Below are 71,556 nucleotides of genomic sequence, written 5' to 3' on the forward strand. Positions count from 1 at the left end.
GAAACCAAATAGGGTTAATAGCCCTCCCTGTGTCCTAGTGAGATGAAACTACCATTGGGAGACCCAGGACAATTTTTATATAGGATTAGAAAACAAAAATCAATATTTAATTATCTGTAAGCTTTTTGTGTCACTGCATCCTTAGCTTGCTAACTGTGAGTGCTGGCTGCCATGGAGAAAGTAAGTCATTAAAGGTGCAGTATCTTTTACTGGCCTTTTATGGGCCTGCAGTAAATAGAGTACATTATCACTTCTCACACACCAGTATTGTTATTTATCTTTACAATCTCTATTTACCTATATTTATGGTGGATTTCTCCTGTATATTATATGGCTAGGTTAACTTTAATGGGGTTCATTAAAACAGGCACTTAACAAAACTTTGGAACATCCTCATTTGGACATATGGCAAGAAACCGAAACAGGGAAAGGAAGAGGAGAAGTGCTTTATGTCAACAAGTCCCCCTGTGCTCAGGAGGTGAAGGTGGGTGATGGAAATGCCGGCTGCTTCAGGGCTGGTGTCTCCAGCCTGGGGCTTTCTGGGACACGCAGCAGAAAGGGCTGTTGGGTCCGCCGGCACGAGTCTTGGGGAGGGTCAGCCTCACAGACACAGGAGGAGGAGGAGGAGGAGGAGGAGGAAGGACCCTTCACTGGGCGCTGGGTGCTCAGTCCCAGGATGTCCCCAGTGTCTGGGGAGCTGCGAGCGTGTGGCTCTGAGGGGCTGCTCAGCGTCTCCCCCCTTGTCCCTGTTATACATTCCCCCCACAAGCCTGAGCCCCCGGCTCCTCCCTGACACCCCATTGCAGTCCCCGTGGGCAGCCTCCCACCCCAACACAGCCCCACAGGACAGACAGACAAAACACCCAGCACCGATCCCAACCGAGAGCCCGTCCTGTGCAGCTCTGCACGCCCGAGGAGCCTCCAGCGTCAGTCACCGTTACATGGCCCATCCACCTGGACACGCAAGTCCATGACTTGCTCATAGCGACATTGAAAAGACAATAAATAAATACTCTGGAAAACGAAACCTTCCCCCACGGGGAGGGGAACTGGCAATTAGCAGATCTTTTTGCTGCAGTAGTTAATTTTTTACAAGCCTCCCTTATTTTCACTGTTTCCCCTGGTTAATAATGACTAGCAGCCGCTTGCACCATAAATAAGTTCCACAAATTTCGCAGATGCACCGGGCTGTTTAAGCAGGGAAATTGAGCAGCATATGTCTGAATGGTTAATTGACTTAATTGCTGTTAGTTGGGCTATTAGCACACTTGATCCACCCCAATGACCGCAATACTTTCTTAATGGTGTTCATTTTATTTGGATGCCAAGCTCCAGTTACCATTACAGGGAAATTTCCAATTGCTGATTACCTCATAAATATATAATTGTAGTCATAGGCTAAATAAAGCCAACAGGCATTAATAATGAACAGCGTTTGACTAAGAGCCTTTAAAGGATGATGGAAGTTTCTTTAAAGACCTTAGCTATTCTTGAAAAGTAAATAATCTTTCATGCCTCTATTTTTAATGATGCTGCATCCTTTTCCAGTCAGCGTCAAGCACTAGGAGAGGTAGAGTTGCATCCCGCGGCCAGGTAATGTCCAGAGAAAATAATGTAGAAAGGAGCCTCCCGAGCTCTCACTATTCCACCCCAAGCATCAGTTCCCAAGGGACATTGAGATTATTTCTTTCAGGCAGGTGCTGGCGCGTGAGTGAGTGGCCAGTGACTCAAACCTTTCATGCAGGCGTTTTGAAAACAATTTTTCCCACTGCCTATCTGCAAGCAAAGGAAAAAAGCAAAGTGCCACTGGGCCAAATCCTGCCTTTCTGTGCCTGCGGGGGTCTCACAGAGTGGGCGAAGGGAGCAGGGGAAGGGTGCTGCATCTCTCCCATGCGCAGGCTGCCGAAACCAGGCAAGCACGTCACCGACTTCAGCACTTGTCACGCCAAGAGGGACTTCTGTCACCTCCCTGCCCAGCCCTCCACGCAAGGCAAGCCCCAGGTTGTTGCCCGGTGGCCAGGACCCGGCGAGGACGGCCACGAGAGTAGTGCCCGCGGCAGGGGCTGGTGACTGGGAGCCCCGCTTGGGGACCAGCCTGGCTGCAGCACCGGCTCCAACCACCCCAAAATAGAGTTTAGGCCAAACAAAAAAATAAATAAACAAACGCACCTACAAGCACATATCTGCCCCAGAGGACAATGCTAAGGGCAAATATGATTTACCCAGAAGATGAACAGCAAGGGGAAAATGGCCTTTTCTAACTCCAGCATTGTTACTGACTCTAGAGACAATTTAATTATCCTAGGCTATTCTTAACTGACCTAGTAAAATGAACCTGCCTAGCTCTGTCCACAATAATTACCTACGATTTGCTAATTCATGTGGAGAAGAAATTACTCCTAGATAGTCTGTTAATCTTTGATTCCTAACCATGAGCTCATTTACTCTGGACTTGTTCCCTACTGGTGCCAAACACAGAGAATTACATTAGTTATTTTCAGCTATTAGGGAACTAGTTATAATCAATGTTGTCTTTGACGATAACCTGATTTCACGCAGATGCCTCAGTGCTGCTGCTGTGGGTGGGTGGTATGGCACAGCCATGCCACCGGCTGGGACAGAGGGGGCTTCGGCCACTTGTTTCGCCCAAGAGCCTTCTGTACTAATTGGGGTTTGGGTCTGTCCTACGTGTCCTTGCGGTAGGGTCGCTCACGCTAACGAGTGGGTCCAGGGAGGTGAGCGACCAAGGCTGCCCGCTGCTGCTCCCGTGCCAGACACACCTCGTCCGTGCGGGCTGAGGGTGGTCCCCACGTCCTGGAGCAGCATCTCATCCCTGTCCTCCCCCCCCCGCCCCGGCACTGCTGGAGAGGTGGGGCTGCATCGCCCTGGCACTATGTGTCCCGTGGGATTGGGAGGGCGTGTGTGACCGTGAGCTGCCTCTGTGGGGGGAACGGCGTGGGGGGCTCTGCCGCTGCCCCGCTGAGAAGTTGTTTCCATTTCCACCCGCCTGTTTCTATGGTCACTGCTGTGTGGTGGAAAGCCAGTGAATCATTCCACGTGTGCGGGGATGAATGTTGTGGAGGAAGAAAAAAACAAAACAGGAGAGAGGAGAAGGCTTTTGAGGAACAGGAGAGCGAAACACGCTTTGTAACCACCCGCCCGCCCGAGCTGCAGTGCCACCAGCGCCAGCATCGCTCCGCACCCCAGGGCCACCCCCCCCTTCCCCTGCCTTCGCACTGGGTTCCCTGCGGAGAAGGAGCAGCTGGAAGCAGTCGCGTTTCCCAGCCTGGGGCTGGCACATAACCGAGAGCAGCGGACGAGCCTCCTCCTGGGAAGAGCCACCTTCCCAAGGGTGCCCTGTTCCCATGGAACACTGCCCGCCGGGGGGTCCCTCACCAGGGGCTGGCTCCCCGCGCCATCAGGACAGCCGGCGGGGATCCCCTGCCTGCCCATCCCTTGTGGGACAGAGGAGCAGCTCCTCTCCATCCTCCTCTCCGTCCTGCCCACTCGGCACCTTCGCAGCTAGCCGCAGCCCGACCTGAGCAGCCTCAGCGATGGCCTCTGCCTTTTGCCCAGCCGCTGATATGAACCAATTATTGATGTAAACGGGGAGGTCAGGCAGACTGCTCTTCAAACCCAAGGAAAACGAGAAGCAGATGTTAGGTTCAGCAGAGAAAAGGTCTTGGGATATGAAATAGTTTCACCTGGTGCCTTCATCTTCTAGAAAATCACATGTGCCAATTCCTTTTGAAAATGATCAAAGCCAGGCATGGTGTTTCCTCTCTCCTTGCCGATCTACTTGAGTCTGTTTTATCAGATGGAGTTTAAAGCAGTAGTATGTTTTATTTTAAAACAGACTTAAAAAATATTCCGGCCTTTCGGCTTGACCGTTCAAACCATCTGGTTTCATACATTTCAGATGTTAGCCCAAAGAAGAGAAACGGTGTTAACAATAAGCAAAAGTAGCTAATAATCAGTTTAATACGATGCTGCGTAGTACTTATGAAGTTGGTATACCCAAAATTATTACCAGAAGCCCAATCTTAATCCTTTTTAAGTTGGGGGGAAAATGGATCAAAAATTAGAATGATATCAAGCATAAAATAATCTTCTGTCTGTGTTGCACTGATAAAAAAATAGAATATATAATTACCATGTAAAAACTGCTTATGTTTGTGATTATATGTTGCTGCCATCTCCAGGTCCTCACTGTAAATGACTTAATTGGGTTGTCCTGATATATGGATGTAGAGAGAAGAACGTGCTGGGTCTCACAGGGATGCCGATCCCTGTGCTGGGCTGGGTGCCTGCTTGGGGACTGGTGAGATCCGGTGAGATCCAGGACACGGCCGGAGTTTTGAACCTCTTGGAGGTGCTGCAGCCCGTCTGAGGGGCTGCTGCAAGCCCTCCTGCAGCTGGAGTGCTCCCAGGCTAGGGCGACAGCTCTTAGGGTCTCCTTTTCCTCCTCTTTTATAATTGCCATATCTACCACGGATTCCCCCCCCCCCCCCCCCCGCCCCGGTATTTATGAGAAGAGTGAGCAGAAAGTCTGGCAGAACAACGGCACGGAGACTCTGAAACGATGGTGGTGTGGACATGGTGTGGGGACGCCTGCAGTGCTAGCAATTTTTGAATTTAGAAAGTGCCCTGTGCCTGAAGGGCTATTGAAATCAATAAGGGAACCAGGAGGGAAGGACAAAGGATTGCAATGCCCTGTCTAGACACTAAATGTACTTGAAAATCAAGTCATGGGATTATCTCCACATAAGAGCAGACTGGGCAGACATACAGCAACCAGTGTTCAGGACTGAAAGGGAATTGCACAAAAAAAAAAAAATAAACCAACTCAGAAAGCTGGCAAAACTAAAAGGATGTGCTCTTTTTGTTGCTTTGAATAGTGCTCAGATAGATAAGTCACTGCCTATAAAAGAAAAACGGGAGACAAAATTTCAGGGTATTAGAGAAGCATCTTTCCATCCGCACGCACACAGATTGCCAGCAGCGGGGGAAGCCAGCGCAGACTCCTGCATCCCAGCTGGAAGAGACGTGTGGGCACGGGTCGGTGTGGCCTTCCCAGCACTGGGAATCGCTCCGGGCAGCTGGACCACACATAGGCAAACAACACCTGAGCGTGTGGTGTAACCCCGGGTTACAGTTCATTAGCAGACATTTCCCCCGGCCTATGGAACAAAGGGTAAGGACACAAAGTCTGAATTTCAGCCATGGGAGAGGGGAGATGCTCAGAGTGGGATCCGTGGGCAGAGCTCGGCTCGCCTCTCCTGTGCCCAGGGCAGAGCTGAGGAGCACAAGGTCTGGTGGGGTCACAGCAGGAGCGGTGACATGAAATAGCCCTGCCAGAGGAAAGAATCATATTTATGTATGGGATAAATAACACCCAAATGCTCTCTAGGTAAAGGAGATACCCGAAAATTCTCTGTATGAAAGCTCAGATCTGCATCTCCTCATGTAACAGATAGCTGCGTATAATAATAAATATCTGCCCATGGAAAGACCATGAATAAGTACAACACGTATAATGCACCAGGATTATGTGATTTTTTATGTATAAAAATGTCTTATTAGCTTTCTGGTTTTTCTCCCACATATCAAATAACAATACCCCACTTACAGCTGAAGCATGCTCCTTTTTACTACCTGCTATATTTATTACAGCTGGGAAAATAGATTTTTTCTTTTTTTGTTTGTTTGGTTTTTTTATTTGCTAAATTTAGCCATTTTTTCTGGTGATGACGTTCAGCAGCATAGAAAGCAATGTTCTCAAATAAGTTCATCATTCTCAAAAGCCTTTGTTGTCATTTAGTGAGGAATTCTTGCTCTGAAAAACATTTGAATGCAAATTACGGCCATTACCACAATTAAATATTTATTTTTGCCCCCAAATGTGAAGATAATTTCATAACTAACTCAGCAAGGTAGGCAACAGCAGAGGGGAGTGTGACAGACACCCTACGTGTGGCGTGTGCCGAGCTGCACCATCGTCGTGCCGCGCATCAGCGCCGGGGTGGCTCCTCGGAGCTGCTGTAGCAGATTTGCTGGGAGCAAACCAGGATGGGGTCTGCTGCAGATAAAGCTTCTGGAGCGCTTTCTGGGCCTGCGGACCCCCCTGTCAGCATCCCTCCCTACTCCAGCTCCCGGAGAAGCAGGGGTGCTGGGGTGAGCTGGGAGGTGGTGGCCTCAGGGTCCCTGTGGGTCTCTGTGATTGCCATTACTCCCCAGGTCCCATCAGAAAGGGCGTCTTTGCTTTGGTTTTTCCCAATTAACCTTTTGGAGTAAAGGAAAACTATGGTGAAAAATCCAGAAAACATGAACAAAGGTTTGGTATTTGCAAAAACCTCACGCTCCTGAGTTCTTGACTTTTTCAATGAGAACCTGAATCTTTTTTTTGAATAGAGAAAAATTTGACAAAACGTGTGAAAAGGTCTCCTTTCTAGCAAATCCAAGCCATGCCTTCCATCAAAAAAAGTGACACCATTGCTTTGAAAAAGCTTTGTTCACCCTACATCAGGTGGGATGGCACGAGTTATGCTGAGGAGATTGGTGGGTGTGCTCTTAGAACGTTTTTCTAGAGGCACAGAGAATTTTTCATAATAGCTTCTAACACTGCAAAGCAATAAATGGTGTTTGCTAAACAATCCAGTCAAATCAAAGTTATATTTTTGAACCTGAAAAAGTACCTGCTGCACTTTTTGCCATTTACCCAGCGCTAATATTTACCTGGAATTAATTCTGTTCACTTCACAACTAAGAGCGTTGCCTTTCGGGGAGGAGGCTGGCTAGCAGGGTCTTTCATTGCTCCTCTGGGGTGAAAATGTTTTGGATGAACATAATTTGCTCTCTGATTTCCCAGGATCCAAAATCTATTTGATAGTAAAGGTCAGAAGAATTTTCAGTCATGACAAACTGCCAAATATAGATGGCCAGAACCGCAGAAATATGTAAATTCATTGACTTGGACAATTAACATTTAAGCTAAATTAAAACTAGAAGCAGTGAAGACACAAGAGCAAGGGCTGTGCCCGTCGCGTCTCTTTAGGCTGGCACAACACAGCCGCTCCTCATCCTTCGGTCCCATCTGCACTCGGGCTGTTTATCACCAATAAATCAATAATTTGGATAACACCTTTCCGCTGAGCTTTGGCTGCTGTGTCATGGACTTGTCTAAAATCCAGAAGAAATCTGTTTGCTGCACTACTTCTCGCTGCGTAATTCATTCAGACGTGCAAGGCGGCGGGTTCAGCTGGCAGATCTGCTGCACAGCCAGCACAGGGATTTCACCGTCCCTTCCTCTGTGCCTGCTGCTCTGTAACGAATCCTGGATGTTTTCAAGCTGGGAGGGAAATTGAACAAGAAACTGGTGGTGTCCTGGGCCACCCTACTTCCCTCTGCTAGGTCAGCTGTATCTCTTGTGATGACCTTACCTCCAGCCAAACCCCACTTCTCTTACAGCAGGGATGGCAAAATCCCATCTGCTGTCTCCCTCTCTAGCTTGTCATTTATTATACTTTTAAAACCATGGGTTCCTGCTGTAGCTGGATGCCTTTCCCTACTGTGACTGTATCTGGAAATCTCTCATTTCCCCCTATTTCTTTAGCAAGCAGATTTGAACTGGCGTCACTTTTCTTAGTTTTTCCTTACCTTACTGCACATTTGGGGCTCAGTGCATGAGCTCCAGTCAGGCCGGCAGGTGCCCTGAACTTCTGGTTTTGCCATAACGCTCCAGATTGATGCCATCCTCTTAACAACACCTTGCAGCTGGCAGAAAAGGGATGCGCTCCCTAAAGCTGTCTGGTCACTGGCCATTGTGTAGGAGAAATTCCATATGGTGTAAGCATCTCTTCTACAGTGCTCGGCAAAGGTGGGGCAGGAGAAGACGGGAGTGACTCTTTAATGAGAGGGGATGTCTAAAGAAGTTTGTGAATGGACTGGGAAAGCCATGGGCTTAGGATCACATTGCATCTGCTGAAAGAGCTCTGTAAATGGAGTCATTATTGGTGGCAGTAACTGATCCGCCTCCTGGCTGAGAGTCATGGAGATTAGACATTAATTGAACATGGTCTCTAAGAGGGGAGTGTTTCAGGGTTAAAATGGGGAGGCAAGAGAAACATTAGAATTGTAGAATAGAGAGGGGTTGTTAATAAAGACACAAGGGCAGCTGTGCACCGAACGTGGGGGATGATATAGGATTTCAAGAGCCGGGGTCCTCTTTCCACTGAAAGCTACCTTACATGGGGATGTAACCCTAGGACTCGAGCCCCGGAGGCACCGCTGCTCTGTACCGCGCTGCCCTGGGGAAGGTGATGCAGGGCAGTAGCAGCCCCTGCCCTGCACGGGGGTCTCCAGACAGCGCTGCCATGAAATCTTCTTTGATTGCAAGATACCACGGGGGGGAAGAAAGGATTGCTCATTGCTTCCCACCGTACATGGGACCTTTTGTCTCAGCAACTTGGGACTTTTCTGTCGCGCATACTGAAATTAATGGATCAGGAGGGATGTGATGAGCAGAGCACTTTCGGGAGGTGGAGGTTCACCGGGATGCTGTGCCCTGGCACAGCTGTGGCTGAATTTAATATCAAAGTCATGGCGAGACAATGAGTTTTCTTCATCACAGCTTTTCAGTTCATTACTCTCCCTCTTTCTTTTCTGCAAATAAGTAAATGCACTTAACAGGTTGCTACAGGTCACCTAAGCTAACTGTCATGTATGCGCTCTTATCCCATGGTAATTGCAAAGTACTGTTACCGATCTTAAATGTCAAGAAAGTGATTTAAATATAAATTTACATTTGCTGCAAACTAAGAACGCATACACAGACAGTTACTGCAGCCCAGCTAATGCACTATAGCCTGCAAAATGTGGTAATCTGATTGGGATTCTCAACTGGAGTTATGTCCTTATGTACAGGAAATTTCAGAGGAAGATATTGCAACTTGGAAATCGGCTGTCACTGCCACTTGCTGCAGGATGGGGCATCATAGGAAATCTCCACCTCTACCACAAAGGTTCTTCAGGCTGTTTAACCTCCTTTTTGGCAGGTACAAGAGGAGGACCACATTTTGCTGGTAGGAGTAGAGGGACTTACACAAGGCTTTTGAAAAGATGCAGCTTCTCCCCAGTTCTGTGCTGGCAGGAGGTGGCTCAAGGTGGAATGAGCTCTATTTGAACCCTTATGTATACGTCACTCTGCTCCCAGCTGTAGCGTGAGTGATGCTGAATTCCCGACAAATGCCTCTGCTGCATGGGCAGCCCAGGTGTCACCGCAGGCATTCCTGGGTATTCGACAACCAGAAGGACATCCTGTGAAAAACTTGCAAGCAAACCTCCCATTAGAAGTGGTGATCCCTCTGTTGACTGTAAACAATGAGCAGAAATAGCAAGATATGCAGCCAGTATCTGCAGACATCACCTGGAGCTGGGGCACGGACGGGCTGCCCTCACTGCAGGAGCAGCCCAACGTGGGGTCCCCACCCCCCGCTTTCTGATCCCCAGCCTCGGGAATGACTGTCTGGGGCATAAGCGTTTGCACGAGCCAAGAGCTGCGGCAAAATTTCCTTTGCAGGTACAGGCAGAAGGCAGCACAGGAAGGCAGCAGCGGGGTGCCAGGGCGGCTGCCCTTGAAATGTGCTGCCGCTGAAGGCCAGGGGCGGTGGGAAGCCCGTTGGTCTGTGCAGTTCCCAGCTAGAGCTGGAAGGACGGAGTGGGAGAGGAACCGTTTCCAGTAGCAGGAGAACCGTGTGGGTGCAAAGAAGGGAACGTGCCTCCCTGAAGCCCCTGGGACTTGTGCACCTCTGGTTTCATTGCCAGCCTGGGCGGAGGGTCCGTGGGCACCCAGCGCACCCACAGTGCAATACCCAGCCAGGCTGCAGGGCAGCCCTGTGGGGCCAGGCATTGGGCATCTTGCTCTCAGGCAAAATTTCCAGAATTAGACACTGTGGTTTTTTCAAAGTGCATTTAGAAACATGTATTTTTGGTCTGAAAAAGAATGTGTTTTCCCTCCCTGAATTTCAAGATCACTCAGAAAACTGTGAGTGAAATTCCCAGTTGTGGCCAAGCTAAGCTCCAGTGCTGCTGGAAGCCATTGCAATCCATGTGCAGAGGGGAGCCAGGCTGTTTAGACAACCCTCATATTGATGTATCCAAACTTTGGAGACATCGATTTTGCCACTTTCGCATCTGACAGGCTTTCGTTAACAGCTTTGATGTAACGCTGATACAGAGGATAATCTGTGTTTTCCTAGTTAAGCATGTATTTCCTCAGGCACACAGAGAGCTGGCACCTTTCCCCTTCGTCCTCTCCCACAGTTTCCACATGAGCAGTCCCAGCAATACACACAAACCCATTTAGCAAATGGATTTTTTCTTGTGAAGTGTTCAAAAATAGTCACCCTTTATTATTAAAAATGGTGACTGGTGTATCATGACTCAACAGTCTGAGGGCAAATCTGCACACTGTATATCAATACTTCACGTAAGCAACCAGAGTAATCAATAGTTCAAGTATATTTCTGTATTTATTACATATTCAATCGACTAACTCATGCTCTTTCATCAATACATTAACTGATAATAAAACTCTGTTCACTGTAGAAAATATTAGACACTGTATAACAAATAATTGAACATTAGTATGTGCAAGTATTGAGCTACAAAGGAGCAGCAGGAGGGAACTGTATAATATTCTCCTGGTTAAGCCCACCTTGTGTGATTAAAGGGAAAACAAAATGCCACAGATAAGAGATTAAAAACATCTTGTGCTAATACAGATCTGAAGTCATCAAAGCGGGAAAGATGAAAATGAGCTGGTTCCCGATTTCAAGTCGTCACAGTGTTTGAAATGCCTGCTCCCCAGCGTGCTGCTCCTCAGGATTTTTGATGGCAGCAGTGGCCAGAGAGCATGGGTCGGGTTTGCAGAATCTGCCCTTTACCAACAGCGAAGGACTGGGCTCACCCACAGAGCGGCGGCAGGGCTGGGCTGCTGGCGACGGCACTTTGGGTATGAGCGGCTCTTCAGAAGTGTTTCTGGAGGGCTGCTGGCAGCCGCGGAGAAGTAAAGGATGGTTCAGGGGACAATCAGCTGGGATCCAATCCCAAGTTTTATTTCTGCTACAGTTTTGGACAGGTAACATAGACCTCAGTGTCTGTGACTTGGGCATAGACATCCTTCCTCTTGCCCAATTTCTGCTGGCTTAAGGCAGAAGCTTTTTGGGGCAGTAGCCTTCTTTCAGGAGAGGTGCCTGGGCCCTGCAATGAAGCCCCTGTCCCACCAGCCGTGGCTGGGAGCCTCCTTGGAGCCACTGCTCTTGAGTACAAAATAGTGCAGTAAAAACCCCGTATGTGCACTGTGGAGTGTGAGAGCCTGGGGTCAACCCGGGGCGAAGGGAGGATGCCAGGAAAACCTCACCGCTGCACTGACACACAGCTGAGAGCCACGAGCATCCTCTGGGCACTGCATGGGCAACAAAATCGCATGCTTGGTGCAAACCACAGCGCTGAGCACAGCCAAAGTGGGTTCAGTGTTGTGCAGCAGGGATGAGGTCTGCAGCGGGAGAAAGCAGTGAGATTCAGACACGTTTAACCAGGACAGGCATTGGCTTTGACAGTATTTTAGCTGAGGAAGCCTAACTGAACCCATCTGGTTCCAGGGGAAGAGGACACCAGGAGGTGGTAAGTCCAGGGCCTTCAGACAACACTGAGCAGGGATATCCATGACTTGATGGTGTACAAGTGAACAGTTCCCAGCTCTGTAACCCTGACCTCCCAGAAAAGTGTCAGGGCTACAGACGCATTCAGGGTCTTCTTGCTCGCACAGGATAACCCCTTTAAATACACAGTGATACTTAACAGCCAGGAAGCATCTTGTTACAATTTACAGGGTATTAATGAGCAATCTGGTACATATGGGAACAAATGATAGCATTCTGCGTTAATACCAGGGTCATTAATGCATACTCTAACAGAGGAAATAATTAGGGTGAATTACAGCTATAAGGCTGCATTGGCTGCTGCGCGTGTGCATATAGTTCTCAGATCGTTCTCTGAATTCCCCTATATCTGGTTGGGTTCAAGGTGGCACCTCAGAGGGCAGCGGTGTTTCCATTGCACGTAGGCAAGCCAGCCAGCACCAGCAATGCCACTGCCATGCTGCAGCCAGGTAATTAGCAGCTGGGATGGCCTCTGTCTTTAAGAGAAAGCAGCCGACGTTTTTGAGTCAAATGTGAAAGAACAGTTTATTTGGTGTCACTTTTAATTAAGCTCCCTAGCAAAGCCTCTATTAAGTGTGAGGAATGTGTCCTATGAATGCACTGCATTACTATTGGTTATATTTTATTTTTATCATTGTTATTATTTATTAGTCTGGAGACTCAGTAGTCCATCGATTTGTTTCCGAGTAGCCCAAATGAGGCTGACTAGTCGTAGATCATCTTCGACTGAGGCTGACACCGGCATTTTCTCTCCTAAACCATTTATTATGAGCGTGTGGGCTCTGGAGCAGGTTTGGTTTGAGAAGTCTTTGCAAGTGAAGCATATGATGACAGAAGCCCTGGCTCTGCTGGGCGGTGAGGCTGTGTGCGAGCTGCAGGCTGGCTGGCACCGCATCCCATGGGATGCTGGTGGACCGCGCTCCCCAGGGGGGCCTGACTGGGACCCGGGGCAGCCCAGGGCAGTGGGAGCCAGGCGGGTCAGTGGTTGCTGCCCCGGCTAAGTCACATCCCTGGCAAGGACTTGGCTTCATGGTTCAGAAAAGAACAAAGAGCTCCTTTTCTGTGTGTGGACTAAGAAACATACTGTGTGCAATGTAGGCAGCTCAACGTAGGTGAATAACACTGACACGTTCACCTGGAGAATATAGCGGTGGTCCTACTGCGGGGGCGGGGGGGGGGTTAGCCAGCCCCTGCTTGGAGTGGAAACAGGGTGTGGGTGAAAGAAGTGGGTGCATTTTCCTGCAGCTCTGCAAGTATTAATAACGCACAATCCCTTTATGAAAGCAAACTGAGGAAATGAAAGCATGAAAAGTAGGATGCAAAGAAAATTGAAAGCCATTTCATGTGCAGTGAATATGGACTAAAGGAGTGAGAAAGGACTGTGGGCTTAACACAGCTGGCACTGTTCGCACCCACTGGCTCGCTGCATTTGTGTTTGCTCCAGGAACTGGAGTGCCTCAAAGCAAGGCATGCTTTGGTTGTCATTAAAGCATTGCTCTCCACGACTTCAGTTCAGCAAGATGCTCAAACACGATTATCATCTTTCTGGCAAGCGCAGGAAACCAGTGGGCACAGCATTCGGAGCCTGACCCCCTCTCAGCCTGGGCTGAGTTCAGCCTCACCAGCTGCCCCCATCCCCAAATCGGCGGGGTCCCCCCCAACGGCCTGAGCTGTTGCACCCCGGCCAAGCGGCAAGTGCCGGCTGCCGGTGCGGGTGCTGTGGTGCGGGTGCTGCGGTGCGGGCAGCCCTGGCCCAGGCAGCAGCACGCTTCCCCTGCGCCGCGGCTGGGAAGGCAGCACCGAGGCCGTGCACCATGTATAATGCAATGACCAGCCAAGGCATCTGTGTCCAGATGTGTGTTTACATCCCTTTACTCTGGTGCTTTATGAGGGAGAACGTCTGTGTCTTTGTCACTGCTGATTGCCCTCTGCTTGTTCTTGCATTTGATAGTTTCAGACAAGCAGCCTTCACCTGAGGACATGTCAGAGCGTTGCTGGTTACTTGTCCAAAGGGGAAAACATTCTTTATCTCCTTCAGTAGCTTGTGCTTTATGATGCAGTAATATCCTCTGTTGCTGGAGCTGCAGCCTCCTCAGTTAGCATGAGATACGTATTAGTGTATTTCAGTGATTCTGCAGATATTCCATGTATTGAATCGACTATCTCAAGTGCTATGCAAATGAAGGAATAAAAATCTGCAATATTTTCAAAGTGAAAAAAGGGCTTAATTTCCAGAGATATAGATTTTTGTGGCAAAGAAGAAGGATAGCCACAACGCACTACAGCCTGCAGCTCGGGAGCAGGCTGCCCCGCTGCCAGCCTCACCTTTGCAAACAGAGATTGATCCAGTCGGAACGAGGCTGTGACAGTGGAAGCGACCCGCAGGCTGGGTGGCAGGGAGCCCTCAGGCATGGCTGGCCACAGGCATCCCTGCCCGCGCAGGGCTGCTCTGTCTGGCCCGCCATCACCCTGGCAGGAAGATGCTGGACACCCATGGTTGACCTCAGGCAGCTGAACCACCAGGCTGAAACAAATCCAAATTACTGTTCATCACACTAAAATACGAGATTTTCATAGGGCCCCTTCAGTGTGGTTAGCGGCCTGCCGAGGCACCGGTGATGGAGATGAGGGCTCATTAGCAGCTTTGTGCCCTGGGTGAGAGCTCACCCACAGCCTCCTGCCAGTGCACCAGGGCCCTGGGTGCAGGGGGAGCTGCTGGCAAGCACCCCTGGGTCTGGGCAGAGCTGGGCTGGGAAGCTCGGAGAGCTGGAGACCCAGCAGCCCCAGGGCAGGCAGGGTGGTGGGAGTAGGATGTCTGGCTGGGGTTGGACATGGGATGCACCGTCAGTGCTCACTTAAAGCCAGTTTGGATTGTGTGGGTCACCGCATCCCCCCCCACCCTGCCCTCAGTGCTCTGGGTGCAGCCCTCAACACCCCAAACACCCCCTGCATTTGCAGATACATGGGTAGTGTGTGTTTAATAAAATACAAACTTACATTTCCCTTTTCAAATGAAATTAACATACTTTATTGCCAGCTATAAGAAATATTCCTTAAGGGTAAGAAGTTTATAAAAAATTTAAAGTAACAAAGGCAAACTTATAAAAAATTCATCTTTTAGTAGTGATTGCTCTATAAAAAAAAGAGTGAGTTTAAGTGAGAATACAAAATTCACAGAATTAATTATGTAAACAGAAAAAAAGGCACAACAGCTGAGAACTAAACTAATTAGCAGTGGAGTCGCCCTGCCAGTGTCAGCCTGGACCTGCAAGTCGGCCACTTAAGAATAACCCACAGTGACAATTGTGTCCTGAAGTTATTTATTAAATAACTCTGATAAGGTTCAGAATAGAGTTGACTTAATTAACTGAACCGTAAGTGTGGGGAGACACCAACTTTTCTCACCTGTTCGTCATGCACAGCAGTGCTTCCCATGATCTTTACAGCAAGGCTGGCTGCAAGGATTTGCTGCGGTTTGCTCATTTTTACCAAGGACACCTACAGAGGAGCTGGCTGCAGCTCTGCCAGTGCTGAGGTCCAGGCAAAACCTATTCATGGTCCATACTGAGATCCAGGCGGGACATTTCAGCAGACCTGTGACATGGCTTGCTGTGGCAGAAGAGGTGACTTGTGGCTTCATCCAAACACTTAAGAGGTGCCAAGTTCAGCAAGTCTGTTCTGCTTATAAAGTGCCATGCCAAGGCACTCACTGCTTCCCCTGTTTTGCCTGTGGTAGTGGGTTTGGAGAGTTGCCTGGCCAAGAGTCCCAGAAGGAAGGAGAAAAATCCAGGCCCATAGAAATAAGAGCACCTGAAGGGAAATCCTCCCGTAGCTCTTCTGTACCACAGCTTTCCTGACCTCTCAAAAGCCAGAGCAAGGCTGTGGTCAAACGCTCCACACACCAAACCCTCCCTCCTTCCTCAGTAAAGAGCAGAGAAGGGGCAGGAGAGAGAAGACCGAGGCTGGGGGTGGGTGAAGGAGAAGTCACCTCACCGGGGTAAGTGCAGGTGCTCGCCTTGGCTCAGCCTCCATCCCTCTGCTTTGGCATGTAGGGAGAGGCGACATCCCGAGGCGAAGGAGCTGCCGCCCACGGCACCGTCCCAAGAGCATCCCCATGCCGCTGGCCCTGACCTGTGGACAGACACAGGGGCTGCCGAGGTGGGGGTCAGTGGCGGGGGGGTGTCCTGCACCGGGTCCGTTTCCACCCACCTCTCCGGGTCTGCAGGGCTGGCTTTCGCCCCCGCACAGGACCCCAGCCTCACCAAACGCAGGGTGCGCACCTCTCCGCGCGTATCGGTTCTTGCCCCGCAGCCTGAATGCGCCGGCTCGGACTCCTTTCTCCAGATCACTCAGGTTTAATGATTGCCCTGCTAAATTCAGAACAGCCAAATGCAAAGGACGGGACCAGAATGAGCAAGAGACTTTCCATTCACAGGCACATTAAACGTGTCATTGAGATGGAAGTCACTTGCTCATTCCAGCCTGCGCCTTGCATTATTTTTCACTGTAGGAAAATTTTCAGGAGGAGAAAGAAACTTAAGGAACACATTTAAAAGTAAAGTTGAATAGAACAGGGCTGTCAGGAATACAAATGCTGCTGAAGTTTCGTTCTGATTCTTTCTCATCGCTGTCCTCTGCCAGAGAGGCTCGGCCGCCCCTGCCCCGGAGGAGATGCTGTCAGCAGGATTGTGCAGCGATGCACCAGCTCCCAGCACAGCTACCAGGAGCCGGGCAGGGATAGCGAGTGCCACGGCTCCTGCGGGTCCCCAGGTGAGCTGGGCAGGGACGGTGAGTGCCACGGCTCCCGTGGGTCCCCAGGTGGGGACAGCAAGTGCCACGGCTCCCGTGGGTGTTCCCAGCCAGAGCAGTGGCCTGTCTCTGCCAGCGTCCTCGTTGCATGTCTTGGGCAGCTGAGAGCACAAACAAACCACAGGCCACAGCTCCCGAACCTGCAAGAGAGAATGTGAACCAGCACTTTAAAAAACGTGGGTCAGTGAAAACCGACCCGAAGGGAGAGGCCGGGATGTCTGTGTTCCAGCCCCCTCTGCTCTGTGTTGGTCCCTGTGCGGTGGGCTCCTGGCAGGAATAGCTCCAGCTGGATGCTTGCTTTGGAAGCACATCTGATTTCTCTGCAGTTTTGCTCTTTGCCTGTGTGCTCCACTGCTCCACTGATAACTTTCCTCTCGTGGCAGTCCCCTTGGCAGGTGACTCGTGAGAGAGAATAAAGGTCTTTGTCCCTCCTCAGTGCCCCAGTGTTTTCCTTATCTTTTTGGCTTTCTTCAGCTAGATAAATGAGATGTCTAAGGTGGTGTGAGCAGTGGAAAGATTGCTATGCCAGTATACGTGGGCACCGGTGAAATCACCAGCCACAGGCAGAGCTGTCACCCCTGCCCAGGGACCCGCGCACTCACTGCCAGGGACCCACCAGTGGCCCAGTGCTAATGGGGACAGCAGGGACACTGTGCCTGGCTGGAGGTGGCACTTTGGGTGTCATGGTCATGCTGAGCCTGTTTGGGTACAAGGCTAGAGCGTGCCAGGGCAGCTGCACTGGCCGGTGAGTACCGTCCTGCCAGTGTCTCTGCGGTGGCACTCGGTGCGGCTCCCACCCTGGGCAAACGCCGGGCGCTTCCCCCATGTCACCCGCTGCGGTGCTGTCCACTGTGAAGTGTGGGGTCGGACGAATGCTGCCCTCCTTCCCCAGGTGCAGACGAGCATGGCCAGGCTCCTGCGCTCCCCTCTGGCCATGCGTAGCTGCATCGGTCCTGCCTGGGGAGGCAGAAGTGCTGCCCCTGCTAACGAACCCATGTGGAGCTGCTCAGGTGTGGGTGCTGCAGCAGGATGGGACAGGACGGGACAGGGACGGGGACAGGGATAGGGACAGGGACCAAGGGCTGGCCCTGACTCTGTCCCTGCAGAGCCTCCCCAGTGCTGCCACGTAAGAGGCAGAAGCATCATCTCAGATGGGGAAGGAGCAGCTACATTTAGAAAGTGCATGAAAGGAAGCGTTTGAATTTCACAGGAGCCCCTCGCCCACTCCTTTTTCTCACCCGCTCAACTTAATGCATTCCTGAAAAATCTCCTTTCTTCATCTGTGGTTATTTTTGCCTGTGAGCTATAGCGTGAGTGGGCGTGGATCATCTCGCTGTGCCCAGGTGTGCTGTCCCAGAGGCTCGCACAGGTTTTGGCAGCGTGAAGGAGCTCCGTTACCCCATCGTCGTCCCACAGAGAAATGCCTGGAAGCATTCACCTTCCCTCCTGCAGCCTCTTCCCTCCCTAGATCTGGTTTTCCCCTGCCATGTGATGAAGCTGTTTTAATGGGAGCTCTGATGGTTTATGCTCCACGTTGCTCTTCCCTGGCAATATTGCAGTAACTCAGACACCTGCGATCCCTGCGTGCTGAACATCGCTGCCCCAATTTCCTCCACCTGCATGGGGACATGGTGCCTATCTTGTGAGGGGAGAAAAGATCCACAGGGCTCTGCTCACGCTGTGAAGGGCCTGGAGTAATGCAGATGCCAATGGCAGGGTTTGGCAGCCCCCACTGAGACCTCCTTGAAGGCAAAGCAGGGACCAGCCGCTGCTGCGGAGCATTTGCTAGATGATGCAAAGCTGAAATAATCTTTCCCAGCCGGGTGTGTTTCTGCCAGCCCCTCCAATTTAAACACCCTCCTTTCCTTTTCACTGCTGACAAGTGCCAGCAGCACAATGCATGGGCAAGTAAACGCTCTCCAGTGCCCTCTGCTTGGCATCGCTGCCCTTTCCTCTGGCTGGTCTCTGAAGTGACTTTTAATGAGGATTTTCAGCATTTCCTTCGGGCAGGTGCCTGCCAGGCCAGCCCACCAGGACCAAAATGCACCGTGGTACCTCTTCTAATGAACCTTACACCAGAGGAAGGAATATTTAAGTGTATTTCTTTGCACTTGCATTTGCTAGAAACACAGGCACGGGCTCCGAGCGCTCTGCTCTGGCTGCTGGCCGTGGCACCGGGGCCAGTGTCAGCTGCACAGCCAGAGCAGCAGGGGAGCAGGGATGGGGGCATGATGAATATTTCATGCCGCAACACCAGACCTTTTCATTAACAATGGAGTGGGGGGCTCAGCACTTCTGATGTTTGTTACTGTACACAGGAATGTCATGGCAAGCAAGCCTGGGTGGGCTCCACTTGCCGAAAAAGAAAAGCAGCCAGTGTTGTAATTGTTTGCACAGAACTGGCCAGTTGGCCCGGCAGGACCCGAGCATCAGCTGCACGGCATGATGGAGGCACGGCGGCACAGGGCCACTTATATGGGAGGGCAGGGATCGCTCTGGCAGGAGTTAAATTTCTAGGCTGAGAATAACTCCCTGGATTTCCTCAGGGCTCTGAAAATATGTGACAAAAGAGAAAATGTTCATTATAAAGTGAGAGCAGGAAAGGTTGGACTGACCTTCTGATAAAGTACTGGCTACCACCAGTAAAAAGGTCACTGAGAGTATTTTTGCTGCTGCGGTTCCCTGCAAGGGGAGCTGGCTCCTGGCCCACGGGGCTGGTGTGGACAGGAACCTGCTTGACGCATGTGGGGGCTGCGCTGGGTGCCGGCACCAGCCCACCCGGCACAAACCCCCTCTCCCACTCCGCCACGGCTCTGGGAACATTTGGCTGGTTTTAAAGGAAGGGCTTCCCCAGGGTCCAGACCCACCCTGGGACCCAGGGACGGCCGACAGCCTCTCCCTTAGCGGAGACCTGCATCTGGGGCTCGCCACCGCCCTGCACGGAGCCTGGCTTTATATCATCGCCTGCTGTTGTACTCCAATGCTGGTAATATCACAGCGGCACTTCAGAGCTGGAGAGCTCTCAGCTGGGAGGTGCTCCCTGCCACTGGCACTAGTTCAAGCCGCCTGGTGAACTAAATTGATTTTTTATAGTTGCTCTGGAGCAAGTTTAATGAATCTGTTAGTAGCTGCTCCCTGCTTAAACCTTTCTTCGGTGCTGGAACTGCAGCATGGTGTTTCATAAAATGAAGGAGGCTGCTCAAGCCGTACCCCTCACCCCTGAGCAGCACCGCTGTGATTAGCTGCCTGCTGCATAACTCCACATCATTACTGCATGCACTCGGAGAAAGCCATCAGCTGAGCGAGCCGCACCGAGCTGTGAGAGGAATCAGATGCCAGTCTCAAATGGGATCCTTGGGCAAAACACGACATACAGGTGTCTGTGTGCTCCTCATGTTCGCCTGCAGTCTTCTGTGTTAGGCCAGCGCCAGCTCCAAGTGTTAAATACCTGAGAATCATGCTCTGCGATCACAAGACTGCCTCAAAGGCAATGAGGTTAAAAATTAAAAGCACTTTTGCTTTTACTTTTATAGAAGTTTTTTTCTTCTTTGAACATTTTCCCACATTTCCGTCCAGTAAAAGGGCTGGAAACCTGCTCCCAAATAAAAAAGTGTAGGCTGAGATTCACATGTCTCCGGGACCTGGAGCTTTGGGAAAACAAAGGCCACCTTTCACACGTGTTTGCGTCCCAGGGAGGGAGCAGAGGCTGCGCTCAGGCTCGGGGGTGCAGACGAGGGGGCTTGACAGCTCCCGCACGTACTGCCCCCCTGGCAGCTTCTGACCCAGTGAGAGACATCAAGAGAGGTAGCACTGGAGCAGGCACTGCCCGGCGCCAAATCCAGCCCAAATCAGCCAGAAAACCCCTCGGCAGGTCTACTCAGAGCTGTGCTGCACCACTGCTGCTTCGTGTCCCGCTGCCGGTGCCCAGCCTCAGCAGCTGGCACTGCTTCCCCCGCACCAGGCAGCGGCGGCCAGGGGGATGCTGAGCCGGCAGAGCATCCCTCCCAAAAGCGGGACCAGGACGGAGACGTGCGGTAATGCGGATGGCACCATCACGGGCGGTTTCCATCACTACACACAGCTGCTGAGCGTGCCTCTTCCTTCAAAACAGCTGCTGGGATCTGACCCTGTCGATCAGGCAGTACCAGGAAACCCAGCGAGCCTGCCAGCAGCCTGCTCGGTGACATAAATGTTTTCAAACATGCAGGCAGCTATCTGATCGGCGCCTTCCCCAGAGGACGGGGCTCTGGGGCCTCGGTGCGCACGCTGTGTGCTGGGTTTTGCCAGTAAATGATGCTGCTTCCGAGCAGAGCGTTTAACTCTTGAAGCACAGCAGTAGCTGGGCTCGGGCGAGCGCTCGGTGCTGTGCTGGCAGGTCCTGGCTCACAGCGTCCCGGCACCGGGGGGAACGGCTGGGAGAAAAGGAAACTTTGGAGACAGGATACAGAGCTGGCAAGAACGAGGCCGGGGGAGGCTTCCTGGTGGTGCCACCGTCGGGGGCAGAAAGAGGCACAAATCCCGTATGACATCAAACCAGTGGGTAAGGAATAAAAAAATGGGTTTTGTTGACCTGGGACAAAAGATAATTAATATTGATTAAAGCAATATAAATGTCACCAAGCATTAGCAGGAGAGCCAAGAAATCACTTAACCAGCAAACAAAGGATGCATGCACCGGGGTGAGAGCAGAGAGCAGAGGGAGAAGCCGCAGGGAAGCCATGGCAAGCTCCCTGCCGGGGCTGGCCACTGCCCACAGGAGACTTCTCCCTCTGGCACTGCCCAGGAGGCTTTGCTGCCGTAGGGACGGGGACCAGGGGAGTCATGTTATGCCCTGAGCCTCATCTGGGCCCTGACTCTTCCTGTTGCTGGAGACATGGAGTTTCCCCTGTAAGATGGCTCATGCCTCGCTCTCACCTACACATCTGCCAGGGAAGCCTCATCAGATGATGCCGGCACCCACGGGGAGCAGGGTTTCCCCATCCCTCACTGTAAAACACAGCAGACAGGGGAGGTGAAACCATGCAGCACCCCCGGGGTGAAAAACCCTTGGGGAGGGGTCCGGCCCTAGACCTGCGGTGCTGACAGCTGTGCCCCACAGTGCTGCCGGCTGCCCCCACAGAAACTGGCACTGCTACCAAGCGGTGCCACCGGCAGCACCGGCAGCCTGGCTGAGGTCACCAGGCGCTCGAGTGCTTGCAGCAGATTGGGACCGCTTGCAGCGGTGCCAAAACCGCCTGCCTCCTCTGCTAGCCAGGGATGGTGGCAAGAACCGGCCTCGGGTGCAGGGCAGGGATGTGCCGGAGAGGACAGGCAGCCCCTCAGCGACAGCCCGGGGTGGCCCCTCCATCCCCATCCCTCCTGTGCTGGCTCCTCGCTCAGAAGGTGAAGGCGCTGCCCCGTGCCTGCCGAGCGCTGGCTTACTTTATTGTTTTTCTGACTTTAGAAAGTCATTAGGCTGTAAGCGGAGGAATGCATCTCCGAGCACCCTTGTTAATTTGAACAACTATTTACTTAAGCATCCAGCACGCTCCCCTTTGCATTATGTATGCAGCGATCCGCCTGCTCTCTGTGTTATAACTGCAGTATCGATCGGTACCACTTCAATAACCTCATTGAGATTCTGGACACCGGCTCAGGGACTCTATCTCAGTGTCTGGTCAATAGCTTATATTTTTAATTTGTCGATAATCAGTCAGGACCTTGGTCTGAGTGCTGCTGAGGTTCTCTGCTCAATGAGGAAGGTGAAATCACTCAAGCAGGGTCATGTTTATGGCCTAAGCTGAACCATGGGAAATGGAGATATCAGTCAGGCTTATGAAAAATAACACACTATATTATTTTTCATAAACCTGACAAAATCATATTTATTTAAAGACAAAGATAAGGCACCCAGCTGGCAGCGCTCACTTTCTCTTCTCATCTGAGCATGCCGTGCCCTGGAAAGCGCAAACAGCCCCAAAACGCGCAAGCCTTACACCAACACCACCGCTTCCCAGGGCCCCCCCTGGTCTCGGGCCAGGTCTCCCCGGGGAGCACAGGGGGTACAGGTACTGCTTCGTCTGTGCTTGCTGCTGCCTGGGGCCCAGGGCTGAGACGTGCTCGTTTCAGCAGCAGCACGTCCAGCCTCCGGCACAGGCTCGGCTCTGCTCGTGCATAGGGCACATACCTGGGAGCCAGTGACAGCCCCCGTCTGCAGCACCATCTCAGGCAGTTTCTGCCACTTCTACTTCTCCTCACCCCCTCTTTGACTTCAAGCACCAGCTGAAAGGCAACTCCTTCAGCCTGCCCTGTGCCCTTAATTAACAGCAGCAGGGGGGAATAAGGCGTTAGGGTGGGGTGTATATATAGCTCAGGAGAGGTGTGCTCCAAGTTGTTTGGAAGGTGATGTACAAGGACTGCTGTTTCCAGCTCTGCTCAGGGCTCCTCAAGGTGTTTAAAGCAAAGATGTGATTTTTTTCTAGTGGGAGAAGATGATGACTGTGTTTCCAGGTGAGTGGTGTGCCCTAGTGCCTTTTTCAAGTAATACTCAGATGGGCTATTTAACTGGTTTTAAGGCTTTTTTTTGAGAGTTGAGAATTTGATAAGGCAAAGGGTTGATGTCTAAAAATCTTGGCTTCTGGTGTCTGTATCTATGAACACTGTCACTAAAGGCAAGTTGTTAATAGTGTTGGCTTTACCAGAAATGTACCTGTGAGTTTTTTGGGGAGGGGAAAAAAAAAAAAAAGAGCTCAAAGCTGCAGTTTCAGACCCTAAAGAGGATAACTTGTTTTGTTGGGTTTCAGGTCTGCCAGAGGTGTGTGTACCAGGGCTGTGTGAGACCCTGGGAATGGTGTGTGCAGGAGGTGTCAGCATGGCATGTGCAAGGGTAAGTCTGTTATAAATAGTTTCCAAACAAACTGGCCTTGCTGGGCTCCAGCTCTGCAGGCTGGCATCTCCTGTGTGTGGGGAAGCGATGCTGGGTTGTGCATCTGTGAGTGGGGAGCTTTGCTGGGATTTGGCCTCTTGAATGGACCTACCCACCCCTGACTGGGGCATGTGGCTGTGCCCAGGCTGGGTATGCAAGGCAGACCTGTTGGTGCCCAGGCAGAAAACAGGGCTCATTGCAACAGCTGTGAAATAAGCTTTAACGCATCTTGTTACTTGGAGATGCATATTTTTGTGCACAATTTGGCTGCAATCATTCAGGTATCATGCACCCAGTTCTACTTGAAAAGGAAAAAAAAAAAAAGTAGAATAAACTGTTAGAAGTGCCTAAGGCAAGATGAGCTGACAAGTCAGAAAATGCATATACACACCTGGAGAGGCTGTAGCTAAAAAAAAAAACCAAAAAAACAACAAAAAAAACCCAGGAAAACCTGGAGCATTGATCAGGGAGACTTCAATTGCCTTGACACTGCTGGGAAGAGAGCTGCGGAGAGAGGGAAGGGGCAGGGCTGTGAACATGGGGTTGTTGCTTTGCAGAGGTTTTCTAGAGGCAGTGGGATGTGAAGCTTTTCCCAATGTATCCAAGCAGTGAAGTGGACAGACAGACCATGCGTGGCATTTCGGTAGTGCTGTGGCTGTGTGTGTGCAGAGTTCATACAGGCGGAGTGAGAAGGACCCTGGAGAGGGATTTTGGGGAGACTCTGGAATCTGCATGATGGACTAGGGTGAAAAGAGGAGGGTAGAAGTGGGGGGATGGCTGCATTTCTGGACAAACAACCAAGACAACTGAAGATGTGTAAAGAAGGCAAGGGTGGGCTGGCCTGAGGACTGGGTATCTGAGCAGGAGGCAGCCTGTGCTCCTGGTGCTTCATGGTGTACTGTAGGGATGTGTGTGTCCTGGGGAACAAGGAGCTGGGGATGGGGGACCTTGCCTCTGCTCCCCTCCTTCTCCCTCTGTGCAGGTGTGCAGACTGGCCCTGATGTGAGGAAGAAGAGGCACTGCAGGGCTGGGAGTGGTATGGAGGTGCCTGTGACCTGCCTGCATGGGAGGGAGTGATGCTCTTGGGCCGGGCACAGGACTGATCCTGCCTGTGCTCCCAGGGTCACCCCACGCTGCCCCATGACTGTGTCCCCTCTCTGCAAGTGGCTGGCCCTATGGCCCCCCTGCCCAAAACCATCTGCAGACTCACCAGCCAGGCTGAACTGGGTGGGGGGCTGTGTTTCTGTGGCTCTCGTATCCACCAAGGAGCCCTCTTCCCCTATCTCACACTTGTCTCCTTCGATTTCCCTGACAGCCAATTCTGGAAAGTTGGAAGGTGTGCCATTATCTAGGACTACATTATGAAAGTGTCACACGGGTGATGAATGGCAGCGCTCACAGGCTCCTAAGGAACAGGGAGGAAAGAGTGACATTAGGAAAGATTTTCTTTTTATGGTTTCTTCAATAGGGAGGGTTCTTTGGAGGGTTGTATTTCAAATCAGATAATCAAATGCTCCTCCTGGCCTCCCAAACTTTGCAAGAAACTCCTGAAGGAGTGTCCTGGTAGGGTGACAAGGGGAGAAGACTTGTTTCAGTTCTTGCCTGCCTACTGCAGCAAGCTCTTGGACAGCAGGGTCTGCCCTCCCCACACGGCTGTCCTCACTTCCCACCGCCTGAGGCTGGGTGGTGCTGCCTGGACCTGCTGTCGAGGTGCCTGTGCTGGGTGCTGTGTGGGTCCTGCTGGGGTGGGAAACTGCTCTGAGGGCAGGAGGGGTGGTTTGCTCTAGGGGAGGGACTGGAGAGCAGAAGGAGAGGTGCAGAAGAAGGTTTGGGAGGTAGGTGGGAGCTGGTGAACCCAGTGCTCTGTGGCTTCTTGCTCATGAGCATCTGGGGGGGGTGTGAGACATTGCCTGAGGGCACTGGGGCTGGAGGAGAGGGGACCTGAGTAGGGAGCATGGTGTGAGCAGGGGTGGCTGATGTTGGCTCTGGCAGCTGGTGTTATCTTTGTGTGCTTCTGTGCTGGGTGCTTGACACTGTGAGCATGCAGGTCCATGCAAGGCCCTGTCTTTCTCCCAGTTTCTGCCCAGCAGACCCTGTCCCCCTGCCCTGCACACAGGGCTCCCTGGCAGCCCCATGGCTGCCCTGTGCCGGGCTCCAGCACTTCCCATGCACCACCTTGTGCTCTGCCACGGGAGCAACTAATAAGGTACATGGGCACATCATTTAAAATGATATTTAATACTGCTGGAAAAACCCTAAAGACCTATTGACCATGCAATATACTGTGTCAGTGCATTTTACAGGCAAGTACAAAGCGGACATCAATAACCCCACATGTGCTATTACTACACACATCTCACCATTAAAATAAAGATCCAGCTCAGCAGCTGAAAGCCCTGTTTGTGTTTCTCCTGTCATGGTAAACCCCAATGCCTCCCTGGGTGCAGGAAAGGGACAAGACTGTCCCCCCTGTGTCCTCCGCTGAGTGTGCCTGGCAGCATTAAGTGAGTGATGGTGTGAGAACTGGGAAGTAACATGCCCCCTATCACTATGTGTTTGTGCCTACAAAGCTTTACTGATTTTTGTAACAGTTAAAAACGTGTACGCTACAGACAGAAATGACCACTGCAAACCCCTCCAGTATCAGACATTGTGCAGTGTGAAGTTCCAGTCACAAGGCAGCGGGCTGTGGTGCTCTGCAGCTTGCCATCACCTTTAGACACTTCTTTGTATTTTCCAGTGTACCAGAATTTCCTGTTGGGATGCAGTGGGTTTTGTTATCCTATCAGAGTGAAGGGGGAAATTGAAAATGCACTTTCAGAAGTAAAAGTTTACTTGTTTCTTTTCACATATTTATATCTGAGCAAAACCCATGCCTTATCTGTTGAATATTTGAAGGTCAACGGTTGGCTCCGAGATAAAGCAGTTCCCTTTGCTCTAATATGCCTGTGCTGATGGTATCAATATTGGTCTCTATTGCAGAGGATTGAAGGGGTAATAGCCCCTTGAGAACAAACGCGCAGTAACTGTTGATATGGAAACTCCATAACTAATACCTAGAAACTCCTCTACTTTATACTGGATAATGAAATAGAAAGTGAGTTTAAGTGATAGAGTACAGCCATAAGGCTTAAACTAGATGTGGCCAGTACCACAGGGCAGCACTGCAGCAGCTGGTAGGGTGGGCAGAGCCCATTGCAGTGTGAGCAGCGTGCTCCTTGCTGGTGGTCCTGCAGGGACCACGGTGCATCCCTGCAGCATGCCCACGGCGTGCCTGGAGGAAGGAGCCCAGCCGAGCACGCTGCTGCAGGAGGCTCTGGTGTAGCCTGGAGAGAGCACCAGGTTTGGGGTGAGTGCTCTGGTGGGGTCTCTTCTCCCCTGTGCCAGAGGGCTGTGTTTGTAAAGTGGATTGTAGCCCCCCCCTCTTCATGTAGCTTTGCCTGCTTTTCTTCTGTCTTGCAAGCTGCTTGGCAGGCTGCACTGTAGATTATGCAACATGTGGTTTAACAACACCCCACTCGGGATGAGCCTTTCTGGTGTGTGCAAATTGTGGAGCAGCAGCAAGAGCATCAATACTAATGTTGGGCTGACCTCAGCAGAGGTTGGGTACCTGCTGCTCAGAGGGGCGATGCCTCTCCCCAGCTGTGAGACTTGTGTGGGGTCTTGTCCGAGATCTCCTGGGACCTGGCTGGTGTTTGAGGCACGGCTCTAATGCAGGCTGGTAGTGTTGGCTGGTTGCGGGTAGGTAGAACCAATTGGCTTCAGCACAAACTTTGTGATGGTTCTCTTTTTCAGACCCCTAGAAATGATGGGCTGATGAGCACAGCACTAGGTGATAGTCTGGACAGACAGGGATGTACATGGGGAAATGTGCCACAGTGAGATGGGCCTGCAGTGCCTTTCTCCAACATCTCCCCCTGCTACCAGGCAGCAGATGGCTTTGGGGGAATTGTGGGAATCTGCAAGGCTGGTACTTGGCCTCACATCCATGTGAGGAGAGGGCGCTCAAAGAGGGTCTTGTTCCTCTCCTTCCAGAAAGATGGGTGCTCTGTCCTAGGTACCGTATAACCTCCCTATTTAATAAAACAAAATACAAGTTGCACCAGCCACTTTGGAAAGTAAAAGCTTTTTTTCTCCTGTTGCCTTCAGGATATTAATAAAAACAGATTAATAAAATCAAAGGCAGCACAATTAGACAGGGCATCAAGGAAAAAAAATGTTTGCTGTACGATCTTTCAATTTCCATGGCAGTTCTCACGCTGAGAAAATCTGTCTGCAATTGCTGATGAAAAGATAGAAAGCTAATGTATGAAACACAAGGGAGGTGTGTGCAAGTTAGGCTCCCTTTGTGTTCCTCATGTACAACACTTTTGTGCAGTGATATTAACAGATTCCCAGCACAGTGATGTCCCATGTATTCATCTGGCAATATCTATAGGATGGTGCTTGCTTAATGAGCTGGTGGTTGGTTTGGTTTTTTTTTAAATAAAGGTGACCAGCAGAGGGTCTGGTGGGGGGTGAGCTGGGAGCCCCTCCTGGGGATGGTCACCTGCTCCCAGCCCTGTTCCCCACCGGCCCCGAGGGTGGGCAGGAGCCAATGTCCCCGGGGAAGGATCCCGGAGAGCCTGGGTGCTTCCCCTGCAGCTGCAGGGAGTGCAGTGGGCAGGTGAGCTCTTGGGGTGGGGTGCTGGCGCTAACCAAGGGCTTGCACTGGTTTCCATGAAGGCTGGTCTCTAGAGTACTGGGTTAGAGGATCTCTCCTGTTTCCTGATTCTCCCAGCGCTGTATCATAAGGAAAGCATTTATTTTAGCAGTGTTGCTGGGTTACCTCCATTAACCTGGACCCTGTTTGTAACAGCTGAGACAGTCTGGTGTGTATTTGGGAGTCTGGGTTTGCTGCAAATCATGAAACACCTCCAGCTTATCTATTTTTTTATGAGATTGAAGTAGGGATTGCAGTAGGAATGATCCGGAGTGCTGCTTTGGCTGGCAGGGAGGAAGCCCATCTTTGAGGAAAGCGCATCCCAGCCCTGGGAGCCTTCTCTGTCCAGCATGTCTGATTTGCATGTTGTATATGTGGCTCATATAGGGCTTGTTCTATTTGCATAATGAGGCTGTAGGGACTTCCCTTGCCTGCAGAATTGCAGTGTAAATGCAGAGTGAAGGCAATTATATCAGTAGTTACATTTGCAGGAAGACACCTCCTGATGATTTTCTGTTAAGAAAATTCCTTCTTGGTGGAGCTGCTGGCTAGGTTGGGTGTTGCTGTTCCTGCTTGGTGCCTATTGAGACTGGAAAGGAGAGGAATGCAGGCAGAACTGTTTCCTTGATCAAGGCTAAGACAAGAACTGTTTTCTTGATCAAGACGAAGACATTTTCAATCAACAGGTTGTTTAGGTTGCAATTTTGTTTTAAATTAAGAAATATTTTCAAAACACTGGAAAGCCTGAAGCCAGACAAAAGGTGCTTTTGCTTTGCAAGGGTGCTTGCTGTGCCTCCTTACTTCTGGGCCACTCTGAGGGGGGTTGGACTGGCTCCGGGGACTCCTGTGAATATGGAGGATGTGTAATGGCAGGGCTGGGGCACAGCCCCATCACATATGCATGCCACACTGGCAACCTGATGGCTGTTTTTCCTCTGAAGCCATTCATCTTTGGAGCTGAAGGAAACAGAAAGAACCCTTGGCTGTTTGGGGTTTTGGGGGGGGTTTTGTTTGGTTTTTTTAAAGCAGCAATAAATCTGGATCTAGTTTTGCCAGTGTAAACAGGAGCTGGTCTCAGGGAGCGAATCTGGAGTGTGCTGCTGAGCAGGAGAGAGCAGGGCATGGTCCCCAACACAAGATGGAGGAAAAGGTGCCTGGAGCCAAGCCCTGAGCAGCAGGGGCTTGGTGGCTGTCAGTGGGGCTGTGGAGGATGCCTGCGACATGGTGGGCAAGGTGCTCTGGAGCTGCATGTCCCCCGCACCATCAGTCCTGGGGGAAGCATTCAGCTGCACGTGGATCCCTCCTGTCAAATGCCGAAGCACTTTGTGGAATGATAGTAATTATTATAGCACTAAAACAAAGCACCAAAAGCTTATTGCTTTGGAGAGATCACTAACTATCTTTGTCTAATTACTTGGCTCCAATTAACATTTTACCACAGACTTCTTCTGCAAGCACTTTTCTCAGAAGGAAAAAAACCCAGTCAACAGCAACATAAAAATACAGTAGCCTTGGAAATAGTCTTTGACATCACACTGGGAAAATAAGAGGAAAAAAAAAAGCCTGGTCCTCCCACAGCCCTGGAGAGGGGGATGCTGGCACTGTGGGCTGAGGGATGGGATGTGAGGGCAGGGAGGGAGCTGATGGAGCTGGAGGAGCCCAGATGCCCTTGATGCTTGTAACAGGCTGAGGCACAGTGGTGGTGGAGGCCTGGCTGGGATTGGCTCCATCCAGAGATGGGGATGGCCAGAGCCACCTTCTTCACACCAGCGCTCCCAAACTGTCCTGCAGCTTAATGGCATTACCTCTCTGTAGGAGTTTCTCTTTACAAACCTCATGACATCGGCTGGTACAGGAGAGGAAAAATGAGACCTGGTCTATGGTTTGGAAAATATCAGGTGGGTGAGAAAACGGAAAGAGTTAGTAAATGTATATAACTAGTAATAATAAAAATAATGCAACAGCCATGTCAATGCAGAGAACAGTGTGTGCTATAAACTGTCTTTGGCAAAACAAACAAAATCCCCAAACAGGAGTGTGAGCACAGAAACTTATCCCCAGGGAAGGAACAACAAGGGAGTTAGGAAAGAGGACTCCCCTCCACCCTGAGTGGGAAGAGCACTGCCTGGGTGGGTGCTGCCTGTGCCCCCCCACCCCAGGGCTGGGGCTGGTGCCTGTCTGTGGCCCCTCACCCCTGTGCAGGAGGTGGCACCCCAAACCCATGGGCACCCTTTGGCCATCATGTCGGCTGCCTCAGCGGGGTCCTACCAGGGATCTCATTGAGCCCTTAATCTCTTTCTCCCACCAGGCTTCCCACTTGCCAGTCCTGGCAGCTTACTGCTTTAATAAAACCTCGTTTGCTAGAAGTCACCCTTTCCATGAATAAGGTAGCCCAGAACTCAGCATCTGAGGTTTGGGGTTTCTTGGTATGCAGGGATGACCTCAGCAGGCTGTGAGGAGGAGTGCAGTGGGGGGGTGGACCTCCAGGTCCTGGGTAGCCCTTGCTGAAATGCTGCCTGTAGGGTAGAAGGCAGGGGTCCCCCAGGGAAGGGGCTTTCCTGCACAGCTGTCCAGAGCTGCGGTTCTGGCAATAGCGGCAGCAGGTTCCCAGTGGGCTTCCCCATGTGTTGCCTGTGGATGCTTTGCCACAGCAAGGCTGTGAGTGGTGCAACCCCCCTGCCCCCCACCAGCCGGCACGGTGCTGGGGGCTCAGGGCTTCTCCTCCCCAGGGCGGCTGGGGGCATGAGCTCGCTCACTGCTGCCGAACAGCCGGGCTCTTCCCCCCCAACACTGGGAGCTGGGCATCCCCCCGACATGACCGTGACCATCCCTGGGGACGGTGGCAGATCCCGGTGCTGAGGCATGACATCAGGGTTGGGGTTAGAAGTTTCCTTAGCAAAAGTTGAAGGGCAGAAGGTGCAGTCGTGGGGTGCTGGTGGTTGGGGTGGGCTGGACAGATGCAGCACAAAACCTTTCCAAGTCCCAGTTTCCTCCTTGCCAGAGGGCCCCAGGAAAGGCCAAGGCAGGCATCCCCCTACAACGCCTAAATTCAGCAGTGCGTGTTGCTGTGCTTCCTAGAGCTTGCGTATTTACATACATCCTATAATTACCATCTGCACAGCCAGAGGCATTTGCTGGAAATGGGTTGATTCCATCTGTTGGTGCAATTTTCTCAGAGGAATTTGCATTGATCACTTTTTTATGCAAAGCTTTTGTATAGATCATTTTTCCCCTATTTTTTTTTAATACAGCTAAATATTTCTGGGGAGGGGAGAGGCTCTCCTGTGGCGGTGCGAGCGAGCACCCGGCAGGTACTTCCCGGCCTTTGACTAACTAGTTGCTGCTGTTTTTCTTCTGCTCTGTTTCAGCACAGACTAGCAAGTGCAGGCTGCTCCAAGGTGGCATTTCTCAAATATTTATAGTTTTATTTTATACTTGAGGTGGTAACTCATTCTTAATGTGATAACCTTAAATTAGGAGAAATAGGGTGTGGTAATTAGTCAGTCAACTGATTATTCTAGATCAGAGAGTTCAGACTCTGTACCTGGTAGGACCAGATGGGACTTTCTGCATATTTTTGACAGCTGTAATGAACAGGGCAGCATCATATTGATTAAATGTCTGGGAAATTAACGCAGCCCTCTGGAGCTTCTTTATTTACTATAACTGTTGCAAGTCTCTGTAAAGTTTGCACAGGAGCAGCCCCGTAGGCAGGGGCTGAGCTGGGGAAAGGGGTGGCTGTGGGGTGCAGCACCCTTGCAGTTTGGGTGCTGGAGGAACTGGTGGGATGCAGGGCCACCCTTCCTCCAGGGATTGTCACTGGCTGGCCCTCGTCTCCATTTGGGGACTGTTGGATCCCTCCGGGGGTCAGGGGCTGGGCCAAAAAGCACTGATGCCGTAAGCTGAACGAATGGGGCGGTGAGACTCCAGGTGCCAGAGAGCTGGAGGCTGCTTGGGAAGGGGGGGCTTGGCTGGGGGCTGCTGGACCCCCCATTACAGCCCAACCTCGCTGTCTGCGGAGCAGCAGCTCCTGACAATGGGGAGAAAACTTCAAAAAGCTTTAAACAAACAAAAATAGCTGCTCTTGTGCCCTGCAGATCTTGATTAAAGAAGTTATTCTAAGGAGGTTGTTAGACTTGCTAATTGGGGCAGGTTAACTGGGCTCGCTGGGATCAGCAAGTTTCTGCGACCATGTGCTGGGGGGAAATAAATAAATAAAAATCCATTGTGCTGTAAACAGTTATCAGGAAAGAGCAGAGAAAATGAAGTGAACTCTTCCAATGCATCATGGAATATTACTGTATTTCATTTACTGTGGCACCAATTAGATGAGAGCCTGTTCTATTAACGTGCACCCTTGCAGATCCATGCTAAATTAACTGCTAGATCTTCACTACAGCAGTAAAACGATTGATTTCTCCCCTTAATCAGTTTATTTCATTAGTTATACATTTATTTTTACACGTATTTTGCCAAGCTGCAGTGAAATGACCTATCAAGGTATGTGACATCACAGAGTGATTTGAATATTAAGCAAATAGCTATTACAGCAGTGGTAGTGCTTAAAGATCATATGTAAATCAAATGTCAGGGGATAAAATTGCAGCAAGGGCTGTCAGAAAACAATTTAGCAGTGGTTAAAGGGACAGCTCATGGCTGGGAGAATTGTGAACTTTGTAAATGGATAATCTCATTGCCTTTGCTTTCCCTTCTGGTTCCACAGGAAAAACAAAGTTTTCCCCATGCTGTACTTTTTTTGTTTCGTTAAATGTACAGTTTTGAAGGCTTTCCCCTTTGTATTCAGCATCTGGTTCCTAAGCAGCAACTGAAACTATAAGGTTGAGCTAGGTGCAGAATAATTTCCATTTCTGACCTAGGAAGCCTAAATATGTTAAATATAAATAGCTGTGAATAGTGAGAGGCAAAAATGGCTTCTCCGGCCCTGTAATTATGGGAAGTGTACTCCCAAGGGTAGAAAAGGGAAGAAGACTGAAGTTTGACATGTTTCTCATCTTGTGTATCTTAGGCAGGAGGGTGAACTGTTCCTCCTTTTCTCCTGTGCAGCAAGGCGGGTCTGGGGTGCTTTGGTGCAGGTCACCAGCGGTGGCCGCAGGGAAGGTCCCCAAGCAGGTCTGGGAGCAGGAGGGTGCTGCCAGTGCACTGGACTGGGGAGACCTGTGGTGTGCACCCCTGTGTGCAAACCTCAGGGCTGGGGGCGTGAGCCCCTTCCTCACAGGCTCTCTGCAGAGGCTGCAGCAGTGCCTCCTCCCTCGATGGGGCAGCCCTGGGGGAATGCTCGTGGCAATCCGGGCTCAGAGCTGAGCTTGCCTTTGCTGGTCAGAAATACCCTCTTCTGCCCCAGGAGTGGTCAGTCCTGGTCCGTCCTTCCCTTGGGCTTCAGGACTGCAGCACCCTGGGGGCCCTTGGGCCACTAGAGCCTATGGGCACTAGTGAACCCTCGTAGGAGCGGCTGCAGCCCGAGCTAGGAGGTCTCTGGCCATGGGTTGGTGCCGCGTGTGGGTGTGGAAGTGCAGGAACGGTGCAGTTTGGGCAAAGTGGCTGAGGCTCCCGGGGTGAAAAAGCTGTGTGTGGCACGGGTGAGTACCAAGCGGTTTGTTTGTCTTTGAAGCAGCAATGAGGAAATGAAGCATCAATGACCAATAATCAAAGGCAGTGGAGGGAAAAAACAGTGGCAGATACCCCTGCAAAACAAATGAACAGGCAGCGGGTTGTGATGTGAGTCATGCCATAAAGCTATCCGGCGAGTGCTACCTTCTGAGGGTTTAAATCCAGTTCTTGTGTCCCTGGGGCACCATCTTACAAGATCCGTCTGCACAGAGTAAACATTGAAATTATATAATTAGCCCCTCAGAGAAAAGAATTCTAAATTCATGGGAACTTAAAGTTAAGAGAGAAATATTACATCTCTTCCGCCCCTCCCTATCATCTCTAAACGTTGAGCTGTGCGGTGGGAGAGAAGAGCTTCCAGGCAGGAGGGAAGGGCTTGGGGCAGGTTGGCTGCGCCTGAGGGTCCTGCAGAGCCCTGTTTGCTGGCATAGCCCTTTGAAGGGCCATGGGTGCCAGGCACGAGCTGGGGTGCAGTGTGGGCTGGGTGATGGGGAATGGGCGATCCCCTGCCCTGATGTGGGGTAGTGGGGCTTGAGATGCATTTGGCCTGGGTCTACTGGTATCTAATCAAACGACAGTGCTGGCAATAACCCGGGATTATAAATGGGAATTGTACTCCATCAAAATTGATTCCAGGGTAAATTGAATATTGAGTTAAATTCTAGTGCCTGGTGAAACCTCTGCCTTCCCCGTTGTTACCATCCAGCACTGAAGCAAATCCATCCCCGAGTCATCTGGATATAACGCGCTGCTATTTGACCTTGGGTTACTACAGTAACCTTAAGTGCACAGTAATATACTTTCAGTCACTGTTCAATGCTCAGGGGAATGTTTTAAGGCCCTTGGCTGGAGTGAATATTTTTATGCAGGCTATAATTTCTTTTAAGACCTTCGCCAGCAGCCAGGCAGCCTTCACGGCGTCCTTCTCTTTTGCCGCATCTGGAGCATTGTGGGGTGCAGACCCCGTCAGAGGGGACCCCAAGCCGGCATAGGCATGGTGGGGCAGTGCTCCTGGTTCAGAGGATGCTGAGCGGAGGGAGGTACTTGGGGTTGGTCCCCCTTGGGGGGACTTGGGACAGGTGAGGGGCTGTGACTGGACCACCCTCCTGGGTGGGCAGCCCTCCAGGATCTTTCCATGGCTGCCTCCAGCCAGATGAAGGTGGGCATTGGACTGCTTGTGGTCCTGGATGTGGCCACGCTCCCCAGGGCAGGGCTGGAAACAGGCGGGAGAGGAGGAGGAAGGAGAAGAAATGCCCAGAAGGGGATACATGGCTCTTCTCCTTCTCTACCTTGCTCCAGGATGTCAGCAGCAGCCTGTCAGCCTGCTTTCTCCTGGGAAAATTTCCCCAGCTGGCTTTGGCCCCTGCTCAGGAGCGTGCCACCATGGGAAGCCTTGCTCCCACCTCAGAGCCCCTCGTCCTCGCTGCTGCTGGGCAGTTGTGTATGGTGTGCTGCGCTGGTGGGCTGGGGAATGCTGGTGTGGCCAGCCTCTGCCCTTCCCATGGGGCTGTCCAGGGCTGGATGCACCCTCGCAGCGAGGAGGAGGAGGTTTTGGGGTCTGTCTTCTGCTTTCCATTCTGGGCAGCCTGCCTGCCCTGTCCCAGACTCTGCAAGGTGCCGTCCCTGCTCCCTGCCCTACTCTGCCACCCCGGGGCCTCATTTGAGCAGAGATTATGCTAAATTCAGTTAAGCTGGACAAATGCTCACTAGAGACCCGGAGAAGAAACCCCCAAACTGATTTTCATCTGTGGATCAGGCAAAATTTGATTCACAGTTCAATTCTCCAAAGGGGAAAATTTGCACAGAATCCCTGCTTAGATTTTATTTTAAGCAAATCCTATAAAAATCCATCTGAAGGAGACAGTAACTTCATCTTTCAGATCCTGCACACTGTATCCGAGAACACGAGTTCTGCTTTTATATAATAAAAAATTTAGAGTTTCCTCATGTTGCCATATGTTTTTGCATTTATCTGTGCACTTGCTATAACCCTATCTGCTGTGTGTGCCTACAGTGCTATCTGTGTCAGTATTGAAATGCATCGAGCGAGTATCATTCATGCAAAAAATGAGCCTAAAATCTCCCTGAAGAGTGGAATATAATAGAACACAATTGTATCATTTAAAAAACTTTGCATCATATTACACAGTCAAAAAAGATAATATATGCTACGACAGAGGAAGCAAATGAAATATTGCATTAACTCTTTAGTTGCCCTCACTGCAGTGAACTTTATCAGCCCTCGAGGTGTGTGGCTCATGGGGCACTTGTGAGGGGTTGTGCTGTGGCTGCTGTCAGCTGGGATGTGTTCCCTGCCTTTCAGGTGAAGCCTGTTGCTCCAAGTTTTTTCCCTTGCAGGACCAGGCATGCTGCCCATCCCCTGGCTCCTGTTTTGGCTGGGAAACCTGCAGGGTTGGGGAAAGCGTGGCTCTGCATACCAGTGTCTTTGCTGTGGTGGTGGGGTTACCCCTCCTGCTCGTGGGTGTCTGATGGGCACCTCAGGCTGGACATTTTGGGGAAGGCATCATTGCCTTCCTGGTGCTGTTAAGTGGCCACAGCGACGCGGTGCCCACAGCGATGTGGTGCCCACGGGACCCCCTCACTGGCACAGGGCACTTGCGGCCGACCCAACCCTGCTGCTTCCTCGCTGAGGCTGGCATAAAAAGGAATATTCCCTTTCTCTCTTTGAATAGTATCTGTTCCCAAATCATGTATAAAACATTTGCAGAAACCACTTACTCCTCATGTATTTTTTATGAGTCCGATCCTAAGTTAAAATATATAAACATAAAAATATCAAGAAGTACTTTAGGAAAAAAAGTTATTTCATAAAATATCAGGAGACCAATTTAAAACCCTGCCGAAGCTCCTGCCTGTGCAGCCCTGCCTGAACAGTGAGGTGTTCGGCGGTCTTCTCCCACCAGCGGGGACCATTCCCATCATTTATCCAGCCCCTGCCTCTGGCAGGCTCAGGCTTTCACACTTGAGAAATAAACCCTATAATTTTATTTAATCCAGGGGATAATCTTTTTGTAATGTGCCAGGACAAAGATGGGGAGCTTTATTTCCTGAAGACCAGATTAAGACAGTTTTGCACTGGCAGATGGGAGAGCCAAAGCGTTTGCAGAAGCCCAACCAGCATCCTTTAAGGGAGGTGTTTGCCAGCAGCATCCCCGGGCAGCCGGTGGGGAGTGGGGCAGAGTCAGGCCCTGCCTGGCTCCCAGGTGGTTCCTAACCCTGCTAACAAGGAAGAATTTACAGGCAATCCCAGCTCTGAAGATTTATTTTTTTCCTTTTCAAGGACATGCATCCTTGAAGCCTCCTCTCGCTGTGGATCATTTCAGCTGCTGGCAGAGCAGTGCTGGGCGCTGCTCGCTGCACCGTGGGGCTGGCCATCATCACCCCAAATGTGCTCTGAGCCCTGGCTGGGGGTCACCGGTGGCGTGGGGGGAAAGCGTTAAGGAAGGGCCTGACCACGTGTGCTTTTCACTGGTTCGTGCCCATTCCTGGTAGTGCTGGGGTAGAACATGGCCGGGCCAGGCTGCTTGGACCCACATGCTGAAGCCGTCGGGATGCTACCATGGTAAGCATCCTGCTTGATGCCAAACCCTCGTCCCCACCGCGCTTTCCTCCAGCCAAACTTGCTGGTGCTGGTACCGACCTTGGTGCGACCGCAGCCGTCTGGGTTAGCCAGGCTGCTGTGAAATCCAGCCCAGCAACCCGCAGCCCCAGGGATCGTCCGTGGCCACTCCTATTCCTCCTTAACCATCTTAATAGCTCAAAACACCTCCGTAAACTCTGCTGGCTGCTTTTGGTCAGGGCTGCCTCTGGCTGTGAATTCCTGGAAAACAGTGAATGTTTGTTTATCCCATTTTTCTCTCTAACATGGTTCTGATAAGCAGAGTTGAAGTTAATTGGGGGGAATTACCATCCATAACAGTCATTGTGTTTCATTTGCTGAATACTTTGTGCTTATTTATTTCCTGCAAAATCATCTCTCTGATTTCTATTTTTCCCTTTCTCGTGTATAATTGAAAAAGAAAAAAAAGAAGGAAAAAAAAAAAAAAGGAAGCAAGCCCCAGTAACCCCAGCCTTTGCATTAAAGTCCCAGTGAGACACCGGCTGCGCATCCAAGGGGGAGCTCATGGGGCCTGGGCAGCTGAGAACCCTGCCGAACGCTCTTCAATGCGATGTGTTATTGAAATACTGTTAAGCAAAAATTACAGACAGGGTAATGTAAAAGGCCTTTCCTTCCTCTGTGCCCTCCCTCTTGGACTCATTGAAGCCTTCCTCAGAAAAGCAGCATGCTATTTTCTTGTTAGGGCAGTTTTACTGGAAACCCCTGAGACAAAACCTTGCTATCGTAGGTAAAAATTGCTACTTTTGTTAATTTTGCCTTTAAGCATTATTAGTTAAATATTGTTTCTTTAAAAATGTATTTAATTTAAACTAAAATGCTGGAAATTTCCTTTCGAGAGTACTTTTTTTCATGCACATGAATATTAATGCCTTTCTCAGAGAGATCTACTTGAAAAAAACAAGAATAAATTAAATACCTACAGATTTTTCTAATTCCTCTTTTTGGTGACATGCCGTCATTACATCAAATTACTGAGATGTGCTCCCATTTTTTTGTGTGTGTGAAAATTATGGAATATAAAGTATATGTAAATGCAGCAAAAGGCTGTGAAGAAAGAACAGGGACAGGAGAAGCATTAGGTATTCAGCCAGCATCGTTGTGAGCCAATTAATCAAGCAGTGGCGAGGAAAGATGCAGAAACGATGAGTTCGCCCTTCATGTTGATGAGGCCGGTCCAGGGCAAATGCTGCTGCACCTGAGCTCATAGTTAGGCATGCAGAAAGGAATCATGGGAATATCTTCACGCCTTTGTCTTTCTCGTGAAGGATGGAAAATGTCAAGCTGTTGTTTGGCTGCATGTGGGAGACTCGCTGAGAATTCACAGTCTGGCGAAGCAGGGTTTAACTCTTTGTGGACAGGCTCTCCTGGCACATCTGCACCGAGCGTTGCAGCAGCCACCCGCAGAGCCCTGCCACCGGCGAGGGGCCAGGGTCTCGGCAGGGGAAGGGGCTCTGTGATCTGGCTGCAGCAGGGATTTTTTGTTGTCTGCCTCTCCCTGCCAGATGTGCCCTGATCACTGGGTGCGGAGGGGAGAGGCGTCGTGCCCCCAGCCTGCCCTTTGCTCTCCTGAAGCCGTTTCACCCGCTGACCTCTCTCTGTCCCTGCAGATCCAGCACCAGCCGCTCCTTCCCATGGGACCAGTGGCTGCAGGACAGGACCAAGGGCCCTGCCAGCCTTTCCCCTGGTGTGTTTTTTCCCTTCCCCTTGCTGTGGACATGTATATTATTTCCAACCTCTCCAAAAATAATAGCGATAAAAGTTTGGTGCCTAGAGGCCGCTCATTGTCTGCAGGGAGGTGCTGCCCCGAGGCCCCCGACCTCTCCCCATCGTGGCGAGACGTGCCTTTTGCCATCGCTCATTTGGTTTTTCTTTGGGCTGGCCGTTTGGGTAAGCAGCCATGCCGGAGCCTGGCAGAGGTGATGGGCACATGCAGAGGTCTGGCTGGCACGGTGGGAGAAGGACCCCATTCCTGGGGGGTCTGCCATGAGTGCACCTGAAGCATGGGGACCGCACATCGGCCTGGGGAGCACGCGATGGGGGGCTGTCCCAGGACCCTAGCAATGAAATCACACACAGCAGAGCTCTGGGTGGTCTGGTCTGTCCAAGCACAGGGACTGCCCACATTCGGGGCTGCTGAAGTCGTTCCCAGCATTTCCCTGCCGAGGACCAGTGTTTTGCACCTAGCAGAGGAAGCATCACAGGGGATGCAAATAGGAAGACTCGAGGTCTGCAAACTTTTATCCACCCCCCTCACTCAGGCAGAGTATTACAAATCTCTGATCCTTCTCCTTGCTTACCTGTGGACTTTATCCTGGTGGTCCATGTTCCCAAACTTGGAACAGTCTCAGCTGCTCCTTGTCATTGCTGAGGTTCCGAGAACAATTGCATCCCACCCATCACATATGATGGGTTTCCCTTTATAAATTCCTGCAAATCATTTGCTTTCCTTCAGCATCATGATATTGTTGGCCTAAGTTCAACTTATGATCTGGAATAACTCCTAGATCCTTTCTTCCTATCACACCAGTAATTCCCCAATTACACTGAACTTCAGGGGCTGTGCTTTGCACCTGGATCCATTATTTTCTCAAATAATTTCTAGCATTTTTCCAGACCTTCGCCATTATGATTCTGCCCTCTAATGCATTCTAAGATTGCAAATTTAATAATTATATTTTTCCATCATATAGGTCAGTAATACTGAATAGCACTGGATATAAGATAGACCTATTCAACAGTTTTTCATTTCAACAGCAAACCATCGATGACTAGTCTCTGACTGCAGTTTTTCAACTGGTTTTACCCTCACCAAATAGTATTTTCATCTAGACTATGATTCCTCAGCTTGCTTGTGAGAATGTCATATAAGACGGTGTCAAAAATCTTATTAAAGTCAAGATATGACATTTACTGCTTCTTTTCTATCCAGAAGGCCTATTACCCTGTCGCAGATGAAAATTAGATCGGTTTGCCACTATTTGTTCTTGACAAACCTATGTTGGCTGCTACTCACCCTGTTATCTTCTTGGTGCTTATAAATAGTTTGTTTGATCATTTGTTCCAATATTTTTCTGGGAACTGAAGTTGAACTGACTTAAACTGATTATAATTTCCCAGCCTCTCCTTCCCCTTTGCAGAGCAGGCTCTGTGTTTGCTGATCTACATCACCCGGTTCCTCCCGTGCCCTGCACCGGCCTCAGGGCCCACCAGGAGACACGCCGAGATTTCCTCCTCTGCATTTCGGTGCCCTGGCATTCGTCGTGCCAGCTGCCTGATCACGGCTGACCTTTTTTTAGGGATGCAAAATAGCATTTACAGCCCCCACCTTTCCCACACTACCACTCCGTCTCCTTCCCTCCCCACTCCTCGGCTCCTGCCCTCCTGCTCCTGGCCCTTTGGTAAGAAGCTGTGGCAATGCCCCAGCAAGCGCGGGGTGGGCAATGAGCACCGGGTGGACTGGTGCTGCCTGTGGAGGATGCTCCTTCAGGTCCTCGGCTCCCACTTTCAAATGGAAACGAGACGGGATGGATACCAGAGCATAACCTGGTGGGGGGAGAATGCAGGGTCTGTTGCCAGAGGCTCCTCATTATATGGAGAAGCATTTCCTTGTTTTTAATTAAATATAAAGACTATCTTACAGTTATAATTAGTACCAGGTGGCTAAGGATTAAAGGGGCAGCATCAAAGGCTTGCCTGGGAGAAGCAAAGGCCAGGTTTGCCTCCTCCATCATAAATCACTAGGAATCTCTGTTCTCTTGAAAATCCCTGTTGCACGAGGCCACCTCCCAGTGTTGCTTGGGCGCCAGTTGGAAATTCTGACCCTTACAAAATCTCTCTTCATATTTTAAAGCAAGCAGAACAGAAGAACAATGGTTAATAAATATCAATCTGCCGAGATCAAAAGTTTCTGTGAAAGGGTCAGAGACGCTGAGCCCGGTGAAAGCTCGCTCTGTCTAAGCTGTGTTATTGCTGGGATGCTGAGAGCCAGGTGGGAACAGACTGTCCCATTCCCATCCCCAGGATGGCATTTGGGGCTGGTTTTGTTGCCAGTTTAAATACCCAGGCTGTGTACTTCCCAGATGCCACTGGCACGGCTGTGCCTGGACCACAGGAGCTGCTGGCAGGACTGGCAGCTGCCTCCTGCGTTGGTTCAGGGTCAGCCCCAGATGAGAGCGGGCACGGCCACAGGCACTACTGCTTCCCCTGGCTGGAGCCTATCCTGGGGTCAGCATCTCCCCACCTGGGATTTGGACAGTTGGCATTTCTAGTCCGTGGCCCTGGTGACTGGCTTTGTCTCCCTTTCTCTGGCTGATTTGTTATTGTCTTTGTTGAAAACTACAACCAACTCTCCCGCTCCCTCTCTTCACTGCTGGCACGCATGGCACAAAGCGTGGGACGTTTCCAGGGCTGCAGAGATGGGTCTGGGCTGCAGGAGAGGGCAGGGGATGGGATGCAAGTCGATGTGCAACAAGCCCTGGCCCTGCCCTGCAGCAGCTTGGCGCGGCATGGGGCCACTAAAGCAGGGACCTGCTGTGAGGGTTCCCTCTCCTGCAAGAATGCCTGAAGCTGGAGCGATAGCGCTGGAGGGTCTGGGGATGTAACAAGGTCAAGGCTTGTATGGAAAAGGAAGGATGGACAAGCTTTGCTGGCTGGGGTCCCCTCAGCAGCTGGTTTTTGCCTCTCTGGACTGCTGGTGCCTCTGGCCCCAGCCTCTCCTTGCCCCCCTTGCTGCGGGTGTCCTGTCTGCTCCGCAGCAATGCCGGCAGCGCGGCTTCGGTGTGCCCTTCCCGGGGTCTCTGTGGGACATCCTACATCACACCCAGCTCTCAGAGGGTCCGAGGACTTACTGACACTCAGAGCCTTCGGGGCCTCCCCAGCTGCCTCCTGTGGGTCCTGGCCCCCGTGGCAGCGCAGGGCATCCCCTCACGGCTGGCCAGGTGGGAATGCAGGCAGGAACCAGCAAAAGCGATGGCAGGAGCCTGCGGTGCCTCCGGGGTGGGTGATCCGGCCTGGCGGAAGGCAGCTTGGTGTCTCTCCCAATCCCAGACTGCTATTTCACTCTGTCTTTAATTTTATTTAACATCTCATTTGGTTTGCTCTGCTCAGACCCTGCACAGCCCATCAGCGCCACGGAGGGAGCTGACAAATCCATTCCCCCCATGACGGATCACGCTGCCTCCTCCCCAGCAGAGCGGGTTGCTAAACACCCACCTTGTCTGGCGGCTCCTACCTGGCTGGGCAGACCCCAACCTTGCCAAGGAGCCGGCCATGCAGGCAGTATGCCTGCACCCAGCGCAGTGCTGGTGCGAGGAAGGCGCTGTGTTATTTACACCCTGGGCTCCTGTCCCCAGGGAAAGTCAGACAAACACACAATAAGCTTTGACACAAATAGTGTTTATAAAATATTGCTCCTCTGGGACCGTCTTGCCTACAGTCATCGGGATGCTACTAGTTGCAATAAAATGGAACTGCTCTTTTACTCCTCACTGCAGTTACTGCTGGTGTCTGCTCCCTGACAGAGCGAGGGCTCGCCGGCCGAGCTCTCCCTGGTGAGGAAGCTAACCGGGAAGAGAGCTTCTGTTACCTCCCTGCGTGATGTCTGGCTTGCATAAGCAGCCTAATAAACCCTGCGTGATTCTGCAAGACCTTTCAGTGCATACAGAGCAGCCCTGAGACCCAGTTGCAATGGTGAGATAGAAATGTTAGCTCTGCTCCACAGGTCCGGGGGATTTTATAGTCTGGATGAGATACGATAGCATCATTCCTTGCTGCCTGCACATCTGAACAGCTGTGGGGAAGTTCTCACAAAGGATGGGTACATCGTCACCAAATTGCAGTCGAGGGAGCGGCATTCTGCTTTGCTGCATCCCCCTTGCAGCTTCAGACCCAGCCGATGATCAAACATTTGCTGTGTTTACCCACCTCTGATAGCAAATGCTGGGAAAGGAAAAGCAAAAACCGTATGCAGTCCAGGAAAATGCCAGGCAAATGGGAGTCCCGTCGCCAGGAGCAGCCTGTGCTCCGATTGCGGCATAATTCATTTCACAATGTGTAAGAAAAGTTGAGTTATTGGGACATGTGACATTTATTTAGTTACATATCTCCTGTGGGAGGTTTCTGGGGCCATTAATGTAGTGTATTTGCATGGCTAGTTTACATGCCTTTGCTTGTTATTGCTGTCCATATTCCATGCACCTCACACTCAATTTCAATTCAAAGTTTGGCAGTTGAGGTGTCACGACTAAAAAATGGAATGGCCTCCCTCAGAAATGAAATAATTTTGTTGTTCAGTTCCGAGCGATTTTGTAATTTCATGCTTGTGTATGATAATTTTATGCTGTCCTGCTCCACGTAACTCAGCTCTGCCAAGCCCTGACAGGTGATAAATACAATCTTTTCCACCCAGCATGCGACAGGCCAGGATGAGGAGAAGGGGGGGGGGGGGAAAAAGTGGCGATTTCACATCTGAGGTCCTAGCGCAGCCGGAGCCACTGCAGCCCCATTCCTTCATCATTTCACGCCTGGATTCCGGCAGGCGCACCCTTTCGGCTGCGGCGGAGGGACCCGAGGGTCAAGGAAAGTGTCCTGGAAATGGAATGATGCTGGAGAGGAGCCAGGCGATGTTGTGTATGAAGGGAGAAAGTTATGACTTTGGCGTGTCCCCGTGCACAGGCTCTGGGATGTGGCGCGTGATTTAGAGCCCAGCCTCTCTCTAATGGAGTTCAATAGAACCGTAACCTTTTGGAGAAATTATTTTTACAAATCTGTTAAACATTTGAAAGACAGCAATTTCCAATAAAAGAATATGAGTCCTTAACATTTATCACCAGGCTACAGATTTTATAACTGTTACTTCATATTGTTCTTGTAAAAAATGTTTCTCCTCCTGAGAGCAGATGAGTCAAAAGACTATTAAGGAAATGCCAGAGGTACAAGGGGGATATAATGGGTGCCAATAAAATGAAAGCAGAAGCAAACCATTTAAATTAAATTCAAGTGGTGATGAGAATCATCATTCCAACTACAAACCTGGAAAGCTAAACACTGCTTGGTAACTCTGCAGCCTCGCTGAGCCGCAGCAAACCCCATGCCCGGCAGCGGTGGGATGCGGTACGTGGGATCGGCAGTGGTGCTGAGCCCGGCTCCGTCCCGGTGTCAGGGTGCGGGCAGGGGTGGAGCCAGCGGGTGCTGAGCCTCCCTGGGCAGCAGGCAGGAAAGCTGCTCCCAAAGCGGTGGCTTTTGGGGAGAAGCTGATGAACTGCTGTTGAGGAGAAGCATGAATGGGTTGAAGCTCTCAAAGAAACGCTGGGCAATTTCCCTTGCTCGAAGGGCTGAGACACCCTCGTGGGAGCAAACGCTTCTGGCAGGGGAAAGAGCACTGACATCTCGCATGTGGTCTTGGCTTGTTCAAACTGCATCTTCCTTTATCCGTGCTCTACCCATGCCGTATCCTAGCCCCGCTTTGCAGTGGACTATGAAGGAAAGGGGCCAAGGAAGACGAGACACCTCGCTCTCTGTCTTGCCTCCCAGATCTGACAGCAGAGGAAGGCTCTCCAGACAGCGTAACCAATGACCTCTTTAGGGACCTGGCTATTCCTTACCAGCAGCAGGTCTGGGATCACGTACGGCTGTTCAGGACCAGGACAGGTATGGGTCTGTCTGCCTGGGATCACTAGAGCTGCTCTCTGGAGCCTGAATTAGCCTCTGGCCAGACACTGCCACCTCTCCATGCAGGGACAGCCTTGTGCGCTCATCAGCCCTCTTCGAGTCAAGTGGAAAAACTCAGGGTGGAGGAAATAAATCAATTGACAGTGATTGCTTTTAATAACGAGCAGGTAGCACACAACAGCGCCATGTGCTTGACCACTCGTCAGTGAGAAAATCAGGCCCCGGGTGCTTGTGCCTGGTCTCTGGTGATGTTTGGGCTGTTGGCAAGGAGCATGCTGGAATGGGCACCATGGGCAAGCCCAGGAGCTGCAGTGAGGGAACGGCCCCACTGCTCAAGATGCTCCAGGCAGCCGGGCTGTCCCTGAGCTGTGCCCAGCTGCCAGCCGGACCCTGCGGGAAAGAAGCCTCTTGCCTTTGGATTCAGGCAGCTGTCCCCAGTCCTCTCCTGCCCTCCAGACCTGTCTGGGTGGGAGTTTGCAGCAGCTTTCCTGGGGTGCTGGACTTCCCTTCAGGAAAGCAGAAGGCAAGGGATTTCCTGGGTGCCGGGGGGTGTGGGTGGAAAATGCACCGTGTCCAGCTGCTTATGGCAGGAGGCAAGTGCAGCTGAGCCGGGGGTGAGAGTTGCCCCCCCCCTCCCACCGGTGGCCAGGAGCCAGCTCTGGCTGGGCATCCTGCCACCTCCCCATCTGCTGACCAGCCCACGCGGGGAAACGCAGCTTGCGTGTTTGCTGCAGTCATCGAAAATTGCTTCCAGGTCCTGAATAGTCAGTAAGGGCAACTCTCTTGTCTCTAATTCTGGAATTTAAGCCATCTAAGAAAAACATTGGCAAAAACTTTAAATTTTTTCCTCTTTCTTTTCTCTTTCATCTGCTCTTTTGCTGTGGGCTGGGAGTCTGTGGGGAGGCTGCTGCGGGCCACAAGGGATGGGGAGCGTCTGCCTGCCTGGACTGGGAGCACCAGGCTGGGCTTCAGGGCCATCCTGGCTGCCTCAGCTGGTCGGGTCAGAGAAAGGGGCACAGTGAGCACCTCTCAGTGGTCTTGATCGAAGTGCTGGGGGAATAGTTCCCTCTCCAAGCGAGCTTGGGGGCAGCCAAAGGTATTAACTTTGTGAATTATTTCATCCCAAAGCCAATTGGAAAATGTGTTTAAAAAATTTGGAAGGTTTTTCTTATGGTTCTTAAAAAGATATTGTGTTGGGTTTCTTTTTAAATTATTTTCTTTTTTTAAAATGCAGGTGTATATGTAAAGAGATAAGCCTGTAAACAAAATGAAGCATTTGGTTAGTGACAACTGAATTATTTCTGTTGTCTTTTTCAGTTTCATATCACTTGCATTTGGGGATAACTAGAAAGCTAACTTTTTCTGTTTGTGTTATTTTTGTTGTGGCAAGCGAGCGGAGAGCTCTGTTACCGCAGAGCTCAGGTCTCTAGCCTCATACCGATTCAGAACTGACACCTGGCTTTTGGCATAGCTTTGCATACAGGATCCATCCTTTTTGGGCCTTTCAGAGCTCCCTGGTGGAATATGCAGAGCTCTGAGAGAAAAAAGAGATTGGGTGGAAGCGTGGATTTGCAGGCAGAGCAATGAGAGTGAGCCTGCACACAGCTGGCATTGCCACCTCCACACGACCACGGTGCGAGGAGGCCAGCCAGCACCTTGGAGGCTCATGCAGTGTTTGCTTCTGTTTGTGTACTTTTGTGCCTGGACTAATGATTTGCAAGAAGTACAAGCGTGTGTCACACACCATGTTAGGAGGCACCCGCCGCTCCAGCTCTGACCGTGTTGCCTGCAAATACATTTTTCTAAAGGACACACATGAAAGATATTCTGAATCAACATGACTACAGCTCTGTTAACGCAGGTTACCCTTAACCAGTAGGTCACTTCACATCACTGTGCTCACAAGACCAAAAATAATGTATTCAGCATAAACTGTACATCAGAAAGGCGGCGTGTGCATGGGCCGTGGGTCCTTCTGCGGCGCCCAGAAGTGTGGGGGACGGTGGCACCAGCTCCCTGCCTCCTCAGGAGGAATCTGGGGGGGATTTACGGATGTCTTATTACTCTGATGGTATTAAAAATAACTGCAAAGTGCCCAAGATAGAAAGGCTGTGAAAATCTCTGTCATGTCCTTGACATGATGCTGTTCACTGTGTAGCAGAGTTACAGATCTGTAATACGCAATTAAGGCTTCCTTAATATGCATGTGCAGGCTCAGCCCACTCTACAGTGGCATCAAGAGCCTCATGATGCCTCCTGGTGAAACCCATGGATACTTGTCTTCCTTGTCCATATATCTCTTAACTGTGAATTTATTTCTGTGATGAGGTCTCATCTGCTCTGGATGCTCTGAATCATCTCTGACCACTGCCCAGCCCGAGCCAGGACCCTTGTTGTGCTATCACAGCCGGGTGCTGCAGAATAAATGTAACGTCACAAACAGGCTTTGGGCTTCAGGTTGGGAAGGACTGAGGAGGCAGGTCATCGTGCTAATGACAGCGCAGGGTGCACTGTCCACCCCTCTGCAGACCCACGCACCATGACAGGCAGGTCCACGTGCAAGGGGACAAGATCTTCAGCAGCAAGTTCCCCTCTGCAAGAGCGCCGGCATAATTCACACAAGCACAGCGAATGCCAGTGTGTTTGCGTGCCTGTATATTTAGGGGGTGGGAGCTGCCTGCCAAGGATATGCCTGAGCTGGAGAGATCGTGTGTCCGGACTGAACCTGATCGGAATTGATGAACCTCTGAAAACCTTCTGATGCATTTCTCTGGTTCCTAAATAAGGGAACCTCAGAGCAAAAGGCTGCTTCAAGCCATAACTAAGGTTCACCAGACACTCTGCTTCCAGCTCTACTGAACACTGTCATCAAAAATCATCCTGTGCACTCTCATCCTCCTCCTCCCCCATCCCTCACACAGGCTTGCTGGCTTTGGGAAGCCATAGATGCTGTGAAATGGAATTCAAAAGGTACAGAAAAGCATGGTTAAAGCCAGCCCGGGGTGCTCCATCACCCAGCTGGCCTTGCATGTGAGACTCCTTTGCACCTTACAGTACTGCAGGCACTTTTCCTAAGAGCTTTCGTCTGCTTGGTCCCCTGGCACGTGTGCAGTGGTGGCCATCACAAGCCTGTCACTTGTACTGGAGATGAATCAAACAGGAGCTCGGGCTCTGCAGGGCTCCCATGTGCAGCTTTTTGTGTGATAGGAGGAGTGCCTGCAGCCCAGCCAGGCACAAAGCACATTGAGCTGGCTATAAGCGTTAGCCATTTCTTCACATGGCATGGAAACGGGTGTGAGGAGCTGGGGCTTTTAGCTCTGGCTTATCGCACAATGCTGCCCTGGAGTAACTGGGGACTTGCAGTCTGGGAGAGGGTTTGTCAGTCCTGTGCGTTTGTGTGCGGCTCTTGGAGCGTGTCCCACTGCTCCCAGCTCTCTCCATGTGACCCAGCCGGGAATGGCCCTGGTCAAGTCCCTGCGCCCAGCATAGTGAAGACTAAAAGTCCCTGAGGTGGCACTCTGGGGCTTTTCAATCAAGGCAGTAAGCCCAGATGCGGTGGGAGCGTGCTCAGCCCCTTCCCTGGGCTGGTGCTCCCCAGATCTGCAAATTAACTCCATAATGTAATGTTGCTCTGTACGGAGCAATAAATTAGAGTTGATTTTTTTTGTTGCATATTTTTACACATTGCATATTTAATGTCTCTCTGAAAAATATAAATAAAACATACGTAATCATTAGAAATCCTTAGAATCTGGGAAGCGCCTAAGAATTTATTTGTTTTCAGGAGGATCATACATATTGTATTAAAACTATATAAAGGGTTTAATAAAATGGCAAAAATAAAGCAAGAGCGAAGGCTCTCAATCTGCACTGAGAGGAGGGAAGTGATCTTTCTTTGATGCCTATTAAATGTTCCAGCAGATGAAACCCTATATTCTGCCAGGAAATGAGTTTGCCACAAGCCGATTGGGTGCTGTCGTGTGTGCTCGACTTTACCACTGTCATTCCTCTTCCTCGAGCAGCAATACATTACGCCGCCTCCATTTTTCATTCCTCACTGCCCGAAATGCAAATTTTCTCTCTGTTGTTTATATTAGGTTTTCAAATATATGGAAATCCAGATATCTGGAGGAAAATGTCAGGGCCAGAAATACTCGTGATCTGTCTTTTCCCCAGCCTGACACTTTTCTCCATCACTTACACGAAAGCATGTGAGGAGTATTAACAGTCGGAGAGGGTACGGGTGTGCGACCGGGATCTGCAGGTCCGTGGGATGTTTAGCAGCAGCAGGGCTGGGATGGAGCGGTTTGCTGCTTGCTGTGGTTCAGTGTTTGCACAGGTTTTTTCACCTCTGTAAAGCTAAACATGTGGCCTGTGGAGGAAAAGGATCACATTGTGCAGGGAAGGTGTCTTGAGAAAATGGGAGCCAGGCGACAGCTTAACCAGAGCCGTGGGGTGGGCTCTGCCTGCATGTACAGCACCTAGCTGGGATGCTGCCTGTGGTTCAAGGAATTGCTGGCGCTGGGAAAGATGTCTGTTGAGGGGGATGGTCACTGGAGAGGGCTCCCAAGAGACCCTGTCCTTACACCCTGAGTTTGCTGGGCTTGGGGGAGAGGGACTCTTTGCTGGGGGGGTGCTGCTGCGGCTCTGGCGCTGGGAATCAGCAATGAGCTCCCATGTCGATGCTGCTGCTTCTGACTGGAGAGCGGGAGATTTTAGCAAGGTACGAGGCAGTAACAAGTCCTGCACCTTCAGGAGGAGTTTATGGCCAAATTAGGCTGAACTTCTGGCGTTCCCCTAAGTTTTCTCAGGTAAGAGGTGTACAGATAACTTACAATAAGGACAGACATGACCTCGCAGAGAAAACAGCATTTGGTGCTTTTAGCTCAGGGGTGCTTGTGAATTGTTCATCTCTCCCACATTGACCTACCCTACTGTGTGCTATGGCTTTCCCATCATGGTCCAGCCCTCAAGGCTAGTAACTGTGCTGGTTAAGGCTAGTAACTGTGCTGGTTTATACTGGGCAGACCCAGATTTGCCCTGCTCTCAGCCCAGTACTGAGTGGTAGCTTCTCAGAGGCTCACCGGTTCTAAAATCAAGGTGCTCAGCACGGCTGGCCGTCTGCGGCTCAGCTCTGGCTGATGGCACTGCCGTGTTCATGGACGTGTGGGCCACGGGCGCTCCCATCGCCACAGAGGCTGTGATGGTCCTACATATCACTGAGCTCAGCTGCTGGGGCAGACAAACAGATTGACGTTGGTCGCAGCTTAGATGAGAGCAATCCATGTCATCAGGCACCTTGCCATCCTCTGGGAGCTGGGGAGGAAGAAGTGGAGGTGTGAGAGGAAGGGACATGGGTGCATGGACTATGAATGACACACCGATAATGAATGCGAATTGCATCCATTGCTTCTCCGTGAATAAGAGAGCTATTTTAGGCTCTGGCAGCGTGAGAGGATGATCTGAAGGCAAAAATCACTGTCTCCCAGTGCTGGAGAAAGCCTGATGTGCCTTAAATGGTGTCACGAGAATCCTTCTAGCAGGTACCAGGAGGCTGCACATGTAGATAACCATCGCTGGAGTCAGTACAACATTTGTTCCTTAGTTGTTTCTCCATGCAAGTACATGGAGAGCTGAGGGGAGGATGCATAACAGCGAATTCCCTATTAGTAGGTTTTTATTACATGTTGTTCACATTTCTGAATGAGCGTGTTACTCAGAATTGTGCTTCTAAAGCTTTGCCCACGCTGATGGCTTATGCACAAAAACGGCCACAACGCTCTGGTTACCAGTGCTCTGGGCATCACTTTCATCTTGCAGACCTACACAACTAAACCAACCCCAGACAAATCATGTGTTCTGAGTTTTGTGATCAAGTGTAGACTGTCAAACTTCTTGGACATATTTGAGTACAGTATCTGCTTTCATGATCCAGCACTAGAGCACAGGTGCAAAGAAAATCATAAAAGGTTGCAAACATAGTTACACTAAAACCTGTGTTTGAATGGATTTTATATACACAGAGATGTTTTCATCTGTTTGCTTAGCTCTGCACAAACACTCCTTCAAGCATTTCTACATGGAACGGCAAAGAGTTTATACAACCTCCATGCACACAAAGGCCACAGTCTTTTTAACTAGATATTTTAGTACCCAGCAAAAACCCAATATTTCTGAAATCGCAGGAAAAATTCCAGGATTAAGAAACAAACAAGGATGAACAATCAAACCCCTTTGCTGAGTATTGCTGTTTGTCCCATTCCAAACACACACCCACAGAAAAATCTAACACAGATCCCGAGTCCTGAGAGCACGTTTAAGAGACTTGTCCCTGGTGTGCAGCTCACCAAGTCCGTAGGATGTGCCCTCTTTCAGAGGCACCTTTTCAGACTTAAACTTGCATCTTTGTAGCAAATATATTCCTTTACTATGTCACTCATAAAAGCCTTAAGCATATGCTTAACTTTAAGCCCCTGCTGAGCTGAAATCGCTGTGTGCTTTGCTTCATCAGAGCTAAACTTGTGCACAGCCCCTGGCAGAGTGCAAGCTGTTAAGTGTGTTTCACTGTGATGTTGCAGTGATTTTATCACCTCCAGACTCCACTGGTGGTGGCATCACCGCATGTTTCTTCACACAATCAGAAAAGGCTTTCCTTGAATTACGGAGAAATGGTCCTGACCGGGGGTTTGTTTGCTGGTTGCTGCTGAGTGCCTGACTCTGGGAGACTGGACATGAACAGAAGCTTTGCACAGGGCTGGCTCTGCTTGGGCACCCGGCCTGGGTTTCCAAGCCCCCTGCCCACACCAGCATGCTTCATGCCTGGAGATGTTAGGTAGACATCAGAGACAGCACAGTGATAAGTTTACTTATCCGTGCCATCAGGGGACAGCACTTCTGAAAACAGCTTGTACCATTCTAATGTGCTTCTGAAACCTTATTCAAAGAGCGGTGCTATGTGACTCAAGAAACCAAATTGCCATGCCCAGATTTTTCTTCCCAGAGTGGCAATTGGGAAGTACACCTGGCAAAGGCAAACCAGATCCAAGGAAATATTTGGGGAGCAGGGTTCGCATTCTCCATCATCTCTTCTGGAGATGGCTGGTTTTTCCCACAGAGCGGTGTTAATATTCTCTGCGCTTGCAGAAACAGCACCAAGGCAACTTCAGACCTCTCTCCTATTCAGCTCCCCCTTCCCAGGCTGTGCATTTTGGCAGACTTCTTGTTCCAAATCAGTGGACCTTGTTACACGTCGGAATGCATAATCCAAACCTCCCTCCCTTGAAGAGGCAGGAGCTAGGATAAAGCAGTATGTACCTTCACTCCTTTAATTACCAGCCCTAAGCAAGCTGTCTGGAAGTATAAGGTGTTTTCTTTAAGTTCTTATTTTCCTCCTCCCCTGGCCTGCCCTGTTATGCCCCACAGACTCAGAAATGCTTGGAGACATTGCCCCTGCCTTGCCACTGGCAGAGGAGCTCAGAGGCTGTATTCCCAGGCACAGCCCCTGCCCAGAGCCTGGCAGGTACCATAAGGCAGAGCACTGAGAACAAGCCAGCTCTGCCCCCCACAAGGGTCTGAAGAACATCTTCCCCTGATACTTCATCACTTGTGGTCATGGCTGAAAGGCAGCACGATCTTTTTGAACACCTTAAAGCTGCTTTAAAGCCACAGGAGACCAATAAAGAGAACAAGCAGGAGTCTGTGGCAGGAGAAGGTTTCTAGCTCCTGCAGCTGCAGTCCTAGTCCTTGTCTGTAAAGACAGGTCAGGCAAGCTGAGCGACTTGCCTGTTGTTCTGCACCTGAGCGTGCTAGAATATAGAAACAGCTAGTCCAGATCCTTGGCTTCTTTCTCTTCCTTCCTTTGGCAATAAATTCAAATAATAATGATCAGAGTTTAAAAAAAAATAAAAAATAAAGAGAATCCCTGTGGCCATCGTGAGATCCGGAGTGCAAAGAACTGATATATCACATTTGAATACAAGAAGCTCTTACGCACTAACACGGAGGGCAGAGAGAGTACTGTCCACAAGGTAGCTCCCAGCATATCCAGTTTTAGGCTGACAGCAATTTGCAATAGTTTTATTTCACCAGAATAGATTAATACAAGACAATAATTTGCAGATTGCAACAATTCCTTCAGCAACACATGACTCAGAGCCAGGCAAGCAGCCAGTATTGAGAGTCAAATTATTTGCAGCTTCGCTCTTGTGCAAGGTCTGTTTTGAGGTAAGCCATAATAAGACACACAACTTCATGTTGGGACACTTGAACACAAGAACCTGAGCCTCAACCTAACCAGTGCACTTGACCTGTGTACAGCCCAGATTTCAAATGCAATTCGAGTTCGCTTCATATGGGTTAAGTGTCTTGGTCTCCAGAAACTGGAGTATTCCCTGCATGCATTGCACAACCCCCAGAGATCTGGGGAAGGACATCAGGTTTTCCCCTCAGTTCATTGCAGCTGCAGGTGATGCATCAGAGTGAAGGCTTTCAACTGATGATCTTTACAAACAGGCCATCCATCATTAGTGAAGGTCAAGTTGCAGATGAATTCCATCATTTTACGATCATATAATTCCCCCCTTTGCCCTTGATTGGGTCTTCAACAGAAAGTGAAGCTCTCTTGGTGGGGGGGGATGGGGGGGTGTTTGCCAGCTGACTAGGGTGTATGCTCTGTGCACTCGCTAGAATGAACAGTGGTGGAGAGCAAGGCATCATGGTTGGCTCTCCATCAGCCTCTTCAGAGGCTGATGAAAAGAAATCCTGATGGTATGTGGGTGGCTCTACAGACAGTGCCTGAACCCCCTAGTTCTGCAAAGACCCTTCGAAGCAGAGAGCAAGGAAAAACTGTTCTAGTTCATAAAAGAAAGAGCCTGCAAGGCACCGGTGCTGGATGAAGGCTGTATATCTCCTTGTAAAGTCTTCCACAGGCAGCTCCTCCTAAATGGCAATGGTAACCAATCCAACTCCCCACCTGTGTTTAGCTTCAGCTTACAGTACCTGAGTAACGCTTGTTCTCTTGGTCCAGAAATGCATTTGGCGGGAGGAGATGATGATGGTTGCAACCAACTTATTCCAAGACATCTCTAAGTCACAGATGTCTTTGAATATGTTGGTTTCCTTTTGGCCACCAGCAAGACCTGAAAATAGGGGCCAAAATGGATCATCAAACTACTAAAGCTGGAAGAACAGCAGAGCAAGGGAAGGAGCTATTAAGGCACAAATTTAGCATGGGCTGAGCAGTTGTAGGAAGAACTAGGAGAACGTTCAGGGTGTGCTTTTGTATGACTCTTGGTGTTTGACCTGCTTAAGACTTGTCTTATGGGGACAGGTTTTTAGCCAAGCCGGTCTGGAAGCCCAGCTTTAGAAAGGACAGAGATGTACTCGGGTCTGTGGCTTCACTCCACGGGCTGTCGGCTGGTTGTGTCTCTTCACGCCTTGGGCACGTGCAGGCTGGGAGTAAACCTCCTCCTCCTTCTCCATGCAGTGGACGCATTCCTTTTTTCTGTCATAGGACAAACTAGAAGAGAAAAGCTCCTACCTGGCTTCTGTCGCCGCAGAGAAGCACGGTGTCTGGAGCACACAAAGGCGATTAAATGTGTCATGTGTGCATCATTTAAATTAATGTTGCTAAAACAACAATGCTATTTTTAATATTTAAAGAGCCCCTTTGAAGACTAGGAGAATCTGTCACCTTTCCTGGTGGATTTGAATTTTGTGTTCTGAGGGTTTTTCTTCTCTGATTAAAGGAGTTGGCTTGCATGAGGAACAGCTACACATGATGTGCTGGGAGGGGGTGTGGGATTGAGACATGTCCCAGGGAGCAGCTCCTGCTCGCAGTGTTTGAGGGTGCAGCCAGACGGATTTTCTAGGCTTTCTTTTGTGGACCTCCCACTCAGGGTGTCCTCCTTGTGCCAGAAGCCAAGGGCAGCTGGCCAGACAGTGCTTTCCTGGACACCCGCCCCTTGCTGTCTCTGCTGGGATGCTAACAGCAGCCTTGGAGCATCTCAGGGTCCGTGGCACTATGAGTGGCACTGTTCTTTGTCTTGGGTTTGCTGAGGAGTAGCTTCCTCCCCACTCTGTCTCCATTGCACTCTCCAAAGTCTCTTCTGGACATTCAAACATAACAGGACAACCATCTGAGTATAACCCTGGCCCAAATCGCTCCTTAATCTCTGTAACGGGCTTTTTTTGTGCAAAAGCCACATGCTCCCCCCAAGAGAGGTCCAGTTGGTGCCGAGGGTGGGCGAGACCCTTCACATGCCTTGCAGGCAGCACGTTTGCTGTTGTGGCAGCATGAGGTTTGCCTTCTAATCCAGGTTCCCTTCTCGGCAGCGCCTGCCCCCTCAGCCGTGTTTGTGCAGCTGGGTGTTCCTGCTGAGCTGCACGACTTGCAGTTGTCTCTGCCGAGTTTTGCTCTGCTTTCTTTCGGGCCAGGCATCCAATCTGTCAACAAGGTTTTGATTTCTCATCTCCTCCCAGTGGTCTTATGCTCCTGGACAGCCATAAGTCTTCTGCACACAGAGCTTGCATTCTCCCTTTCCCCCAAAATACGGTCAGTGGAAACATGGAGCAGCATCTGACCCACCTTCCCCTGCAGCCATCCACGCAGGGATCTTGTGCACCGTTGGTTATTGAGATTGGACTCCAGGAGCTCCTAAGGTGACTGATCCCATGTCCATGTGTTTAGCTGCCCTTCCACCTCCCCTGGATTTCCACCCAAATGAGGTTTGCTGTGAATAAGGAGCAGGAGCTGCTTTCCGAGCCTCTGCGGCAACCAGGGACCAGGATCCAGCCCTCGGCCTCTTGAATGCTGCCTCTCGGTGCCTTTTCTCTGCTAGAAATGCGGCTTCCCGAGTGGAGCACCAGGAAGCCAGAGGAGAAGGGCCCATTGTCAGTGAGCCTGGAGCAGGGAGCAGATATTAATGTTATTGGAGGGAAAAGACTATTAGGATTCTGTAGCTCTGAAAAATACATAAGTCTGAAATAAGACTAATGAGACATTTACTGGTGCGGTCAGGTTGCATTAATGACCCTTCAGAGGATACAATTGCAAAAGGCTTTCACTGTAATTACCACACTAATGATCAGCAGTGACATCATTTTAGACCAAATGCGATGCTTGTTTTGGATGCGTTTCAAGATTGGGACTTCTCCGCGGCTGGCGTATGAGGCCCATCAGCATTATTGCCTGTCTCCCTGCTCTGCTGACCATCTTTCTTAGCTGCCTCCTTGGCTGCTGGCTTCCCTCCAGCCTGGCCCCAGCGTCCAGCATTCCTCCACTTTTTAAGGTGCTTCTGGGACTGAGCTGAGAACAGCGATTTGTCAGCACCAGCAGCTTGGTTCCCGGCACTGGGCATGAATCGGAGGAGGCAAAAGCTGAGGGACAGCCACACACCTCCTTTTATTCTGCAGGCCTCCGTAAAAGGCTTTTAATAAACAGAGATTTATTATCTCCTGGCATGGCCCGAAGTACATCTGTGCCATGTAACCTTTGGACAATACCTGCTTCCAAGTGCACATCTTACAGCCGGTGGAGACAGGCTGATCCCAATCTTCCCCAGCGCCTCTGGGCTTAGAGGAACGTATTAATTAACCTCATTATCCAGGATCGTTTCAGCATTCGCAGAGACAGGGTGTGACCGCGGCGAGTCCGTGGTCCGAGGAGGACTCCCACTCCTGGGCTCAGCTGGAGGCAGCCGGAGCTGGAGGGTCCAGATATTTGCCTCTGCAGGACCAGGCAGGTGAGAGCGGGCGATGCAGGGGGCTGTGCAGGGCTGGAGGAGATGCCCAGCCCAGCTGGTGAGGGGCTCATCCCAGCCCCTCTGCTGATCCAGCCACCCCCAGGCTCTGCTCCCGGAGGAGGGATGCTGGAGGGAGAGGCAGCCGCAGGGAGCCAGCCCTCCCTCGGCAGGGGTTCTGCAGGCAGCCGGGGTTGTCAGCATGCGGAGCCCGGTTTGGGGCCAGGATGGAGCTGGAGGTGCCTTCGTGCCCGAGCCAGTGTGTGCCCGGGCTCCTGGTTGCCTCCACTCCTCCCCAGCACCAGGCACGGCTGGGGACGGATTGACAGCGGCTTGTTAAGCCTGACAGAGCATCAACTTTTAAGGAGTTGGAGAAAGCAGGGCTTTTTAATTAAAAAAAAAAAAAAAAAAAAAAAAAAGGCAAGTCATGATTTCTGCCTTTCCTGCTCAGTTCTTCTGGAAACAGCATTCCTGCTCCAGCGTTTAAAAACATCAAATTGATAGCCCTGTCATCTGTGCCCATAGGCTACTGCTCCCTGCCCCAGCCCTCCCACCAGGGCTCTGCCTTTGAAGGCGAAGGCACCGCTGTGTGACTGTCCTCAGGGACATTCATTTTCTTTCCTACAGACTTGCTGGCTGTCACCAGCAAATATCCAGCCAGGCTCATGTTGTCCCCTTGTTCCCAGCAGCATCCTGGAAAATACTGATACCGGTACCAGGTTCGGACACCAGTGGGTCGCTCCCCACGGCACAGCCTGGGAACCGCTCCTGGGGAGTCACAAGGAGGCTGGCACCATGTGTGCAGAATGCCAAGTGAGTTTTTAATTCTCTACCTGTGATTTTCTGACAGGTATGTGGAGTTTTCTTATTTTGGAGCTCGTTCTGCCTCCAAAGAAGGTGAATGGTAATAAGGAGTGTTGTCTCAGGTGAAGGCACTTATGATTAGCAGCCATAAAACAGGAGTCTCTATCGTAAGGGGAGTGGGGGAGCAGTAATCCTGGAAAGGGAATGAAGAGAGGCACAAACACCCGTAATCCTCGACTGCCTTAATTCCCAAATCTCCTCGCTCCATCCTGGACTTGGCAATCTCTGCACTTGCCAGTGTGTCCCACTGTCACACCAGCGGTCGCTGCCGAGCGAGGGTCCTGCGCCGACTGTTTCCCAGCCCCGAGGTGGTGGCCACCAGTGACCCCCCGACAGCGCATCCTCAGCGGAGGGATGCTGCTGAACCACATTCATCGCGCCATGGTCTGGTCCCGGTCCTGCCCCAGTGGGCTGCTGTGAGACCCCTTTACCCACTCCTGTGCTTGGAAATGCTCTGATGGATGTGCTGCCAGCAGGGGGGAAGGCAGCTGCTGGGAAATCAGTGTTTCAAGGAATTCACTGGTTTTGTCACAATCTGGTGGGAAATTATATTGGTTTTAATAGGAATATTTAATAGGAATATTTCATTCAGACAAAATCATTTATTCTTATAATTTCCTTTGGGTTTTTTCTCTCGACTTCTGATTATAGAATGGTTTGGGTTGGAAGGGACCTTTAAAGGTCATCTAGTCTGACCCCTCTGCAACAAGCAGGGACATCTTCAACTAGGTCAGGTTGCTCAGACCCCTGTCTAGCCCTGGAATGGCTCCAGGGATGGGGCATCTACCAACTCTCTGGGCAACCTGTGCCAGAGATCTAGAATATGGTAAAAGACCCGAAGTAGCAAAGCTGAAGTATAATGTTTTGAAATATTATTTAAAAAATAAAAATGAAAATTAATGCCAATTAAGAGCAAAACCAAGTTTCAAAGCCTTGAAGTTCTGTGTGAAATGAAAACGCTACTTCTGGATCATTTCTGGTTATAGCACATCAGAAATCCAAGAAAGGAAATTTGGCCTTTTTAAAGGTCCTCCTGAACTACCCATTTCTTTCACAGCCCCATATTTTAGAGGCAGCGCAAGCAGGGTCTGCCCGTGAAGCGTATTTCCATCACAATGGTGCATATAAATTTGCCAAGTAATTTCTGTTAGATGGTACCAGCTTTAGGAGGTTTTAAAGTCAGATTTGCATCTCAGGCTATTTTTGCTGAAACATTTGAACTTTGGTCAATGACTAAATGCGTTATTTGTGCAAGGAGTGCAGAATCCCTGCTGAGGATTGCCCCGGCAGAGCCAGGGATGTCCTGGTGCAGTGCAATTCTTAATCCCTGTGCGTGTGCCTCATCCAACACATCACGGCCACGACAGCAACTACCCTTACCCACAAATAAATAAATGGGGAAAAAGAAAAAAAAATAGCTGTCTCTTCTCTTGCTGAAGCCCAGCTCCTGGGCGCTCCCCTGGGACTGTTTTCTGGCCAGTTCATTTTGATCTTGTCTGCTTCCATAATGCCCTGACACTGCCAGGGGTGTGCTGGGAGGTGTCAGCTCTGCACGGGGAAAGGGGGGAGCCGTACTAGCTGAAAGTGTTCATGAAAACACCTTTTAACTTTTTTTTAAATTCTTCCCAGACTGGGAATATGAAAATGTCCAGTTGAACACTGCTGATTTTTTTTCTAGAAACACCTTTTTTTTAAAAAAACCCACCAAACATAATCCTCCTTTATTGGTTTCCGAAGGAAACTGCCCCTTGGCAAAGGCACGGAGCAGCATCTCTGTGGGTCTTGCCGAGACAGGACCACACGCTGCGCTTTGCTAATCTTCAGCCTGAAGGCGAGTTGCACCTGCATAACCGAGAGCCCAGCACCCGAGCATCATGGCCCCAGTTTCCTTCTGCCTCTGGCCGACAGACCGGGTCCTGCTCCGGCCCCTCTGTGCTCTGGCCCCGCACACAGACCCTGCTCTTTCCTCTGGTGCCCGCCATCAGTGGATGCTCGTTTGCAGATCCCTAACGAGGAGCCGTGGCTGCTGCCGGCTCCGCAGGTGCAGGGCGGCAGCGCGGAGCAGGCTTCGATTCAAGGTCTGTTCCCTGCTTGAGCGATCAACATCATTTCCATACTATAATTACATTGCCCAATCCTCTCCTGATTTTACTGCTATCTTGTAAGGCGTCCCGGTTGTGAGTAATTTAAAGCTATATGAGATGTCAGGCTCTGTGAAACAATCACCCCTCAAAGAAATATGGTCTGAGATAATAATTGATAAGTCCCATTAGGCAATGGGGGCTGCTATTTCCGACTTGGCCTCTTCCGAGGCAGCCTTGTTGATTCCCTTAATGCTGGTTTTGCCGCTCGGCGTCATTGGGAGCGCAGCGCACCTGGCCCGGGCACCAAGGGGAGACCCTCCGGGGTGGCAGGCGGAGGAGCCAGGGGAGCGGGGTGATTTCTTACTGCAGGGCACAGAGCGGGTAACCAGAGCAATTCAGCCTCCTCAGTTCCGGGATTACAATATTTCAGCCTGATTTATGGGTGTGTTTTCACATAAAACATATTATGAGCATTGGTTACCACCTGCATTTGCTCTGTGGGGTTTGTCTCAGCGGTTTCTCCTCATCTTCATCAGCAAACTGGAAACTCTCCCAGGCATCTCCCCTGGTCCCCATCCCATGGTCCACCTCCCCAGCACTGCAGTCCCTTCCCCAGGATGCCCGGGCGGGCAGGCGGACCGGCAGCTGCTCCGTCTCCTGTAGCATCGGTGCAGGCGCCGGCCCGTGGTCCCCGCTGCCGGGAAGGGCTGACCCTGGCAGGGCACCCTCGGCACAGCGGTTTGTCCTCGGTATCTGTTTGCTCGGTCCAAAATTCGGTGACGGATTGAGAAGCCACGTTTGTTTTTGAGCGATGTGGTAAGGGCTCCTCCGTGACCAGCTGTGCCGGTGTGGATTCGAGGTACCTGAAACTGCTGATTCCTTCAAGCTGCAACTACGTATATATGTGTATATATACACATACACAACACACATATAAACATGCATGTATGTATATATAAGTATCTATATGTATACAAACACACAGACCTACATGCCCATACACATACGTAAGAGACCATCCCAGCACCTGCGTGTTCCTCCCAGACTCAGTTTCCAATGAGTGGCGCCGGGGCAGCCGGGCCGGTGGCCGTCCTTGCCCAGGGGTCAGCCAGGTCCCACCACTGCCACAGTGTCCCCGTCCCTGGCTGCCCCGGCTCTGCCGCCCCAGCGCCCCCGGAGCTCGGTGCTTTGCTGTCTGCATTGCAGCTCCTTCCCAGAGCCTTACCGCTCGGGAGAGTGGAAACAGAAAATTGTGGTTTATTCCTGTCACAAGAGTTTGTATTTTTTAACACCATGTCTCCAGCTTTTTAATGGTTGTACAGTTTACAAACTCTCTTTCTTTAAACTTTTTAATTTTTAATTAGAGAAGAGAATGTAAACTTAATTTTTTGTTGTCTGCAAGATAGGAGAGGTCTTGCCCATGACAACAGGATGACTGATGAATTATGCAAGTAGCGAGGGAAAGGCTGGCTTTTTTTGATGTGCTATTTTATAATTGCATAAACTACTGCACTCCTGAATCGGGCAAACATTATTTTACACATTCAGTAACCTTTAAAAAATGGTGACAGCTAATTTGTGATGTTCTATAACAAAACAAAACAAAACAAAAAAAAAATTACAACAAGAATTTTAAAAAGTCGACAAAACTCAGGCGTTCTCTCCAGAAAAGGTGAAGAGTTCAGAATAGAATGACTTTCTGGAACAGAAATTTCTTTTCTCTTTGCATTTAGGAATTGATACCACAAATTAAAAGATGTGCTTATGGAAGACTTAATTAGGGGAGGGGTTTTACCTTTCAGAGAAGCTTTGTCATATATGGTGGGACAGGATTCAGCATCATGAAACCCTTGGTTGTGAGACCCACAACACAAAAATGAACGTACAGTAAATCGAGGGGTGACATTTGGAGTGGAATGGGGAGCATTTCACATTCATGTTAACTTTAACCTCTTTGGAAAACAAGATGCCTTCCCAGGAGGGGGTTCAGTATTTGAAATCTTTTTTCTCTCCCCGAGAGTGAGTTCACAGAGACGGAAATCTGTTTTTCCCAGAATGGAAATTCTGGAGAAACGTTCCAATTCATAAACACTGAAACAACTTTATTGGAATGACACGATCTGACAGCTGTTAAAATATTATAATAAAACAGAAGAAAAAAAAGAAATATACCATAATTCATTACTATCTTTGAAATGTTTAAGAGAGCGAAGAAAGTCAAAACGGATCAGTTTTGATCTTGGATTATTTCATTGAAAAATTCATCAAGATGAGAAAGTCCCCGCGGGATGTTTTGATGTGGATGTAAAAGCGCTTTTGCAGAAAACAGCTGGCGTTAGAAGGATTTGCTGGTTTCTCTAAATAACCCCCTGAGCTCATGTTACCCGCTGGGGCTGGGGCTCGGCCACCAGCCCAGCCTGGCCACAGCTGGAGCTGCAGCCCAGTGCCCCGGCTCTCCCCACGGGGGTGATGGAGCAGCGTGGGGTCAGGGACCCCATAGGCACCACTGCCTGGTCCCCGCTCCCGGGAGAGGGCTCAGCCCGCTGGGAAAAAGTCTGAAACACCAACAGCCCAGGTGCGGGGGTTTCCCTGCCCATGCAATGAGCACGGAGGTGGGTGAAGGCTGCGTTGGCTGCAAAGCCCCTCCCGTCCCTCGCAGCCCTGGGCTGTGACTGCTCTGTTGGAGAAGCAGTTTGTGTCTCGGGCTATGGTGAGGACGTGGCGATGCCACCACCAGCTCTCACCTCCACCTCGGCTGCCTCTTTCTGCCCAAATTCAGGCAGGTGGTTGATGCACGGGGCTCCCAGACCAAACCATCTCCAGGTAATTTTTTCAAGAGATGCGCTGGGAGGTGAAGTCTGGGCTCCCACAAGGGGAGCAGGGGTGCCAGGGGGACATGGCTGCGTTGCAGCCAGGAGCAGGGCTCGGTGCATGGGAAGGAGAGTGTCTGATCAGCTCAGGCCCACCTGAAGTTAAACACTTCTCTGTTTGGAAATGGCTCAAAATCCTGCATTTTATAAAAGATTGAGGCATACCCCACCGACAGGCACCCAGGGTACACAAAAGGGGCCATCCTTTTGTTTGTAAAGCTCCATTAGAGAACTGTAGCAGCAAAATAAAAATGCAAATGTTTATCTCAACTCCTTTTTCAGGCTTGAGTGCTGGTGAAAGCAGCTTTACAAATTCAGAATCCATTGCCTCCCTGGAGAAATCCCAGCGCTGTTTTGTAAGCAAAAGTAAAAGCCTTTGCCATACAGCGACTGTGAAAGTTTTGACAAGAAAGCAACCGCTTTTAAAATACATGGGTGGCACACATTGATCAGGATTCATTCCCTGTTTGCTGAGGACAGACATGAACGCAGACCTCTCCGTCGCTGCAATAACAGATGGCATTTTGCATTATGGTTCCCCCTCTCACCGTGAAAGCTCAGGGCTGGTGGGTGCTGGAGCTGCCGGTGCTGCTCCCGCCTGGCTCCTGCAGCCGTGCTGCCCTGCCGGCGGCACTGCCTGCCCTGGCTCCGCACTTCGCCGCAGTTTGCCGCCCGTTGCAAACCTTGTGCAAACCCTCTGCGGGCGCTCGTGTTGGCCCCAGCAGGGTCAGCGGCGCGGCCAGCATGCCACGTGCTGGGGTGTGTTTTCTTCCAACAGCAACAGAGCCAGAGCAATGGCTGCCTGTGCCCGGCAGGGACGGGTGATGCCCATCTCTCTGGGCCGATGCCTGATTAAGCAAAATTATCACCTGCACCTTTTGTTTCTGCCTAAGACCTGGCTGGCACCCAACACCTTGCTCTGGAAGAACTGGGACTGGAGTGACCTAAACAGGCCATAATTTGATATTTCAGAAACTAAAATTTGGTCATTTGGAAGCAGCAGGTTCCTCTGAGATCTGTTCGCAAATGGAGCAGGCAGAGCCAGGGAGCGGCTGGTGAAAAGCAAAGGCAAATGTCAGGATTTGCCTTCCTCTCTTTGTCACAGTTCAAAATAAGCACTACAGCTCTCAAACAGTGGAATTGAAAAAAAATCTGACTTCTTCATGGTTTTGCTTTTCAACCCATCCCAGGTGTGTCCATTTCCCCTTATTAATGCTATTTTTAGGATCTAAAAGAATGAAATTAATGGCTTTCCATCTTACCTTATTATTTAAAAAGTCTTTACTCCCTTTCCTAGCTTTTGTTGCAAATCGCTTTCATTGCAAATCACTTTTGTTGATAAGCCTCTTCACCAGTAATAAACATTGGTGTGGTGGCACCATGCCCGGCCCTGCCGGTCACTGGAGATGGGGGTGTCAGAGGGTTCTCACCCTGCGGCCACCCCTGGCGATGGGGACCAGCACACAAGGGACATCGTGGGGCTCTGCTGGGCCAGGAGACAGGATGAACGGGGCAGCTGCAATTGGAGCAAATACAAGTTTTGCCACTTCTCCCCGCCCAGCCAGGCACTTTGGGTGTTTTGGTGTGCCCGTGGTGGATTCCCCTGGCAGGGAAATCTGCGTTACCCACCCCGATTCCTGCAGCCCTCGGGCCAGTGACTGCAGCCACTTTTTCCAAAGCTCAAGGCCAGCACTAGCGAGGTGGGAGGGATGCGGTGAGACCCCATCCTCACGGTACATCCTGCCCTGGCCACCTGCCCTCTGCCTGCACTGGCCAGGGATGGCAAGGGACAAAGGGACAAGAGTAAGCATTGACCCAAAAGGGAGCTCCAGCCCCATAAATGCACGCTGCAATTACAATTATGATCCAGTGCTGCCGAGCGCCCCGAGCTGAGGGTCTGCCCAGGTCCTGGCTGAGTGGGCTGGAACTGGGTCTGAAGAGCCGAGGCTGCGCCCAGGTGGGTCAGGTTTGGCACCACGGGCTCACAGCGGCTCTGGGCACTGCACCGTGGTGCACCGCTGGCAGTACCTGCTGCTCCAGGCACTGCGGGAGCTTTTGCTGGGAGAGCAACTTTTATTTTGGCTTTACATGTTCCAGGTGTACTGCCTTCACTTTCAAATCATTTTTCCTACCTCTTCCTCCCTCTAGCTTGGGTTGTAAATTTACCGCTATTAATTAATTTATAATTAAGTTCTATACAGCAACCGCTCACTCTAAGAGAGATGATTTCAGATAATCTCAGTTTGTCAAAATATGCCTGTCTCTTTTCAAAGCTGTAAGGAAAACACTGTGCAGCTTCAGGTTTTGAGATGTGAAACAGAGAGACAGTACGAATATTTGCCCTGGAGGAGTCAGCTCAGCGGTATGAGAGACAGAGAAGAAAAACACACTCTGATTTTTGGCAATGCAGAACATTTCCCCTCCTGCAGGTGCGGGGTGCGCAACCCAGGGCCGGCTCGGGCAGGGGGCTCTCTGCAGCCTCTGTTTTCCCAGCCCCTGGCCCAGCAGTTTCCTCACACTGTGGCTACCTGGGGCTCGACCCAGGTTACATCCCAGAGAACAGGGAGACCTCGGCACCATCCCCAGCCTCCTCCTCCTCCCACTGACTCCAGTGACCCAGACAGACCAAGCATCGGGGCTGCCAGGGCCCCTGTCACCTGACGTAGCACGGAGCCTGTAGTGCAGCTGAATTAAATAATAACTAATCCCTGCAGGAAGTGTGGAAAGTCATATTTAATACGTACACAGACCATAACCTGTTTGCTATCTAATTGGCTGCAAACGAAACAAGCAATAGATATCCAATTATGGAATTGTATACCAAGCGTCCTATGTCCTGCCGTAGCTCAGAGGCTCAGGGAAGCATTTAACTGCTAATAAACAAGGTGCATGGTTTAATTTGAAAGGTTATTGCAATTTAATATGACTGAATGGTGGTGAGCATTCACATGGCAAGTTGCAGGAGCCATTATCATACAAAAGCAGCACGTGCCATTCCCAAAGCATCTGGTCAGTGCAAAACCCTTGGGCGCATACATGCGACAAAAGCAGGGTGGGGTTTGCTTCTCAGTGGTCCTACGGGCCAAGATGGGACGGGAAAGGCTCCTGGGGCTGCTGCTGCTCCCCTAACCCCAGGGAATGTCACCAGGAGAGAGGGCAGCCCCAGAAAACCTGCTGGTTTCCTGCCTGGGCTTAAAAAGGGTTGTTTACATGGCTTTCAAAAGTGGACAGAAAGTCCATGGAGGGAGGAGAAGGTTTGTCCCCTGCCCAGGCTGTGGTTTGCTGAGCAGGCACTGATCCGCAGCGAAGGACTGCAGGCAGGGAGCCTTGGGCTCGGTGGGTGCAGCGTGCAGCCCCCCCCTCCCCAGCTCTGGCCCCCTCCAGGGAGAGCAGCCCCCCCCCAGCAGCCAGCAGGCAGGTTTCAGTGGCTCTGCCAAAATGGGGACGTGGGACGTGTACCCGGCAGAGATGGAACAAACTCCATTGCTGAAACACAGGAATAATCAGGATTCCTCCACTTTCTGAGATAATTCCAAACAAAGTAATCTGTGCATTCGAGATGCTTGCTCACACCCATCATCCCGCAGCACCGGAGAAGCTGTTCCCTGTCACCGGGAGTTCATTCTCCCCTCGCTGGGGGATGTGCGTGCTGGTAAGAGCACCCATCCAAACCCCATCTGCTATTTCTGTCCTGTTTCCATCCCATTAGGTGAGCTGCAGTGGTGGATCAGCCGTGAGCCTCACAACAGGGCGAGTTCCAGGCTTAGGCACAAATAACTCCAATATCATGAAAACAACATTCGCTCCCAGCGCCAGGGTGCAGAGCAGCGAGCCCTGAGCTGTGGGAAAGCTGTGGCTCTCTGGAGCTGAGGTTCGGTTTTTAATTAAATTGTCACAGGGTACGTTGACTTGGTTTTATTTGGAGAGACTCTGAAAGGGCCCATGTAACTGCAGGTGGGCAGCCCTGGGCAGGTGAGGTGCATTGCTGGCTGGGTCACTGTAATGCCTAAGGGAAGGAATAAGCCGAACTGCTTGTGCACCTTATGACAGCTATAAAGTAGCCATAGGCAGCGGAGAAAAATCCCTAGGTGTGACTGTGGGCAGCTCATGGAAAACCTCTGCACAATGAGCAAGGGCTGAAGAGGAAGCAGCAGGTGAGGGTCTGCGGGGAACACAGGAGAAAATAGTGCTGGAAATATCCCAATGCCCCTGGCACGCTGACGCTGTTCTCAGCCCAGCACCATGCATGCTGTCCTGATCCCCACAGAGCAAAGCAGGCAGAGCAGAACCTCGTGCTCAGGGGTGGTCAGTGATGAGGTGCTGGGAAAAACTTCCCCATAAGGAGATCCTGCCTGGGCTGATGCAGCGCAGGGGACTGCACACCACCACCAAAGAGATAAGGGTTTATGGATGAGGAACGTCTGCAAAACTTCTGCTGTAAAGCCAAAAATGAAAGGGCCGTTCTAGGAGAGGTGGGGACCTGGGAGCTGTAGAAGAAAAAGGTTTTTTTCCTTCCTTCCTTCCAGCACCCCTGGCCACTGCACAAGCTGGGTGCAGGGCTCAGCTCCTTGCTCGGCACTGTCCACGCTGAGTTGGCTTTGTCTTGGTGGTCTGTGCCCCCTCAAACCCCTGGTGAAGGGGACGGTGTCCTAAGTGATGCCTTGTGTCCAGACAGGAGCCAGCTCCAAACCACGCAGGAGTGGAGGGACCCCCCGCCCCAACCCCAACGTGAAAAAATCAAGAGAAGCAAAAATAACGCAAGCAGTATCTGCATTGTTTCTTTCTGGGAGTAGCAGGAGCTAAGAAAAACAAACAAGTCTAACTAAGTGCTTTGGCAATTATACAGACAAACAAATCACTTTCCCAAATTGCTTCTTTGGGGAATTACAGCTCCTGGAAATGAAACACAAACAGATTATTAAAAAAGAGCTTCCCGTTGGGAGAGAAACAGTATTTACAAGAGAAGATGTGCCTAGCTGGACCTCTAATTGCTGTTCATTATCTCATATTGATTTAATTAGTTGCTGCACTCAGGTCTAAATTGCCTGCTGTCCTCAGCAGGGATTTAGGAGCCGGGACGCATCCCTGACCCGCTGGGCGGCAGTGGTGCGGGGGGGTCCCCTCTGCCATGGCAGGGACACAGCGATGGCGTTGGCAGTCCCCTCTGCCACAGTAAGGACATGGTGGCAGAGCGGGGGTCCCCTCTGCCATGGTGAGGACACGGCAGCGGAGGAGCAGGGGTCCCCTCTGCCACGGTGAGGACATGGTGGCGGAGCAGAGTGGGGGTCCCCTCTGTCACGGTGAGGGCACAGTGGTGGAGCAGGGGTTTCCTCTGCCACGGCAGCGGTGGGCAGGGATAGCGGAGCATCCTCGTGGGCTGCTCTTTCTGTGGAATCTGCGGCGGCTGTGAAGTGCTAATTAACTGAAGTAATTAGAGAGAGTGTCTTCATAACACAGAATTAAAGTGTCTTTGTGAAGGCACGGTGAGATACATCACTCGGGCTGGCTGCTGGAGTGGGAGGTGACTGGGGAAGCAGAGGCTCGGCGAGAGGCAGTGCGAGGGGCTGCGGGGTCACATGCAGTTTTGGGGGAAGCGCAGCCCTGCCCTCTGCTCCGGGACATGCTGGGAATGCACAACCCAGCCCCAGGCTCACATGCCCGGACCAACGCGCCTCACCCCCGCTGGCTTCCCAAACAAAAACCTGAGGACTATTAATTTCCCTGATTAGTGACCTTTGGGGACCGACTGTTAAGCAGATTTCAGTTTTATAATTGCAGGTGATTAATGGGGGAGCAGGCAGTTGTGCTTTGAAACATCAGTAATTGCTTCTTTAAGGAAATCATAGCCAGGTGGGACGATGAGACATTACACCCTCGCTGAAAGCTGAATTCAGGAAAATGATGCTCCTGCTGCAAAATTCATATTCTCTGAATGGATGTGGCAGCAGCAGCTCCAGCATGAATTAGAGGAGTCACAGCGTAAGCTCTTTCCCATGCAGGCTGGAGCTGGACCCTCGCCAGCCCACACACGCTGTGGCTGAAGTGTGAGCAGCGAGAGCTGCGGGGCAGAGCAAAAGCAGGTAACTAACACCTGTAGGCGTGAAGGTGTGTGCACATGTGTGCACAGCCCTGTGCACAAAGACGCCTGCACACGCCGCAGCCGGACGTGCCTGTTTCCCCTGTACACTGGAAATGCTGTTCCTCCTGCATGCTGCAGACAGGGCATGGGCACGCTTCTCCTGTTAGACACGGGACCTGTAGTTCCCTCTTGTTTATCAGCTATGCAGCCCGTTGATCCCATCTTCCCCAAGGCACTGGAAGAATTACTATAGTCTAAAACTAAGAAATAGTCATTCATGCAGGGAGCCATGCAAAGGTGAGCCATTTCTGGCTCATTCTCACAGCATGCACACATACATGCAATACTGCCTTGTCCTGGACATCATTCCTGCTTGTTTTATTCACACAGCAAGAGTTAGGGACTCACAGAAATGCGGGAGTTGAAGCAAGAGACCCAAGGGCAGAGGAGGGAGGATACCAGCTCGGCAGACCGATGCCACCCAGCACACCGTGATCTGTTCCCTTGCCGCTGCGGCATCCCCCGCTGCACGCACCACACGGTGGGATCGAAAGGAGAATTGGATTGGAGGAAATTGGAGGTACGTTCGCTGTTAAAAATGATCCTTTGTGCATCAAATCAGTATTCCACGGGCTGCTCGAGATTCAATACATCAAAGGTTGAAGGATCATACAACCCTATTAGCTACAAACTTTAATTTCCCTTCGGGGCTGGTGTGTTACAATGCAACTACAGCAGCAATTACAACTTTTCCTTCACTGACAACTTGTTTAGATCAATAATGTCCTCAGCATCTTGAATCAAGATGGGCTCCATCAGCCAAACAAGCAAACCAGCTAGACCCCACGATTCTCCTCCATGGAGCCTACTGCATCCCCCCCGGCCTGTTCTGCCCATGCAGGCAGGCTGGTTTCCCATGCCATGGTAGATGCAGTCACCCACAGGTTTTTGCAAAGTTTGACCATCCCCCCTTCATCCTAACTGCGCTGAAGCTCCCCAGGCTTTCTGGTTTCTCTCCATGAGGCTCCATTCCTCGCCGGTGCTGAGACCTTCCCGCTGTCCCTCCGGAGCTGGGGATGGGGACCAGGGCTCTGCACCGCCTCTGCGATGCCACACCTGGGGACCGCGTCTCTCATTGCTGTTGCTGTGACACCTCCTGAGAGTCCCACGAGGGTGGGGAGCAGAAATGCAGTTCTGATCAACATCTGTAAAATCAAACCTCCCCTGCGCAGCGCCAAGGAGCATTGCTGGTGGCTGTGGCAGTGGCAGCACCATCGCTGGGGTGCTGACCCCCTTCCCAGGCACTGGGGATCATCGGGGACCACAACCGTGAGTTGGACACATGACGCCGATGGCTGTCAGTGCAGGACCATGTTTCCTTCTATTTAGAATATTGTCTGAGCTGCTATTTTCCCTGCCGTGGCACAGAGCCAGGGAGCACGGAGGAGTAGTAATAAATCTACCCACTGAACTAGAGCTGACTTGGGAATTGAAAAGGAGAAAAATCCAACTGGAGTGAGTGTGGTCTTCATCCCCGAGACACATGGCCTGGTGGAGTCATAAGAAAAAAGTGGTGCAGAACTTGTGGGCGGAACGGGATGCAGTAATTGCGGTCCTTCAATGAGTAAGAGCAGAGTGGCTTCCATCTATCACCTGCTAATCCCTAAGGTTGGACACCTCTCTCTGACTGGGTGAGGATGGTGATTTGAGGCAGGCACTTAGGAGTTTTTAATGCAGCAGATGGACTAGATCTAGTGGAAACTCCTGCTGGCAAGCTTCTGGGGGCCCATGTGCCAGCAAGGACGAGGCAGGGGGAGAGGATGACTCCAGGCACTGGAAGTTCCAGGTGAGAGCTGAAAATTGGCAGGCTCGCACATAAAGTTTATAAAACAGCAGAGAGTGAAACATTTTGCAGAACATTGGAGGCCAGTGAGATGGCCTTGAAAGAATGTGTGATGTATTGACTCCGAGTCCATTGCCTTGGTACAGGCTATTCCTTCCAGCAGATACGCTAGAATGAAGGTTGGGGAAACCTCATCAAAACACAGTGAGAAATTAAATGTCTCATATGCAAACACATTACAGACCTCTCTTCACTAAAGCCAACAGCCTTGTTTGAGAAGAAACGGAATTTTATCTTAAAAAAGTTAGCTGAGCTGAAATTCCTGGGCCCATAGGTTTGCAGAGGAGCAGAGACAAATATGCACGCACGCACATACATGCATACATATGGACAAGCATAATAAATAATAAAATGAGTTACATAGCTAGCTTTTTCACAGGAAAATTGATGTCTGCAGGTTCAGAGAATAACTAAGTCCTTTAGCAAATTTAATAGTTTTCTCTAAAGTGGGGCAGATGAAAGGCTGCAGGGAGAGGATTTTTAAAGGGCAGCAACCAGTCACCTGCAGGCTGCGCAGACGGAGCATGCCAGCTGATCATCTCCTCAAAGGCAGCACCGAGCAGAGGCTCCCAGTGGGCTTTGAGAGGCTTCTCATACCCCAGGTTAGAGCCTGGCTACATGAGGGAGAGACACGGCACTACTGAAAGCAGAGAGCTGAGAAGCAGAAGAAATTAAATGACTTGACTAAAGTCACGGAGTAACTCTGTGCCCAGCCGGAGGAGCGAGGCTTCCCACGACCCATGCACCACTGCCTCGAGCACGGAACCAGCAGCCCTCGCCCCTCCTGCCAGCACTGCTCCTGCTGCACGGCACCGACTGCTGCTCCAGTGCCCAGGCTCTCCGGAGCTGCGACCGCCGTGTGCCAGGCACCAAATTCATGACGGGTTCACCCCGGGCAAATATCAGCCCTGCGGTGTGAATGTTGATGCTTACTGATGGAAATTGCC

This window comes from Accipiter gentilis, chromosome 7 (assembly GCF_929443795.1).
Source record: "Accipiter gentilis chromosome 7, bAccGen1.1, whole genome shotgun sequence".
Classification (NCBI taxonomy): domain Eukaryota; kingdom Metazoa; phylum Chordata; class Aves; order Accipitriformes; family Accipitridae; genus Astur; species Astur gentilis.